This window comes from Lactuca serriola, chromosome 1, assembly GCF_051521515.1.
Source record: "Lactuca serriola cultivar US96UC23 chromosome 1, Lser_US96UC23_V15, whole genome shotgun sequence".
NCBI lineage: Eukaryota > Viridiplantae > Streptophyta > Magnoliopsida > Asterales > Asteraceae > Lactuca > Lactuca serriola.
In genome coordinates this window covers 52060948-52133036 of record NC_136408.1, presented here as the reverse complement: position 1 = coordinate 52133036, position 72089 = coordinate 52060948, and the positions used below count along the sequence as shown (strand labels likewise).

General features: G+C 37.2%; 1 pseudogene; it reads left to right on the top strand.

Moving 5' to 3' along the window:
• Window positions 1-37549: 37549 nt before the first annotated feature.
• On the top strand, window positions 37550-37667 carry LOC145080557 (5S ribosomal RNA; annotated as a pseudogene).
• The last annotated feature ends 34422 nt before the right edge of the window (window positions 37668-72089 follow it).

Here is a 72089-nt window from a genome sequence, read left to right as displayed (position 1 = left end):
TTGCATCTATCCGTGAAGGCCTTAGGATGGAAACTACAATTTGTGGTGAAAGAGGGGTATTGACCTCTACAATTGGAGTGGGACCGGAAGGACCCATAAGAAGTTCGTGGTGTATATAAGAGATAATTTGTAAGGATCAATTTCGAAGACGAAATATAATTTAAGTAGGGGAGAATTTTAACCCTTGTTTTTCAGAATAGATCGGTTGAGGGCTTAGAGGGATCAAAGGTAAGGTTTTGGAGAAACAATTTGTGCCACGACGTTGCATGCCAAAAGTATGAAACGTGTATCTGGACAGTCATCATGACGTGACAAGAGGAAGGCTACAAAGTGGCAATGGTTGTACTCAAGCCCATGATTTTTAGGGTTTCTTCTATATTTAAGCACCGAATCTCAAGGATTAGGGAATTCTTTACAAACTCCAACCCTTTCACCATGAAACCCTAGCCTCCATGGATGATTAAGAGCTTGGTTGCTTGATTGAAGACCTTATTCTTGGATTTTGGTGGAGCTTGAGGAAAGAAGGAGATCATTTTGGTCCAAGGAAGCAAAGAATCAGCTTAAATCCATCATATCCTTCAAATTTATGAGTTGTTGGATTCGGTTTGTAGATGTGATCGATGCAGGGAGTAAGCGTGTTGTTGTGTTTCCTTGGGTCTTTGATTCACGTGAATTTGCTCACTATACTATGTGTTATAGTGTATATCCTTTTGTGTCAGGATATAGGAGTAGTGGTATGCTAGTTAGAGTGCCATTAGATTGGTAATTATCGAGCGGAATGCCCTAGGGGTTGTATGTAGTCACGTAGGATAGCTTGAAAAGTCTTGATCTAGGCTTTCTTACATGTTCCTTGTTTTTTGTAGCTCTAGATTGGGATCACCTGTTCGAATGTTTATCTCATATCTAGTTACATATAGTTATGTATTCCTTTAAGATCAACTGGTAGGGTCATAATGTACTATATGAGGCCTGGTATGCAGTAGTGACCTGTTAGATAGATACACTATTGTAGATAGTTGTCTGTGTTTATGTGTTTACTTGATTGCTTGTTTTTACATATGTTGACATATTGGGTTGTGGGTTGAGGCGGTCATGTTTTGTGTTATAGGCCAAGATATCTGAATGCGCCAACAGTGTACTATAGGCCAGGTGTGGATCGGTTGTATGATGAGAGAGAGTGGTCCAGGTGTACTATAGTGTAACACCCCATTTTTGTCTTAAAGTATAAATGACCAGTTACGTAAATAGATGTTTTTGATAGAGGACTATTTAGGATAAATAGTCTTGTTGAAAGTCATAGTAATCATAAAGGTGAGGGTGTGCATACATAGAACATCCAAATCTGACTTCATATGAGAAAATTATGATTTTTAGAAGTTTCAGCGTAGTAGTGTGTTACTCAGAAATTGAAATAGAAATCGATTGATTGTAAGCCGAAACAATCTAAACAAGAGTTGAAGATCTCATAGATACAATTTTGTCGATATAAAGACAGTCGAGAACGAATGTTGTATGGAAGAGTTATGATTTTTATAAGGGTTTTAACAGTATAAACCCTTTAAAAATAAGTTGAGAATTAGCCAATGTAGTATAAAGGAAAGTTGTAGATATCGTCAATAGCTACGTGTGTATATAAATAACATCGAAAACAAAGCTCGTATGAAGAAGTTACGAAAATAACAAAATTTGTGATTTACGCGATGCGCGCTTTTAGAAGGTCGATGCAGACAAATGCCTGGCTGACACATGGCACTCAAGCAGCTACCCATCCTACCTACTAAGGGAGTGGCGCGCCTACCCTTATTTTTGCTTGTAAATATCACATCAACGCTCCTCATTCCTCACACACTCCATACTCGGGTTTCTCTCTCTATAGAACCCTTCTATCCACATATTTCTTAATTTTTGGAGTTTAAAGTATCCTCAATAGGACTCTGGAGTGCCAGAGAGCCTGGAGAAATTAGAGTTTTGGTATCGGAACCTCGCCAATGATCTTCCTGGTTTTTGCCAGAAACTCTCTATAAGTTAGGCTACACTTACTACGCTTAAGTGTAATTCACATTTATATTCATAGTTGTTGTTATGAATGTACAAATAAGATTTATCAATAAATCTATTTATAATACAGATTGATCTACTTACAGGAGAGGTGTCTAGAATGATCACGTTGACTTGGTTGTTGGATTTCAGAAAGGCTATATGCCGAAATGGTCCTATCTCCCAACTTTCCTATCTGGTTGATCCTTGTTTGATAGAACTTTCAGTAGTCATTGGGATTAATTATCTAGCTTTGATTACCAGATTGTCATAGAGATTAATAAGGTATATTATTATAGGTTAATACTTGTTAGGTGCATTACTTGCCAGTAGGATCGCCCAGATAGCTGTCAATTGTCTGAGTAACTATCCAAGTGAGTTTTCTTACTATATTATGTACTCCAGTATGTATCCTATGTATGTTAGGATATAGTTGTCATATAATATACAATTAGGCTAGTTGTGTTATTTGTCTGTAGTGTTGGATTGTTATATATATATATATATATATATATATATATATATATATATATATGTGTGTGTGTGTGTGTGTGTATGTGTGTTGATATATTACGTGGGGAGTTGAGGGAGGCCTAACCTCGGTATGAAGGCCAACAGACTCAGGAAGAATAGCGTTATGCTAAAGGCCAAGTAGCGGACCAACTTTATGTTGAAGGAAAAAGGGCGGACCAACTTTATGCTAAAGGCCATTATATGTTTTATCAGTGGATTAACAAAGAGGTTCTGAGCCATTATGTGTATGCACTGTATATGTCATGTGGTTATTTGTTTTAGGGAACCCACTAAGCTTAGTGCTTACCCAGTTGATTATAAATGTTATTTCAGGTACTTCAAATGATTCGTGAGAAGGGCACGGTTCAATTGTACACACGTGCATTTGCAACATGTTTCCAGATAATGTAATTATACTCTAATATATCTGAATAAATGAAAAGGAAAATTTTGGGTTGAAAATCGAGACGTTACATGTAGGCCTTATGAGACGATCCAGTTAGACTGTAGGCTCAGGAGGGGTTCTAGGCATGTTGTAGGCCTTGCGAAGCGGACTAGACAGACTAAAGGCTCATGTCTGCATGCATTGTATGTATATTGTGGTGTGTGGTATTTTGGGGGAACTCACTAAGCTTTGTCTTATAGATGTAGATTAAATGCTTTTCAAGTACCATTGGTGATCGTGGGAAGGCGAAGGCGTGCCTGTACACACTCATCAACAACATTGGAGATTCCACATTATTTGTATTACTCTGATTTTCAAACTACTGTATTTTGAAACAAATGGTTTTTCTGAACTTTGGTTTTATGTAAATGGTGTTTTTGCCTTATTTAAAAATGATTTTTTTTGTGAAAATGAGATGTTACGTTGAAATTGATCCATGGAGTGCAGTTAAGAGTACATGGAGTGCAGTTGACAATGACATGGGTTTGGTCTAGTATTATTAATGACATTTTAATTAGGGGATCGAAGAAGCACATTGTTTTAGAAATACATTTGGTTAGGGGGTAACATTTTGCAAACTGTCTTTCATAGATTGGCGCATTTGGAAACTAAACTTGATTGTACCAGTAATGATAGATGAGAAAACTAAGCTTGGAGTTGGAGTTGGAGAATGGAAGCTAGAGGGGGTGCTGAGTACAACCAATAAACCATTTTGATGGAGTTGCTGGATAGTGTTGAGATGTCTAATAGTCTGAATGGTTAGACATGGGATTTGGTTAATGGAGTTGATTTTATGGTGAAAGATACACGTCAGGTGATTGATGATGTTATTTTACCTAAAGGGGCATCGCAGACGAAGTGGGGTTCTTTGGTCCCAATTAAAGTCAATATATTTATGTGGAAAGTATGGTCGAACTGTTGGATTAGTGTCTAAGTCCATAACTATTTTGGTATGTACTTGACCCGATGGTGCATGGTCCTTTTGGGTTGCCTTCACCAAAGCAACTTGATTGGAGAAATAAATAAAGAGAAAGGTTATTATGATTTATAATATGTTATAAGAATAATATATTAAAGGAGAAATCATATTTGTTTAATTAATATTGGTCAATAATTAATTAAGAATTAATTTTGTGATCAAATGTAATTAATTAAACTATAAGGGCTAAATTGTAATTATGTGATAGTTGCAAAATAGGGCAAGGGTTATCCTTGTTAAAGGATGGACGAATTCAAGGATAAGTATATCCTTAAAATTGTCCAAAGGTCCAAGAGATAGGGATTTCCAAGGCTTATCTTATGGTTGCTTGATGGGCAAGTAACTAGATAAGGATAAGGACTAAAACCCTAATCCCAACCCTATATAAAGACCCCTAAGGCCTTAGGATTTCGTACACGTGATACCTAGAGGTCCTAAGGACGAAATCTTATACCTCTCCTCTCTCCTTATACCTTCTCCATTTGCTCTTGGTGTTTGTAAGCCATTAGAGGAGTGACACTTGTGACTCTAAGTCTTCCAAAGTCAATTCAAGGAGGAATTGGGATTGTTATTGCTATATAACAATCAAGGTATGTTCTTAAACCCATTTATATGTTAATATTGATTTCCATATGCTAGAATTAGGGTTTATAGTCTTGGATTCAAAGCATGTACAATAGAGGAACCTAGATCCAAGCATTAGGGTTTGTATGAGCACATAGGATGTCTTATGACCAAAACCCATCAGTGGTATCAGAGCCTTGATTGGTTTCTATTGTATTGATGCTTGATATATCTGAAAAATTCGTTTTTTGGTGTTTTGGAGGCTGGACTCGCCGAGTCCATAGCTGAACTCGCCGAGTCCAGGCTTGACTCGACGAGTCAACTCGTCAGATAGAGCTTATCTCGGGATTTCTTGCTGTTTTTGCATTGGGATAGTTACCTTATCATGTTAGATCAATATTAATCCGATTATATGATATATTTGACTATATTTTTGATCTAATTGAAGATATTTATCAATTAATAAGATAATTGTTTCCTTATAAGATAATTGATTAATTATTTTGAGTAAATTGATAAATTGTTTTGCAAGAAATCATTAAACAAATCAAATATGGATGATTATGTAATTAAATGTTAGTTTAGATTATTTGTTATTTGATCCTTGTTGTTATGAAAAGTTTCATATTTTGCCCTTTAGGTTTTATAGTTTAAATTTGAACCCAATAGTTTTGTAGTTTTGAAATTTAAATAGTTGAAACCCTAATGTTTTGAAAAAGGTTTCAAAACTTGCCCTCAAGTTTTGGAATTTAAATTTTGATTAAATAGTTTAATTTTGATGTATATTTAAATTCTAAACCCTAATGTGTTGAAATGTTTCAAAACTTGCCCTCAAGTTTTGGAATTTAAAAGTTGATTAAAAGTTTAATTAGGAATGTTAAATTCTAAAACTCTAGTATTGTTTTGAAAAAGTTCAAATCACACCCTTATGGTTTTATTAATTAATTAAGGTGTATAATTAAAAGAGGTTTAATAAATCCATAAAAGTTTAGGTTTACAATTTAATTGAATTAAAAGTATAATTGTTAAATTAGACCACCTAAGTATTTTGAAAGTATAAAATACACCCTATACTATATATAACATTAAAAGTCTAACATTATATATATGTATGAGTAAAAGTCAGTCTTACCGTTAGTAGGCCTCATTCACGAAGCTAGTCTATAAGGGGTGTTTAAGGAAATTGCCTATAAAATGACGATTGAATGGGTATCCACTCTTACCCACCGCACTCTTGACTAGTGGAGGGTCGTTAGCCGAACGGGTAGGATAGGACAAAACCTTCCATTATAAGTATGATGAAGTATAAAAGTAACTAAATGTTTTCATAAAATTCCCAATCTTAGTTACTTAGGCAAAAGTGAATTGATGCAATTCCATGAAATTACACTTTGTGCCCTTGCAAAGACGTTAGTGAAGCGTGTGTGGTTAACCGACACACTAAATGGTTCTAAGCAAAGGTAGAAAAGGGTGACTCAATGTTTGTCATAGTTCGGTGGAGCGTGTGTGGTTTACCAGCACATCGAATAGGTGACTGTAACATGTGAGGGCACCATGTAAGTTTGCATGGTTATTCACACCCGCTTTGTGATCCTCGGCATCCCAGTCACAAACAAGAGGGGCATATCGAGATTTAAACATGCCATTGAAAGTTCAATGAATCTCAAAGGATCTAGGAGTTTTTCATAGATTTAAAACTTAAATTTCTTTTTCGTTTTTCATGGTGGAAATTAGTGAATCGTCATTCACTTACCTTCAAATATTCTGCAATTAGGGTTATGGCATCCCTCTCCCGAGTTGTAGAATATTGTGTTGGGTCCTAGCCTTAGTATCTCATTTGTGTGATTTACTAAGGACTCAATCAATCAACTAACTTGAATTCGTTTTCTCCCATTTTGTAGATGTCAAAGTTTGACAACTATAGTCTTCTCAAATCCCGTGGAACAAGCATCCCACATGAAGATGATATTCCACGATTCGATCGAGGAACAAGAGATCATGCTTCACTTCCTCCTCCTCCTCCTCCTCCTCAAATTATTCTCCCTAACCCACAAGTTCAAAGGCTTGAAAAGTTCAAGATCACTCAAGCCCTTTTGGCAAGTAAACATAAAGAAGGAAAGTCGGTGTGTGCTCACGTCCTAGGGATGAAGTCACACATTGATAGGCTAAGAATGATGGGATCTGTTGTCGGTGAGGAGATGGCTATTGATTGGGTTCTTCAGTCACTTCCTAACTCATATAGTGAGTTCGTAAGAGAGTACTATATGATGAACTACGACGTGAGCCTTATAGATCTCACCTATATGCTTATTGCTGCTGAATTAGCAATGGTTTGGCGCAATAGAAAAGCAAAGTTGATTGGTGAATCTGCCTTCGAGACCTCTATGGATAACGAAAGACATGCTATGATCGAAAAGTTTGATCATAATAGAAAGGCGATGTCTGAAGTAGTTCCTTGTCCTGCTCCAAAAGAGTCGATTTGCTTTTATTGCCAAGAGAAGGGGCATTGGAGACGAAGCTGCCCTATTTACCTAAGAGATCTAAGAGATGGGAGAGTCGAAACGTATGGCTCTGCTTTAGGTAAAATCCATTGACTAACTCTTTTAAGCTTCTATTCTAGATTCTTAATACATAATGTGATAAGATTACAATTGATGTTTTGTAGGATCGAAGAAAAGATAGGAAGCTTAAGGGAAGAAGTGAGCAGAATCTAACCGTGAAGGAATGGATTTCGATCGCGTTTCTCGAAGATTAGATTCTTAAGCTACTACTTAGAGTTAGAATTAGATTGCTAAGAAAGATGTATTAGCATAAGTTTTTCAATGAGTTGCATTGTAAGGACAAATTTTTTCCGCAATAAAATAAATTTTGATTTTAAATTTTATTTATTTATCCTTACAATGGCGTGTATGAAAAATTAATGTTAAAATGTTTCTATTATTAGCAATAATGGATTTGGTTCTTATTATGTTATTTATGGAAAGTCGAGAATTTACCAAATAGGGAGAGTTTCTCATCGCCCAAGTTTCAATTGGACAGAAATTTGGAATCATGCAACTTGGTTGCACGATGAATGAGAAATTTCATATTTGGAAATTAGACAAATTCATTGACAAAGTGTCAAGTGAAGGACTAGGAGATCGATTACACAAAGTTGTGTGTTGATCAAGTTCACCATGAGAGTAACAAAGATATTCGTCATGATTTACTAAAAGCTTAGTAAATATGATTATACTTACAAGATTAAGTGTAATTCTGAATTGATTAAAGGGTTTAGATCAATAGCAGAACGAATAAGAAGAATCAAGTAGGCAGAAAGATAAAAGTTTCTCCATTCTAAGAAGAAGGGAGAGTACCTTTTATGTTTTATGATAAGTCTTAATGATTAAGAACCATATCTCAATTGATCCTCTAAGTGAGTCTTAGTACAATTGTATGTTTAAGAAGAGGAATCAAGAATTGAAGAAATGGTTAAATCAAAAGTCAATCATACTTCGTTCCAAAACAAGTCTTAGAGTTAAGATTGTGACATTGAGTGATAAATATTAAGAAGGTTTATAACTTCATCAAATGTGGAAAGCTGTGATGTCTTGGATAAGACAAAAACCAACTAGGACCAATTTATGAAGTGTTTTGATAAAGCTAAACTAACTCTTGAATATTTGGTTGTCAAGAAATGGTTATTGACAAAAGAATCTTATATGTCAAGGAGTCAGTGGGAGCCTTAATGGTCTTGAAAGGTTTCAAGAACAAATCAAATAAATCTTAACGATCATCACTAGCACACGAGTTGAGGTTTACAACCTATCGTGTTGACATTATTTTGTTTCTGTGCAAATCCAATCAAGTTGATTATGCATGTGAGTTCTATGAGTTCTCATTTTGAACGCATAAAAGACAAAGCACCTTAATCAATGAAAGGTACATTGATAATAAAAGGTGAGCTGCTTAACTACTTGGAAGACATGGTGGGCAGCTGTGCTACCATAAGGCAAGAAATTAAGATTAAGAAAGTTCGGTCCATATGAGTTTGAATTTGTCATAAACTTTAGTCTTAACAAATTCACATGGATAGGAACACATACACCGCTCAAATCTAAGTGTCATAAGATTTTCTCCTTCATGAAAATGATTGTGAAGAAATGCTTTCAATAAGAGAGATTTTAAGAAGATAGTGATTGTAAAATTTCATTCTCGAATTCAATTATGGTTACGGTATCCCTTTCCATAATTTGAATTGTGAGGTTTGGCAATTAGTCTTAATTGTTTAGACACACATATGAACTATCGAAGGCAAAGGTGTATAAGTTCAAGAAGCCTTGATAAAAGATTATCAAAGCACTAAGTATTAGAAACATGAACTTAAGAAATTCAATAAGCATTGTTTTTTTTTTTTCTGAAAGTTAAGATGTTTATGAATACATGTCGAAGCTAGTGGGAGCATAAGTGTTATGTTTTATAATAATCATCATGATAGTGGGAGCATAAAGTTATGATTGTATGATTATTAAGGCACGTATTGCAAGTTGGCAATATTAATTATAGAAAACAAGAGTTATATCTTGCAAAGTGGTAAGGGTTGTAAGGTTGTTTTGCTATAATTAAGGGAGAGAATATTATGCTTCATTTCAAATCTAAAGGCTTAGGTTGTGGAATGTTAATAAATTTAGTCAAAGGTACATAGTGCGTTCTTAAAATTTCGATTATGATTACGGCATTCCTCTTCACAATTCGAATTTTGAGAACATAGCAAATAAAACATTATGCGTCGTGTCCCATACGCTTCGGGTATAGGATCGATTGCAAATGCTATAATGTTTGACCATTCTAAAATTTTCCAAATGTCGAGCGCATTTAGAGGAAAAAGGGACTAGAATTGGTTTTGACTAAAATAATTAAACAACTATCAAAGGACAATCCAAAGTTTGATGAGGATTGGTTGCTTGTGAGTAGTTGGAAGTATAGTATTGGAAAATATGGAAATGTTTCCATATTGGATGGACCATATCGACATCATTACGAATAGATAAAATTCTATTAAGAATGAGTTGTCATAAGGAAAATATGGAAGCGTGTCCATATTGGGAATTGAATATCGAAAATCTATGACTAGATTAGGAACTTTTATGCAAAAGGATGTTCAAAGGAATGTACTTTGAGTGAGAGACATCATATCTAAGGAATTGTCTTGTAACAATCTCCGATAGAAGACTTTGTAATACCATTGGCAATAGTCTTTGTGACTTTGGTGCATTGATATTACGAAAGGATAAGTTGCATAGAATGTTAGAATCTAACATATTCTATAAGTAGCAAGAATTTGATATTCTTTCACTTATGAAAATGATTTGGAGTTGTGAAATGAGAACGATTGGAAATGTGTTCAATGTGATCTATTTCACAAAGTAAGAACCATATGTAAACATTGTGTGCATGCTAGGAGCATGGGACAAGTGTTGGAATTCAAGTAAGAAGTTGATCACCCAAAACGACAAATAATGAGTAATCAATATGGTGATAAATAAAAGGCGTTTTATTTATACTCAAAGGTTTGAGGCCATATGGGATTAGTATTATTCTTGTGTTTCACTTTGCATGTTTTGACTTCCAGGATAATTGAGTTTATTAAGAATAATCGAATTATTCGAACGGGCCACAGTCGCTCATATGTTGGAAGTAGATATGAAAGAAGACTGTCGTGAATTGGTGTGTGGATTGTCTAAAGAGCATTAGACATAAGCAAATGTTTGCTGCAACGTTCATGAGTGCTTATGAATATGATTTGAGCATTGGATTAAACCCACGCTCACTTAGATCACTCCATGAAATTGTATCACGAGTGATTAGTGAGACGATAACATCTTATATTCTTGAAACCGAGATGTGTGAGTTGTATCTTGCGAATCGGTTGCACATTGATATTATGTAAACGCACTAGTAACTTGGTGTTATAAAACATATTGTTGTGTGTGATTCGGTGCGTGAGTGCAAGCAAGCATTGTATCAAAGTTTATCCATTCCTTTTATTCAAAGTAGGATAAAGGCGATATCTTTGGGCCCCTCGATGGTTTAGTGATGACAAACGTAAATGCTTGGCCGGGCTAGGGCTAATTTGATTTGTTCAATTAGTCTGTCGTCATAAATCAGAAATTGAGAAGTAGTACAAAGAGAATGATTTGAAATCATATCTCATATGATATCTAGAATGGAGGAATATATGATCCCTTATCTAAGGACACGCGTATCTGATAGGATCAGAGTTGACAGCGGCTTTGGAAAGCTACGATTGCAAATCGGGATCCGAAGTCATACGCAGAATAGTTGTTAGACTTATCCAAGTGGGAGACTGTTGGATTAGTGTCTAAGTCCATAACTATTTTGGTATGTACTTGACCCGATGGTGCATGGTCCTTTTGGGTTGCCTTCACCAAAGCAACTTGATTGGAGAAATAAATAAAGAGAAAGGTTATTATGATTTATTAATATGTTATAAGAATAATATATTAAAGGAGAAATCATATTTGTTTAATTAATATTGGTCAATAATTAATTAAGAATTAATTTTGTGATCAAATGTAATTAATTAAACTAGAAGGGCTGAATTGTAATTATGTGATAGTTGCAAAATAGGGCAAGGGTTATCCTTGTTAAAGGATGGACGAATTCAAGGATAAGGATATCCTTAAAATCGTCCAAAGGTCCAAGAGATAGGGATTTCCAAGGCTTATCTTATGGTTGCTTGATGGGCAAGTAACTAGATAAGGATAAGGACTGAAACCCTAATCCCAACCCTATATAAAGACCCTTAAGGCCTTAGGATTTCGTACACTTGATCCCTAGAGGTCCTAAGGACGAAATCTTATACCTCTCATCTCTCCTTATACCTTCTCCATTTGCTCTTGGTGTTTGTAAGCCATTAGAGGAGTGACACTTGTGACTCTAAGCCTTCCAAAGTCAATTCAAGGAGGAATTGGGATTGTTATTGCTATATAACAATCAAGGTATGTTCTTAAACCCATTTATATGTTAATATTGATTTCCATATGCTAGAATTAGGGTTTATAGTCTTGGATTCAAAGCATGTACAATAGAGGAACCTAGATCCAAGCATTAGGGTTTGTATGAGCACATAGGATGTCTTATGACCAAAACCCATCACGAACCGTCTTCCTTCTGAAGTTAAATTACTGGGTAGATATGTAAATGTGACGAGTTTGATGTGTCCGATTTGTGGGATTATAGTTGAAAATTTTAATCACACTTTCCTGTGTTGCGAAGTTGCGAAGGCAATGTTGATTGTTAAATACGGTGGCACAATGGTGTGATGTAAATGCTTAAGGCTTGCTTAGGGTTCTTGATTTAGAGGAGGTGATGGGTGCGACCCGATGGTCTAAAACTTGTAAGGTGGTATGCTTGCGGTTTTTTCTACGCCATGGTGGTGTTTTTAACCGGAATCGTCAGAGAAAAGCTAGGCATTTGATGATATTGTTTCTTTTTCTTTTTGTTGAATAGCACATAGGAAGCACAAATTCAACACAGATTGAAATTTGTGGCTTCAAAACTTGTTTGTAAATTCTTTGATGTAATTGTTCTTGGTTTTTCGCTAGCTTCTTGCTGGTGTCTTATATATTATTCCATCGTTTGAAAGAAACATATTTATATAGTTGTATCATTAAGGGGTTGTTTGGCAAGACCTGAACCTGTAAGATTTGTATTTTTAAGATGTTTGAATTTCAAGATGTTTTGAATTTTTTAAGAGATCAGAGAAGACAGTGGCAGAAAAAAAGAGGTCGGCAGTGTGAAACAGAAGAAAAACCGAAACAAAAATGTTTGCTGAAAAAACAAAATGATTGTTGAATAGTTAAAGAGACAAAAATAAAAGACTATAAACATCCTAAATCCAAAAAATTAAAATTTTACTTTTTAATTAAAAAATCAATGTTATCAACCTCTAAATCTATAACCATTAAGTCGGTGAAAAAAGACCAAAATATACAACTCTAAGTGTCAAATCAAAGAGATCTATATAACTATACTAGGCGAATGCCCGCACGTTGCGCGAAAACCACCTATATAGTTGAAGTCTTTACAAATATATATATTTTTTAAAATATAACAATAATATTGTTGTTAAATTTAATATCATAATTCGTATACTAAATTGATATAATATATTGATTGTTTTGAATTATATGATAATATATATATATATATATATATATATATATATATATATATATATATATACATCTATTATAACTGCATTATCTCAATAGTTTGAATGACTTCTACCCGCGAATTACACGTGAATAAAATTAAATATAATATATGGTTTAATGTTATTTGTAGTTATTATTATTGTTAATTAATTTTTTAAAATTTATTTGCTTAATGTTTTAATTTCTATCATTATAATTATTTAAAACATCAAACATTGTTTTTTGATTTTAAATGTAACAATATAATCATTTATATATAGTTATTTTTAACTATTGTTATTGTATGTTATTTTAATTTACTTATTTTAAACTTTTAACAATTATAAAAATATCTTTAGAAAATATTTTAGTTAAATTGAGATTACAGTTTAGTTTTTGCATTTATCACTACGATTTATCACTTTTAACTATTTACAAAATATTCTTTGGTTTTTTTAAGTGGAAATGAAATTTATATTTAAGTTGACACTGTAATGTTATATTTAAATTAACAATTTAAGTATTCTTGTCCAAACTGTTCAAAAGTTGTAGCTGTAAACTGATGATGGGTTACATACAACAACATTTTAAATCTAATAAATTAAGTATAATATGTTAAAAGTTGAAGACATAACTTTATAAGTAGAAGTAAATATATTATTTTAAAATTAAAATTTAGTTTATTTATGATTAGACTTTAGATTTGATATTTATTTAACCTAATTAACCAATTTATAATCATTATTAGTAAGACACTACAATTTATCACTTTTAACTATTTATAAAATATTTTTTGGGTTGTCTAAGGTAACTAAAATTTATATTTAAGTTAACCCTTTAATGTTATATTTAAGTTAATAATTTAAGTATTTTATACAAATTGTTCCAAAATTGTATCTTTAAAATGATAATGGTTTACATCCAACAATATATTAACACTAATAAAATAACTATAATATGTTAAAAGTTAAAAAACATAACTTTATAAGTAGAAGTAAAGATATTATTTTAATATTGAAATTTAGTTTATATATGATTACACTTTAGGTTTGATATTTATTTAACCTTACTAACCAATTATAATTATTGTTAGAAAAAAAAACTGAAAAGTCATGGGAGTTTTAAATGAATGTGGTGAAAGAAAAAATTCATGAGAGTTTCAAATGCATGAGGTTTAAGAAAAAATGCTAGCTTTATAAGATATATAAATATAGATGTCGTTATATCTATTTTACCATTTTTTAAAAAAAACTAAGATATTTTTAAATTAATTATATTTGGTTATAGATTGGGTAAAATGCCAACGGTATTGTTCAATATATTTAAGAACATAAATCACAGGATCATATTTTGATTAAAATATTTGATGAATTATAAGGGACAAAAGACTTGATGAGCTCCTAAATGGCCTATATCATTTACTCATGGTGGTTATGAAGACCAAATGTATACTTAAATATCACACTTTATGTAGGTGAAAACTTTTATTGCAATTGCTTTCACAAATATACATAATTTAAAATTATATTTTAATATAATTCCACGACTTTTGGGAGTGAACACACAAAAGAAGGGACAACTATAAGTCTTTTATAACTGTGATTTCATTATTTATAAATTATGTTATATCTTATATAACAAATGTATAATCGAAAGAAAACGTATTGACAATTTAGCATAAACATCTATAAATAACATATATGGTTTATTGATGAGCAACGGTCCAAAACCAAACTGAACCGTCCAAAAACCGAAAATCCAATACCCGAAATTCTTGTTTTACCTTAACCGAAAACCGGACAGTTTAAGGGTGTGCCGGTTCCAGTTCCAGATTCCGGTTTTTAAACCGAATTAACAAAAAACTATATGTTTTATAAAAAACACTTTTTAACAAAAAAAAAAAAAAAACTTTTTATAAAAGAAAAAAAGAAATTATATGTTTTGCAAAAAAAAAAAAAAACTACACGTCTTATAAAAACTGCATATTTTATAAAAAAAATACACTTAATTAACAATCACTTAAAAAAATGAACTTTTTATTAAAAAAACAACATTTATATATATATATATATATATATATATATATATATATATATATATATATATATATATATATATATATAACTTTTATTTGTACAAAATAGCAACTTATAAAAAAAAAACATTTTTACCTTCGTTTCTGGACCGGTCCGGATAAAAATGCATATTCCGGGTAGGGCTGCAAACGAGCCGAGCTTGAGCCTGATCAGGCTCGGGCTTGGCTCGTTTAAATATTTATAGGCTCGAGATCGGCTCGTTAAAAATTGTAATGGCTCAGATTCGGTTCGGGCTTGACTCGTATACGGTATATTTTAATTTCCTAAAACGGTACTTATTAAATTATTATTTATTTTAATATATAAAAATAAAAATAAATTTTTTATTATATATATGTAGGCTCGTTTAGGCTCGCGAGCCTAATAAAGCCAAGTAACACAGAGGCTTGAGCTCGAGCTCATTTAATAAACAAGCCTAATATTAAGCTCGAGCTCGGCTCGGGCTCGTTTAAAATCGATCTTGAGTCGAGATTTTAACGATTCGATCTCGAGTAGTTCACGAGTAGCTTGACTCGTTTGCACCCCTAATTCCGAGTACAGGCCCAAACCAGAAACCGATTTTTGTTAAAAATTATTAAATGTATTTCTGGTTCGGTTCGAATCTGGTTCAACAAATGAAATGCTCATTCCCAATTTATTCAAATTGAAACAATACTAAGCCACTAGACTAGTGACTACAAATTAGCCGACATACCTAATTTGTAAATCTGATAAATTGTAAAAAAAAAATTAAATAGCTTTGTATCATAATAAAGTTGGTAAATATCTCTAAATTCTTAGGTGTTTTTTAGTCTGTTGCGTAACACATGGACTAATTAAAATATATCATGACTAGTCGGAAAATTTACAACATTGTATGAAAATCATATACATATAAATTGTATTTTGTATGAGAAATATTATATATATATATATATATATATATATATATATATATATATATTGTTAATCTAATAAAAAGCTTTTATGCTTTTTTTCGGATTAAATCTCAAACTTTATTTTTTGCCAGAAAAAAATATTTTATTGTCTTCATTTTTTTTCGAAAGAACTCTCAACTATATATTTTTTTCTTTTCCGAAAAGAACTCTTAGCCTTCTAACTACTTCCAAATAAATCATCAACTTTTTTAGTTTTTCTCAAAAAAAAACTCACATTTTGCAATTGTTTTTTTTTTTTTTGGAAAAAAATGACTAAAAATATCAGGTCAGAAAAAATGAAAAAGAGCAAAGTATTTTTAGGTAAAAAATAAATTTGAGGTTTCATCCGAAAAAACACAAAATATAAGGAATTTTATGAGATTAACCTATATATATATATATATATATATATATATATATATATATATATATATATATATATATATATATATATATTCAAACACATTTTGTATAAGTTATTTTATTTTATTAATTTCAAAATAATTTTTAATATTTTCAAACTTTATCATGGATAAAAATTCTAAAATGTAAAATTCTTAATATCAAATAGTATTAAAATCTCAAGTAATATGATGGTGTAACATAATAAACAATATACAAAAATTTAAGTAAATAATATTTCATACACAAATAAATTATCTTCTAAATGTCATAAGGCTTCTAAACCTTCAGCATTGCAAATAAATCGTCATTGACCTAAAACATATCAATAAAATTGGTAACGTTTGGGAAGCCAATTAAGTTGATCACCGGGTTATACATTATATGAAAAATATATAAATGAACACGAAATTTATATATACAAAGTACAAATGTTTACCTCATAAAAACTCGAAAAACATTGTGAACATCATAACAATACTCTTCAAAATCAAATCAAATCAAATACTATAAATAAACCAATATATGAAATAGAAACCCCCCCCCCCTCCCCCCAGCAACTAAAACTCTCAAAATCAAAGTCCATCTGACATAACGGATGTCCATGGTACGAGTACTGAAGGTAATTATAAAATTCTTGTATTCTCATATAGGATATACAAGTCTTGTATAAAAGTTTCTAGACCATGCAAGTCTAAACCCATCCAAAACACATATACACATGATCTTAATTTAAAATTCATATTTATCTTAAACATTGGAAACTATTTAATGGAAACCCCCACTTAAAAACTCATTCTAAAAATGTTCTAAAATCAATTTAAAGGGCATGCACATTTTGGAAACTATAACACCAAAGCATTTGAATGAAAAAATGCTACAAATTATACATATAGTATTCAAGTCATGATATGTCTTATATTGCACACAAACAAGAAATAAAAAAGGCATAATATATTATTATATTTGGGACAAGTGTTCATAAGGGAAAATACTTACTTTAAGAGTGAAACTTATCGTCAACACGTTCCACTAAGTGTTGAAGGATAAATGAACACATATAGATGCATAATTAAACCAAAAACCATCACTTCAATACCTAATTTGAATTATCAAACTAAATATTCGAAGTTAGGTTTGCAAGGGTTTGCAACTTATATCCAAGGGCTTAGAACTGTTATGTAAGGCCTTGTAACCTTACAGCTCATGACATATTTTTCTTCCAACTCTGACCTCATTACAAATCCTTCTATAAGGACTTACATAACTAAACAATTATAAAGCATTGTTTTGTGGTTTTATGCCAAATTCGATTTTAAAATTTCCAACACCCACTTATATGATTTCTAACACATATATAAGGTTCAAAACAATAAATATTGTTTCTCAGCTTCCATCATATCTAGACCCTCCCTTCTCCTTTCCCATCCATTTTGTGGGATTTTTGGTGAATTTTAGAAGAAAGATTCTTGCAAGATTGAGTTTTAGAGCTTTGCATCAGAAGATCTCAACTTTCATCAACCTTCTTGACCTTGGGTATGATGCAAATTTCCATCTACATGCTTATAAGTTGCTATATCTAGATGTTAAACATGTTTTTGGTCGATTAGATGAAGCTTTGGTGTTGATGTTTCTAATTTGAGGATGGGTTAATGTCATAAAAACTCTTAAATTTTCATAAAAATGTTTGGTTTTACCCTTTGAGAATTTTTGGGTCCAGTAAAACCGCAAATTTAAGTGAAATTGTGCATTTTTACCCTTTTAAGGGGTAACCCGGTTACCAACCGGTTGTATAAACACGTGGACAATTGATGGCGCGCCACGTCGTTGCTGAGGTGGACAATCAAAATTCCCCTTTATTAAAAATTCAACGAATTATATAAGAAAAGAGGACAACGCGGATCGAACCCGTGCCCTCTCGCTCCTAAACCAATAATTGCACCACCAAGCCAAGACTTAATTTTTTTTTTCAGTTGCTCCAACATTATATATAATGTATAATAGCGATTATTATTATTATTATTATTATTATTATTATTATTATTATTATTATTATTATTATTTTGATTTTGATTATTTTTATTATTAGCGTATTTATATATTTATACATATTAAAAAATGTATACTTTTTTTATAGAAGCGTATTTATAAATTTATAAGTATTTTTTTTCAAAGTAAATTTATACATGTTTATTTTAAAAATGTTGAAATTTATATGCATAATATTTTTATTTGAAAAAAAAATACATATTCAAATGATAAATTAAACATATAATATGTATTTATACATAACGTTTTTTATATACATTTATACATGTATATCATTTTTATTTGAAAAAAATACATATACTAAAATGATAAATTAAACATATAATATCTATTTATACATAACGTTTTCTATATACATTTAAATATAACATTATCATAGATTTCTATGCGTAAGAACATTTATATATAACATTATCATAGATTTCTATGCGTAAGAACATATTTATATATAATGTTATCATAACATTTTTATTTGAAAAAGAAATACATAGCTTTTCAAATACATATAAATACTAAATTAAAATACATTTTTAAAAATGTATTTATATCTTTTAAAATATTTTTTTACACGTAAGAATATATATATATATATATATATATATATATATATATATATATATATATATATATATATATATATATATACTGTGCCGGCCCAATACCCGGGCAAGTGGGGCAAAGGCCCAGGGCAGCAGACATATTAGGGGCATAAGTTTAACCCAATTGTAGTATGTATATAATTCAGGCCTAAAACAGTTTACAACCTTGATTTATGGCTTAGCGTGGACGTGGAAAAATTGAAGAGGTGGCTGCTACTTTTCGTGAATCTCGTGAATCAACACCTAGGGCAACGAAACGTCAAGTTGTAGCCTGTAGAAGACGAGGATGAAGAGCCGACTGTCTACGCTTCTGTCGATAACTTTCCATAGATTGGGGAAACCAAGAAGCAAAGAACCGATTACCCCTAGATAAGTAGGTAAAGCTCTTTAATCTTATTTCCAATTTCTCACTCTCTCTTATCAGTCCATGCGATTTTTTTAAATCAAGAAGACAAAACGTTTTTCTAATTTCTCAGTTATCTAATCTCTCTTATTCCTGATTTTTGGATTTAGAATCAGTGATCTATTTCTCTAATTCCTAAGTTAGAGTTCGAAGTTTTCTTCACTAGGTGTTTTTTGTAGTTCCGATTGCCGAAAGTATGAAGTTCTTATATTCAATCTAAGTACTTTTTTTTAGGTATAATGTTTAATATGATTTCATATTTTCAGCCATTCAGGAAGTACAATTCTCAACCAATCTAACACTTCAAGAGGTATGATTTATAGCTATACATTCATTTGTGAGGTTAATATTTGGGAGGTTATAATATTTAATGGTTGAGCTTGAGCATCAATGTATGAATTCATTTAATGGTTTTCGTGAGAAGTTTTGGTGTTGAAAATACAACAGTGGTTCAAAATGAGTAAACACTAAAAATTGCCCATGTAGTCTATGATGGGTTTGAGCCATAAGAACTTTCCTATGTGCACATGCAAACCCTAATTGCTTGGATCTAGGTTTCTCTAATTGAACATGCATTGCATCCAAGACTTACAATTCTAGATCTAATGAAAACAATTGAACCTAATCATATGAAATCGGATCTAGAACAATACCTTGAATTACTTGCTTGATACTTCTTCTTCTTGGAGCTTAGAGTCACAATTGTCACTCCTCTAATGGCTTACAAACACCAACTAGCAAGAGGATGGTCTTGAGAGAGAGAGAGAGGGGGGAGGGTGAGAAATCGGCTCTAGGGTTCCTTGCCTTGCATGAGTGCTGATTTCCCTCACCCAAGGGATCTATTTATACTATGAGCTACTAGGGTTTCACCTTTAACCCTAATTGAATAACTTAGGCCCTAAGCAATCCAAGATCCTCCTAGATATTAGGCTTGGATGATGTTATGGTCTCCCAACCCTAAAATCCGTCCACCCTTATATCCATAAGGATACATAGCCCAAAATACAACTATCAAACATTTGACAGTTTATGCCCCTTTATTCAATTAATCTCTTTAAGTCAACAAATTAATTCTCAATTAATATATGACTTATATTAATCAAATAACATTATTATATATTATTCTCATAATATATTAATAATATCTCTTCTCTCTTAACAAATCATCCTGTCAAGTTGCTATGGTGAAGGCAACCCAAAAGGACCATGCATAACCGAGTCAAGTACTTACCAAATATAGTTATAGCCTTAGACACTAATCCAACAGTCTCCCACTTGGATAAGTCTAGTAACTATATATGCAAACACAATCCGATTAGCAATCATAGCTCTCAAAGACGCTGTTAAACTCTGATCTTATCAATATCCTGTCCTTTAGATAAGGGATCATACAGTCCTCTGTTTAGATATGGTGTGGACAATATCATGGAACTTATTGTCCAGCAGTTGGTTTCTCGATCTCAGATTCATTTGACATAAAACTTAATTGAACACATCAATTCAGTCCTGACCGGGCCCGACACATTAGTCAAATCAAATCATCGAGGGGCCCTGATATTGCTTTTACCCTCTTAGGATAAAAGTAACAGATAAACTTCGACTTATATGCATTTATTATTTACTAATCAATCATACACAACAATGCATTTTATGACATCAATTTACTGATGCGGTTTCGCATTGTCAATGCACAACCAATTAATAAACAATAAACCATATATATTGGTTTTAAGACCATATGATATTATCGTCTTGCGATCACTTGCGTCACATTCCATAAAGTGATTCCAGCAAGTGCGAGTTTATTCCAATGCTCAAAACTTGTTCATAAGCACTCATGAACGTTGCAGCAAACCTTTGCTATATATAATATATTTTAGACAATCTACACACCAATTCATGACAATCTTCTTCATTCACACCTACTTCCAACATATGAACGATTGTGGACCATTCGAATAATTCGATTATTCTTAATAACTCAATTATTCAGGAAGTCAAAACATGCAAAGTGAAACAATAGTTAAACAATTAACATAAGACAGTTGCTTTAATTATAAATAATACTCCTTTATTTAACCATCAAATGTCAATTACATTTATCTATTACATGTTTCCAAAACTATCTAATCTAAAATAGTATCGTCTTTCAGCCCAATGCTCCTAGCGTGCTGCAAATGCTTAACCCTGCTCAGTCCCTTTGAAAGCGGATCTGCTGGGTTATCCTCTGACGATACCCTCCTTACTATGAGGTGTCCTTCTTCTACCCGATCTCTAATAAAGTGATATTTTCTGTCGATATGCCGAGATCTACCATGATCCCTTGGTTCCTTGGTCAAGGCAACCGCTCCTTCATTATCACAGAAAATTTCCATAGGCTCCTTTATGGTAGGCACAACTCCAAAATCACCAATGAAGTTCTTCAACCACATTGCCTCCTTTGATGATTCGCTTGCTGCAATGTACTCTGATTCGCACGTTGAATCAGCTACGGTTTCTTGTTTGGAACTTTTCAAAGTCACTGCTCCTCCATTAAGGGTAAAGACCCAGCCCGACTACGAACGGTAGTTGTCCTTGTCAGTCTGGAAGCTTGCGTCACTATACCCTCTCACCTTTAAGTCATCACTCCCTCCGAGGACTAAAAACCATCCCTTGGTCCTCCGAAGGTACTTAAGTATATTCTTGACTGCAATCCAATGAGCTATGCCAGGGTTCCCTTGATATCTACTGACCATTCTCAAAGCAAAGGTCACATTAGGGCAAGTAGAAGTCATAACATACATGATTGAGCCAACTGCGGAAGCGTATGGTACTCAGCTCATCTCAACTATCTCGACTTCTGTACTCGGACTTTGAGTCTTACTCAATTTGACATTACTCTGTATCGGTAGTTCTCCCTTCTTCGAGTTTTCCATACTAAAACATTTTAGTACTTTATCCAAGTAAGTATTCTGACTAAGTCCCATTAGTCTCTTACTTCGTTCTCTCACTATCCTTATTCCCAAAATATAGGAAGCCTCTCCGAGGTCCTTCATAGCGAAGCACTTCCCGAGCCAGGACTTAACCTCCTGCAAAGTCGGGACGTCGTTTCCTATGAGCAGTATGTCATCAGCATACAAAACGAGGAAGCTAAATATACTCCCACTGGCCTTGACATATACACATGATTCATCTTCACTTCGTACAAATCCAAACTCTTTGACTTTCTCATCGAAGCAAAGATTCCATCTGCGAGATGCTTGCTTAAGTCCATAAATGGACTTCTCAAGCTTGCACACTCTATTGGGATGCTTCGGATCGACAAAACCCTCTAGCTGAGCCATGTAAACATCCTCAGTCAACTTCCCATTAAGGAAAGCGATCTTGACATCCATCTGGCATATCTCATAATCATGAAATGCAGCAATTGCTAGCATCACCCTAATAGATTTTATCTTAGCAACTGGTGAGAAGGTCTCATCATAGTCAACTCCGGGAGTTTGAGTAAAGCCCTTCACCACCAATCGTGCCTTATACGTGTGCACATTCCCATCCATGTCGGTCTTCTTCTTGAAGATCCATTTGCACCCAACCGTCTTACGTCCGGGCACATTATCAACCAAATTCCAAACTTAGTTGTCATACATGGACTGAATCTTGCTGTCCATCGCCTCTTTCCATTTTGCAGACACTGGGCCTGCCATGGCTTCCTTATAGCTATTAGGTTCATCTATATTTATTAGTGTACCATCACTAATATACGTGTCCCCTTCGGTAGTAATATGAAAGCCATAAAACTGGGGTTGAACTCTAACTCTTTCGGAACGTCTAAGAGGTAAGGATTTGTCAATTGGTTCAACCGGAGTTTCCTCCTCGGGTTGAGCGCCAACGTTAGAGGTTCCTTCAGCGCTCGACTCTTTAATCTCTTCAAGATCGATTTGCCTCCCACTGTATCCTTGGCTTATGAGTTCTCGCTCTCGGAAAATCCCTCTCCTCGCAACAAAGACAACATTGTCACTCGGTCTATAGAAGAGAGATCCAAAGGATTTCAATGGGTAGCCGATGAAAATACATCGCTCACTACGAGGTTCAAGCTTGTCGTGATTTTCTCGTCTTACGAAAACTTCACGGCCCCAAACCTTGATATGTGCCAACGAGGGAGCTTTCCCTGTCCACATATCGTGAGGTGTTTTGGCAACCTTCTTTGTAGGGACTCGGTTAAGGATATGAGCAGCAGTCTCTAAGGCATACCCCCAGAATGAGATAGGTAGTGAAGCACGACTCATCATAGAACGGACCATGTCTAACAGGGTTTGATTACGCCTTTCTGCCACACCATTCAACTGCGGTGTCCTAGGTGACGTCAATTGCGAAACTATTCCGCATTCCTTGAGATAGTCGTGGAATTCAAGACTTAGGTACTCTCCTCCTCGATTGGATTGAAGCATCTTGATTTTCCTGCCCAATTGATTCTCCACTTCATGCTTGAACTCTTTGAACTTTTCAAACATTTCTGACTTGTGCTTGATTAAGTAAATATACCCATATCTACTATAATCATCGGTGAAAGTCACGTAGAAGCGGTTCCCATCCTTTGTGGTGGATCTAAAGGTCCCACACACATCGGTATGTATGAGATCCAATAAACCCTCACCCCTCTCACAAGTGCCAATGAAGGGTGACTTGGTCATCTTTCCAAGTATACAAGATTCGCACGTGTCATCTTCCTTAAGGTCGAATGACTCCAACACTCCATCCTTTTGGAGTTGGGTTATGCGCTTCTTGTTGACATGTCCACGACGACAATGCCACAAGGATGCTTTCTCCATACTATTGGAAGAATCCACACACAACACATCATTTCCTAGGTTATCTACAACCACAACAGTTTCATAAATTCCATTACAAGGCATTGCTTCAAAATATAAAGCACCATTTAGATAAGCATAAATCGAACCATTCTCATTATTAAACGAATATCTAAATCCTTTTCTAAATAAACCATGAAAAGAAATGATGTTTCTTGCCATATCTGGCGAGTAGCAACAATTATTTATATCTAAATTCAATCCATTACTAAGCACTAAAGAATACACCCCAATCTTGGTAACAGACGATGATCTTCTGTTCCCCATGGTTAGATTTATTCTTCCAAGCTCCACATCCCTATTTCTTCCTAGTCCCTGCAAATTAGAACAAATATGGTAACCACACCCTGTATCAAGAACCCAAGAAATAACATGATTTGAATCATTAGATTTAATTGTGTAAATACCTGTGAAAGATGGCTTGATCTTCCCATCCTTGATGGCTTGCAGATATTTCGGGCAGCTTCTCTTCCAATGCCCTATTTTGTGGCAATGATGGCACTCTGCCTCCTTTGGGTTTGGGTTGGGCTTAGCAGGATCAACCTTGGTCCCACTAGAAGAGGAACCATCTTGGGACTTTCCCTTGCGGTGGTTCTTCGAGGAAGCCTTCCTCTTCTTGCCCCTTCCCTGCCCAATAGCCAAAACAGGAGCAAGGCGTGGATTGGGAGTTGGTGCAACGGACTTGTCCTTGAGGTTGCTCTCAGCAGTCCTTAGGATCCCTTGGAGTTTGCTTAGGGTGACCTCTTCCTTGTTCATGTGGTAGGTCATCCTAAATTGGTTGTAGTATGAGGGCAAGGAGTGAAGAACAATGTCGATAGCCAAATCTTTCCCAAAGTTGACATTCAACTTGCGAAGACGATCAACATACCTTTGCATCTTTTGCAAGTGCACGGTTAGAGACTCTCCACTTCCCATTTTAGCAGTGATCATATTCGTTATGATCTCATAGCGCTCTTGCCTCGCGCTTTGGTGATATCTCTCCATCAAGTCTAGATACATCTCATAAGGATACATGTCCTCATAGGACTTTTGGAATTCGGAGTTCATTGTGGCTATCATGATGCAATGGACTTTCGTTGCATCACGCTCATGGGTCTCAAAGACAGCCATTTCTTCGGGAGTGGCAGTTTCTGGATTGATCTTCTCGAGCTTCTCATCGAGAACATACTCCTTGTCCTCATAATGCGCGATCGTGCGAATGTATCTTATCCATTCGCCAAAGTTCGATCCATCGAAAGTCACTTTTTGACAAAGGCTCATTAGCGTGAATGAGCTAGCAGCAGCGTTGTTTGCGTTAGACATCTACAAATAGAAAGGAACAAAGTTGATTAGAATTAAGTCCCTAGTTAACACCCAAAATGAAAATTTAGGGCTAGGACCCAACAACATTATTTACACATTAGAAAAGGGATGCCGTGATCCAACATGCAAATAATTTCGAGGTAAGTGAATGACGATTCACTAATTCTTCACCATGAAAAAAAAACATAAGCTTAAGTTTTAAATGTATTGAGAATTCCTAAATTTCTTTGAGATTCATTGAACCTTTCAATGGCATGTTTAAATCTCGATATGCCCCTCTAGTTTGTGACTGGGAAGCCGAGGATCACAAAGCGGGTGTGAATAACCATGCAAATCTACATGGTGCCTTCATTGTTACAATCACCTATTCGATGTGCCGGTAAACCACACACACTCCACCGAACAATGAATCACCCTTTGCCACTTCTGCTTAGAACCAATTAGTGTGCCGGTTAACCACACACGCTCCGCTAACATCTTAACAATGGTGCAAAGTGTAATTTCATGGGATTGCATCAATTCACTTTTCCTAAAGTAACTAAGATTGGGAATTTTATGAAACACGTTTAGTTACTTTATATAGATTCATTATACTTATTAATGAAACGAGGTTTGCCCTATCCTACCCGTTCGGCTAACGACCCTCCACAAGTCAAGCAAGCAGTAGGTGTGAGTGTACACCCATTAAGTGCCATTTTATAGGCAGCAACCTTATACCCACCTTATAAACCAGCTTCGTGAATGAGACCTACTAACGATAAGACTAGCATTTTTAATCATATATATATATATATATATATATATATATATATATATATATATATTAAGCTTGTAATAATATATTAGTGTAGTGTTGAATTTTAAACTTGTAAAATTCTAGGGTTTGAAATTTAAATTATTCAAATTAAACTTTTAATCACAAAACTTAAATTTCAAAGCTTGAGAACAAGTTTTAAACTTTTCAAAACATGAGGATCAAATAGCAAATAATATAAACCAACTAATTAGATTATCTCAATTTGATCTTATTCAATATAACTTGCAAGACAATTCACCAATACAATTCAAATAATCAATTATTATCATATAAGGAAATTATTATTCAACTAATTGGTAATTATCTTTTGTTTGGTCAAGAATATACTCATATATATGATTAAAATCGGATTTTAATGACCCAAAACAGTTAAGGCAAGTATCCTCAAGTAAAACAACAAGAAATACCAAAACTACCTCCTTCTGACGCTCGAACTCGCCGAGTTCCTCTATGGACTCGCCGAGTTGGAGCTACTTGCCGAGTCCACAGTGGAACTCGCCGAGTTCATCAGGTAGAATCACAAAAATCGAATTTTCAAGCAACAAGCAACCAACCAATGCATCAATTCAATAGAAATCAATCAAAGCTCTGATACCACTGATGGGTTTGAGCCATAAGAACTTTCCTATGTGCACATGCAAACCCTAATTGCTTGGATCTAGGTTTCTATAATTGAACATGCATTGCATCCAAGACTTACAATTCTAGATCTAATGAAAACAAATGAATCTAATCATATGAAATCGGATCTAGAACAATACCTTGAATTACTTGCTCGATACTTCTTCTTCTTGAAGCTTAGAGTCACAATTGTCACTCCTCTAATGGCTTACAAACACCAACTAGCAAGAGGATGATCTTGAGAGAGAGAGAGAGAGGAGGGTGAGAAATCGGCTCTAGGGTTCCTTGCGTTGCATGAGTGCCGATTTCCCTCACCTAAGGGATCTATTTATACTATGAGCTACTAGGGTTTCACCTTTAACCCTAATTGAATAACTTAGGCCCTAAGCAATCCAAGATCCTCCTAGATATTAGGCATGGATGATATTATGGTCTCCCAACCCTAAAATCCGTCCACCCTTATATCCATAAGGATACATAGCCCGAAATACAACTATCACACATTTGACAATTTATGCCCCTTTATTAAATTAATCTCTTTAAGTCAACAAGTTAATTCGCAATTAATATATGATTTATATTAATCAAATAACATTATTATATACTATTCTCATAATATATTAATAATATCTCTTCTCTCTTAACAAATCATCCTGTCAAGTTGCTATGGTGAAGGCAACCCAAAAGGACCATGCATAACCGAGTCAAGTACTTACCAAATATAGTTACAGCCTTAGACACTAATCCAATAGTCTATACATAGAAACGACTCTTGCTCCTGCAAGTTGGCTATTTATTTTATTTGAGAAAAATGTTCCTTTTTAACATTAGGGTGTGTTTCAGTTGAGTTAGGGATAATTTGATTTTATTTTCTATTCAACAAAGAGGATATCAAATTTGACTTGGACTTGAAGTTAAGAGGTTTTTATTTCAACTCAATTAAATATGTTTTTAGGCTTTACAATTGCATTCGAATCTTTAGTGTCATTAGTTTGAGGAATTTTAATCTTCGCTATTTAACTTCATCATTATGTTGCAATAGGAAATTCATTAAGAGAGAGAATTCAAGCAAGAGTGGAGATGACTTGAAAAGAAAATGCATGTATTTATCATGAGTTCTGTTGAATATGATATGTTTGTATATATATTATGTAATGTAATTGTATTTGTAACTTGTGGTGTTAGATGTGGTTTGTAGAATTTTAGTAAATGCTACATTTTATTGTTATTTGTATTAACATAAGTATTTTAAATAAAATTCTAGATGTTTTACTTTAGCAGCTATTAATTAATATCGTTACATGGTATGTATTTGAATTTTTCGTGGTACACAATGTAAATATATTGACTTCACGAAGGTTTTACGATAAAATCATAGGACATCGTTAATACTTTCTCCCAAGGCATCAAATACTTTCGGACCGGCCCTATATATATATATATATATATATATATATATAATTTTTATACATTTAATAACATATTAATAATAATAATAATAATAATAATAATAATAATAATAATAATAATAATAATCATACTATTATTATTGGTTATAGTTAAATAAATCAGGAGAATATACACAAATAATGTTCTAGCCTAGTGGTAAGGTGTTTGCTATTTTTGAGCTGGAGGTCAGGTGTTCGAATCTCGCTAGCGTCCTTTTCTCTCTTTGCGCCGGTTTTTTAAGCCAAGCAAGAACAGATCAGTGCCAACTTGGCGCTTCGTCACGCCACTTGTGCTGAAACCAGTTATCCAACTGGTTAACCTGCTAAGTGGGCAAAATTGCCAAAATTTATGTAATTTTCTGGCTTTAGTGAACCTAAAAGTCATTAAAGAGTAAAACTGAATATTTATTGAAAACTTAGGGATTTTCATGACATTAACCCTTTCAGGATAGCAGACTATAATTCGGTCAAGTAAAGGTCTTGGGCTTAATGGGAATAAATATTTACCTTACTGGATGTGATAATATATTCGGTCAAGTAAAGGTCTTGGGCTTAATGGGAATAAAGATTGACCTTACTGGATGTGATAATATTAGTTAATTGATTTAATCCCTGAAATTGTGCTTTAGAGCCAAAAAAAGGTGAAATGGGAGAAAGTGATATTGTTGGACTCTTTGTGTGAATTGAATGTTGATAATATTGGTTAATTGATTTTCTGTCCCTATAATCACAAAAAAAAAATGATACCCTTCTCAAGCTTAAAATAAATTTGAATTTGATTAAATGTTAAACTTAAGATACTACATAAATAATCATTGCTTAATGACATCAGTCTGGTTTGTTACCTCAAATAAAGAATCCAACTTAAGATCAACAAATTCATATAACATTTTTCTTAATGTGTTGGTTCTTTCATAAGAACAAAAATGAAAGATGATCCACTTGTAAACAAAAGACATATTTGATACATTGAAAATTGGAGTAGATATTATTAATTGTATTTATCTTTTTATGATTTTTATAGATATGGATCCTCAACTACTAGATCTATCTTTTGTATCTGATGTATGTAAATATATGATAATATTCCTAAGGGGGTTTAAAGGCAAACTGTATATTTTTCAACTTGGTATCAGATCCAAGATTCTTAGGGTTATGATTTCTTCTTCTCTTTTAGTTCTACTCCTGGATCAATTCAATCATGGCTCTTCTTTCCTCAATTACTCAAAAATTGCCACTACTATTACCTGTAAATTGACTCGCATCAACTTCTTTCTTTGGAAAGAACAAGTCGTTCCCATTCTGTGGGGTGTTCAATTTTTTGGGTTTCTTGATGGATCCATTGTCGCCCCAAAAACTAATATCACCGTAGGAATAGGTGATGCAACAAAACAAGACACCAATCCTGATTATGAGGCATGGGTTACTCAAGATCAAACCATTCTTCGTGGTTTGCTATCCTCCATGACTAAAGATGTCTGATCTCAACCCACTAGTTGCATAGATATGTCAAATCAACTATGGACGTCACTTCATATAATGTTTTCAACTCAGCACAGAGGGAATACTATTCAAATTCGTACGTAGATCTCAAACACAAGGAAAGGTGATATGAGTGCATCTAAATACTATCATAAGATGATAGGTCTTGTCAATACCATGGCCAATATCGGTCATCATATGACTAACGAGGAAGTTATTAGCTATATTCGTCCTGACTTAGGTCCAGGCCACGAAGATCTTTTTAACATCATCACTGTGATTAGAAATCAACAATCAGTAATGTTATCGAAGTTCTATTCATATTTTATTGCTCATGAAACTCAACCCATGGCAATGAACGGACCAACATATTTCACATCTTCTACCACAACTATAATTCTTCCAACAACAACAATCATCAAACTAACTATCGTAATAGTGGTAGTAACCGTGGTCAAGGGCGTGGTCATGGAAGACATAATGGTGGAGGTCCATGTTTCCAAGTATGTGGTATTCCATATCATAATGTGTTGAATTATCGAAATCAATTCAACCATGCAAATCAAGTGGAGGAGCATCGTAGTGGAAATAGCGCCATTTTTGGAAGCTACAACAATGACCCAAATTGGTACATTAATATTGGATCCACCGATCATTTCACCAATGACCTTGATCACTTTTCAATACCATAAGGATATCATGGCAAAGATCAGTTTCAGGTAGCTAATGGAACAAGTTTTCACATTTCTCACGTTAGTCATTCTGAAATTCACAGTCTTAGTCGACCTCTTTTCCTTAAAAATATCTTACATGTCCCTCAAATTAACAAACATCTTATTTATGATGCTAGACTTGCTTCTGTTAACAATGTAATCATTGAAATTTACGCTAATGTTTTCTTTGTCAAGGACATTCTCACGAAGAAAACTCTTCTATTTTGTAAAAGTAAAAGAGGTCTCTTTCCAGTACCAATCAACCACACTTCTCGTTATGTTGCGTCTAGAACTAAAGTATCATCAAATAAGTTACATCAACGTCTTGGTCATTTAACTTCAACAGTTTTCAAGTCTATTTTGAAGTCAAATAAATTAGATTCTTCCTTTAATAGTGTGTCGTCTATTTGTAATGCATGTCAATATACCAAGAGTCATCGACTTCCTTATAATTCCTATGTTCATGTCACTTCATCACCACTTGAGCTTATTCACACCGATGTTTAGGGACTGGCAGAAGTGTCTAGTGGAGGTTTTAGATAATATGTTAGCTTTCTAGATGATTATAGTTGTTATACATGGATTTCATGGATTTATCTTCTTAGACATAAAGTTGATGTTGAACAAGTTTTTTTTATAATTTTCAAAATCAAGTTGAACTTCTTTTAAATACCGAAATTCTCACTATACAATCTAATTGGGTGGTAAGTACCACAAACTTCATAAATATTTTCAGCAATCTGACATTTCTCATCATGTGTCATGACCACATACGTCACAATTAAATGGAATGGCAGAACAAAAACATTATCATATTGTTGAAACTGGTCTGGATCTTTTAGTTCACTCATTCCTTCCACTTTGTTTCTAGGATGAAGTTTATTTAACAACCTGTTATCTAATAAATCGTATGTTAAGCTACACCATAAATAATTCTACTCCCATTACTCGTCTCCTCAATATAACACTAGACTACACTTTTCATCGAAATTTTGGATGCACACGTTGGCCGTGTCTTCGCAAATACAACGCTCACATACTTGATTTCCAGTCTGCTCTATGTGTTTTCTTAGGGTACAACTCAATGAACAAAGGGTGCATCTACAACGTCCCAAAAATTACCTCTTCCCTCTCTACCATACCATCATCCATATCAAAGTGTGCATCTGCAACGTCCAAAAACTTACAGAGAGAATTTTGATTTGAAAACAGATTAACCGATCAAAACCTTCAACTTAAAAACCATAAGTTACATTAATTTGTTGAAACCATAGTGTTGTTAAAGTTGAATTATAAGAAAGTGGAAATCATTATCTTTGATGCGTGTAAAAATTCCTATTGAGCTCTCATAACATCCTGATTCCCAGGTATGAGATTTATTTCCTTAAGCATATTTTCCATTTGAACTCGGCGTGTTGGTAAACTCAACAAGACGTGTTGAAGGATTCTTGGGTCGCGTATTTTTATGGACCAACACGGCGAGTTAGTGAGGGGAAAATCAACGTGTTGGTGGCTGGATGAGAAACCCTAAATTTTAGGGTTTTTCACCCTATATAACCTCCTTAAGTCCTTAAGGCTGATCTTTTATCAGCCTCCAAACCCCTACATCGGCCCTTGTGAACCCTAATCATCCTCCCCTCTCATTTTGTGAGATAGTGTGGTGTTTTTGGAGAAAAAGAAGAAGTTGGAAGAAGGAAGAAAGGATTTAGCAAGCAAAGCTATCATATTCAGTTTGGCACTCTTCTGGACCTTTGTAACTATCCAAGATCCGATTTTTATTCCTCTATGTAGCTAGATCTTGAATTTTGTACTTTTTCTCCATATTCTTGGATGTTGCTATGGATGGATCTTATAAACTTTGTAACTTTATGAATCTTCAGGTCAAGATGACCTTGTAGTGACTTGGATTTGGTCTTTAGCCAAGTTTTGATGCCATGCATGGAGTTTAGGTCATATTTTCCCTTTTTGACCCATTTTGGTTTCAAGACATGAATTGGACATGCATGTCTATGTAGCACCAACCTTTGGCCTGATTTTGAGGCTAGAATCTCTTCTGGAAAGGTTGGGTTCCAGATCTCAAGGATTTTGTGCTTATTGGTTAAGCCCTTGAATCTTCAAGCCTTGTGGATGGGTTTTTGAGCACATGGAGTAGCCCTAGTGGATAAAGTTGGAAACTTTATCCTTTTTGATAGCATTAGATGTAAGATATGAGCCTTGGAGTCCCTAAAATCATAGGATCAGCTGAATGTATTCATCTCGGGAAAACTCGGCGAGTTTGCAAGACAACTCAGAGTGTTGGCTGGGATTTTCCTAACCTTCTAATCAATGTAGGAACTCGACGAGTTTATTGGTACACTCGACGAGTTGGGTCAACATGGACTGATGGCCTTGACCATTGACCACTGACCCTGGCTTTGACCATGGTTGACCAAGTTTGGCTTTTGATTTCGGGATTTTGATGGAATTTGTCACATGGTGGTTGTAGGCATTTGAGTCAGGAGCTGAGATTTGGAGTAAGACCTTATCAGTTCTGCACTACTTGTGAGGTGAGTTTTTCTCACTGTACTTACAGGTCGAAGGCACCAAGGTAGACCCTTTAAATTTAATATCATGCTATGTATACTATATTGTTGTAGTAATTTGTTAGATCAATATCCTGGTATTTAGGATGTTGTTATGCTTAGTGATCTGTAAGATCCGTCTGTCTATTTGCTGACTGGTTAGTAGTATGTTTATCTGTATTATGTGCACATGATTGGTTGGTGGCTGAGGCTTCACTTCTTTGTGCGTAAGCCAACATGCCAGGACATTCCAACCCGATGGTTGAGGGCCTATGGTATTCCATCCCGAGGATGATTGGACCCATAGTATGTTGGCATTCCAACCTAATGGTTGAAGGCCTGGGGTATTCCAACCCGATGGTTGATTGGGCCCATAGTATGTTGTTATTATATTTATGTTGTAGACTATGCATTGGTATTTGGGGGAACTCACTAAGCTTTGGGCTTACAGTTTCGGATTATGTTCCAGGTACTTTAGAGGATCACAGGAAGGTGAAGGTGTGATCATGCACATCCTCATATTTTGTTTTAGGATTTTGGGATTATGCTGATGCTTAAACTCGTTTTGAAAACTACAATGTAAACAGGTATGATTTTTGGTTGGTCGAAAAAGTTTAAATTTTCATGAATTTTTATGATTGTTACAAGTTGGTATCATAGCCTAGTTTTGAGTGAATTGGAGGAACACTCGTGTGAATCCATTCTCAAACTAAGGAAAAAGATTTTTTAAAATGATTTTCAAACAATATTCAAAATAATCAAGGAGGATGCGATGTGTATGATCAATCGGATCTAATAAGTAGACCCCAAAATACATTGCTATTATTTGATATTATGATATGTTAGAACATCATGGTAGTGATAGGCTAGGGACCTTCATGATGTATGCATGAAAGAATTGCCTAATTATATGATGCATAATAGCCTAGGGTCATTCTCTAATGGAATTGACATCATTACTATAGTTGCATAGTATATGTATCATGGTCATACATAACTAAGATCTTGTAGCCTGAGAATGTTTGGTTTGGCCTTATTTCCTATTCTTGTTTGATGAAGGGCTTAGGGTAGGATCAGATATTCGAATATCTATAGGGTCCAGCATTATGTATGGCTAGCATACACGAGCGTTGCAGGGTTGGTGGAGGTTTCATGGATGAGTGGTGTAGGGTCAGCCGGTCAATTTTGATATGTGTAGTTATCCTTTAGGGTGTGATGATTGAGAGTATGAGTACGTTAAGAATTATTTTTAGGGTTGTTGTGGTGATCCTATGGGACAACTACGGGTAGGTGTGGAAGGTAGTATGGGTCTGTACTACTGAAAGCACATGACCCGTACACGTAACAGAGAAGTCACAACCCCTAGGGCTTGTTGGGAGTTAGTTCCCCTGTTATATTATGTATGTTATCTGATATCTCCCTGGCATATTTTCAGTATGGTGATAATGGTGCGAGTTGAGATCGGATCCGGATCGGGATCAAGAGCCGGTAGGCAGATTGGGGCAGATAAGTTGGATGCCCGGATTAGGGAGATTCTTCATGACAAGGTTTTGACTATTATCTGGGGTCAGATAATGGATTTGTTTTGGTCTATTAAGACCGCGATGATGGAGTTCTTTGATGACAGATACTCAATCATTGTTGGGACTGTTACTGCTGTATCCTCCATAACCATAGCAGCTGCTGGTGCTGGACCAGGTCGGGTTTTTCAGTATTGCGACTTCGAAAATACGAAGCCCTGGATTTTGATAGGGTACAAGACCCGATCATTGCCCTGAGGTGGATATCTAGATTGGAGGGATGTTTCTTCAGTTGTTCATGCCCTGTTGACCAGAAGTTTAGGTGCCCTCTGAACCTTCTGAGGTCCGGAGCGAAGGATTGGTGGAGGCTCGCTACCAGTTCCTATTTTGCTGAGCAGACGCCTGTCGTGACTTGGGAGCATTTTTCTGAGATTTTACGCTCCCGGTATGTTCCACTAGTAGAGCGTGAAAGGTTGGTCCAGGAGTATCTGAATTTGAGATAGCATTCTGAGACGGTGACGGAGATCACCAAGTTTCTCACAGAGAGAGCTATGTTCTGGCCTAAGTTTGTTACATCTGAGTAGGCTTAGATGACTCGTTACTTAAGTATGCTCAAGACAGAGATCAAGCAGTTTGTTTCTACTCAGCGTTATGGTTCATTTTTGGAGATGCAGGAGGCCGCCAAGCCGCGTGAGATTGCGATTGATTTTCAGACAAGGGAGGCGAGACCGGCCCTGACGCAGTCGCAGCCTACATCGAAGCGGTTTAGGGCCGCTAACCCCAGGTCAAGGAGTCAGAGGGGTTGCACTTGTGGGAAGTGCGAAAAGGTGCATGATATAGCTTGTCAGACTTCTTCGGGTTGCCACAAATGTGGAAAGCAGTGCCACATTGCGAGTGATTGTCGGTAGCGGACACCAACTTCGGGCGTCAGACTTTGTTACCATTGTGATCAGGTGGACCATATGAAGGCCCAGTGTCCCTTGCTAGCTGCCAGGCCGGTGTAGGCTCCAGCGCCGACTACTTTGAGGATCACTAACGAAAGTCAGGGTAGGGCGGAGCCCACGAGGGCTCGAGGGCGCGCTTTCCAGCTTACCGCTGAGGAGGCCAGAGCAACACCGGATTTTGTGACTGATATGTTTCTATCCCTCATCTTATTGATTATGTATGTATTATGCTTATATATTTGCACCTTTGGTAGGTACGTTTCTAGTGAACTCCTTGCCTGCTTCAGTTGTGTTTGACTCGGGCACGAGTTGGTCCTTTGTTTCTTGGTCTTTTAGTAGGGAGTTTGCTTTTCCCTTAGGGGAGTTGGAGTTTCCTTTGCGAGTTTCTATCTCCAACGAACACATGGTTTCTGCTTCTTCGGTTTATCGGAGTTGCGTTCTGGAGATCTTCGGGGTATCCTTTCCGATCGATTTGATTCTTATCCCCATGGGGGATGTCTGTGTGATTGTGGGTATAGATTGGTTGATCCGTTTCGGTGCCATGATCGACTGCATGGGTCAGCACGTGGTAGTTCGAACCCCAAGTGGGGGAGAACTGGTTATTTATTTTGGTTTATTAGACTTAGTAGTTTTATTTTATTTTGGTGAGTATTTAGTTTGCTTAAATTAGGATGTTAATTTATTTTTTGTTCATGTAATTTTGTATTCCATATTGATGCTCTTTAATCTTTTAGATTTTTGTAGAATTTTCCCCCTTAGAAAGATGGCAGTAAGTTCAGCCGCTAGGTCGACTGTTGTTTTGTAATGAGAGAAAAAAAGAGAAAAAGTCGTGAGAGTTTGAAGTTGATAATTGAGAGCCAAAAATTTTAGTAATTATGGGGTGTGCATTGATATTTTGAGAGATTATCATTCTAGGAGTAGTAATTTTGACTTCCTCGATTTGCTATGGTATGGAAGAGTTGTTCCCATGCCATGGAGTTATGTTTCAACGCGAATCAGAAGTATCATCCCAGCTGCTATGATATGGTTGACACTTTTCTATGTCGTGGGGGAGTTTTTCATCACAAGTGGAGATTGCCATCGTAAATACCACGACATGGTCGGCACTTTACCACGTTGTGGTCATGCTATTGTTCGCGATACAAATTTTTCCTCATTTGACGCCACGACGTGGTTGACACCTTCCTACGTCGTGGTCACTGTACATTGCATTATTTTGCAATCTTTTGCACCACATTTTAGAAGTCAATGATTCTTGGTTTTATTTTCCGGTACATTCAAAGCAACATTCCAGTTTCTAGTCTTCCAACAAATTTTTGGAGCAACTTTTAGCAGCCCCATTCAGTCTCGCCACTACTACCTCAAGGGAGTCTCTCCTTTTTCTCCCTCTTTATTTTTGTGTTCTTTAATTGTTTATGCATGCAATGGGGACATCGCATGAATTAAGTGTGGGGTAGGGGGTCGAAAGCTAAAAAGAAATTTTAAGATTAATTACCATTGCTAGATTGGAAAAAACAATTAAAATAATAATAATAAAGACTTGTAAAAAGAGTCTAAAACTGAATCTAGTTAAAAAATTGTTGTATTGTTATGTTAAGACCTAGGTTGATAGTGTTGTGTGGGACAATCTAATGCGAACCTCGATGTTTATTTGAGCCAACATATGTTCTAGTGTATTTGTGGCTTCCTTGTCCTAGTGAAATCATGGGACAAAAACATCTTACTTAGTTTGAGGGATATAATACGTTTAACATATCCAGGACAACTTATGTAATCATTGCACTTTAGACTAAGGTCTTTAACCAATAATGTAACATCCCCCTTCTGGCACGTATCACAATATTGTCTATTTTGGGCCACTCGGCACGAGGACTTCCCAGGGGGTCACCCATTCTGGTACTACTCCCGCCCGAGCACGCTTAACTGCAGAGTTCTTATGGGATCTGCTGCCCTCACAGATTTAAAACGCGTTGTGACAAGGAAGGTATCCACACCCCTTTATAAGGAAATGTGGGTTAGATCTGATCCCACATCAGCTTGGAAGGAGAACGAAACATTTCCTTATAAAGGGGTGTGGATACCTTCCTTGTCACAACGCGTTTTAAATCCGTGAGGGCAGCAGATCCCATAAGAACTCTGCAGTTAAGCGTGCTCGGGCGGGAGTAGTACCAGGATGGGTGACCCCCTGGGAAGTCCTCGTGCCGAGTGGCCCAAAGCGGACAATATTGTGATACGTGCCAGAGGGGGTGTTACAAATGGTATCAGAGCTAGGGCACGGGTCGATGTGTTCGACGGGGACATAGAACCCTATAATGGGGGGGGGGGGTGAAAGTGGGTTAGATCTGATCCCACATCGGCTGGGAAGGAGAACTAAGCATTCCTTAAAAGGGGTGTGGATACCTTCCCTATCACAACGCGTTTTAAAGCCGTGAGGGCAGCAGATCCCATAAGAACTCTGCAGTTAAGCGTGCTCGGGCGTGAGTAGTACCAAGATGGGTGACCCCCTGGAAAGTCCTCATGCCAAGTGGCCCAAAGCGGACAATATTGTGATACGTGCCAGAGAGGGTGTTACAAATAAGGGTTGAGGATTAAGTTCTCTTGCTTAAGCATATATTTTTATTAGGTTTTTAGTAATGTGTGAAAAAAAGTGATTGCAAAAAATAAAATAAAAAATAGTAATAAAAAAGAAGAAAAAAAGAAAACCGTTGAGTAACAAAGCATCTAAAGTTGGAAGAAGAAAGCAAAAATCGCTATTGAGTATTATTTTATTGTAATTTTTCTTTCTAGGTTATTTTTCTATATGTATGTTTGAGAGCTTAATCAAAAATTACGTTGAGGTTAAGAAAGATTTATGATGATATATTCGGAGGGATGCATACAATGAATGTTGTTCAAAATAAGTGGGGGAATGTTTATGAGGATCATAAATATTTGGGATTGGGGAAGGTCTTAGAAAATTTAAACACAAATATATGCATTGTGGTCTTGATGTAATGGATGGACTCAAAATGGATTGTCTTGTGCGATGTTGGTGACTAGGGCTTTGATGTGATAATATGATAATTAAATCAGTTTTGCTTGGGGGCAAGCAAAAGACTAGTGTGGGGTAGTTTGATAACGTCTATTTTATACATATATTTATGAATTTTTTATTATTATTATATACTATGTTTTTAGGATATTTAGAACTAAATGGTACTTATAATGCTTTAATTTATCTTTTACACGTATAATTTGTTGCTAGGAGGAAAGATCTGAAGGATTAGAAAGTAGATTCATGCCTAAAATCATTTGGCTTGTTGTTTTGATTATGATTATCATTCCTGTAGGAACCCATTTTTATAACGAACGGTGGATGCGGAAAAAAGATATCTCGAGATTAATCGTGTTTTTGGAAGTATGAACACGAAGAACATATTATGAGTTCATAAGAAAAGACTAAGAACAAGAGAGAATAATATTGATGAAGCATGAAGAACATGGTGGGAGAGAAACTCTCCTTGGGTGGGAGAACCCACCAACTTTCTCTCTCTAGATTACATTGTGAGAAAAGTAATCTTCTAAGAAAAGTAAAAGTGGCTAGCTTTTTGAGATATGACCAACTCTCCCTTTATATACGAGGGAGAGTATTTACACCACAAAATACAATAAATGGAAAATACAACCTAATAAACACTCATTATTTGTGGAGCATTTGCATGTACCAACATTCTCTCCCTAAATGCTTACAAATGATGAGAGATTCAATAAGTGATACAAGACTATAATACAGTAATCCGACTAACAAGTGTGGTAATAAAATGAGATCAAGTGCTGAAATGTCTCTGAAACTCTGAAGTGTCTGTGAAGTCTGAAACTGGCCATGAATATCTAACAATGAAGGTATTCGGCTTCAAAGCACAACCAATGAAGCAGAAAAGATAAGATCCAAATCTTCAAACCAATCATAATCACCCGAATAAGGAGGTCACCATGAGCAAGTAGAAGATCCAATAAAAGAAACACTTCGGCCTCAAAAAGTCTGAAAAACATCTCGAGTTCTCGAATCATATTACACCAAAATTCTTCAAAGAATAACCTGCTAAAAATGTGAAGCATCCATAAAATGAAGTCCAGATAAAGATAATGTGAGTCAAAAAAAAACATGGTCCAGCAATGCCAAAAATTTGATCCAAGGATCAAAAATAAGTGCCACGTCACATCGCCAAAATAATCCTCATCTTCAACATATCACAAATCCAAACTCGTGAAACCATAAAAACTGAACCAGATGCGAACACAAAATCATCCTGTGGTAGAGTCCGAATAATAAATAATCTAATCGGAAAACATCGAGTAATGCCAAAAATTTGATCCGTGAAGACCAAAAATAAGTGTCACATCGCATCACTAAATAAATAATCGTCTTCAGAAGTCTTCAAAAATCAAAATTCAAACAATAATAACCAAATTCGGATGATATTCTCTCCTATTTTTGATAACCAATGATCGGATATCAACAATCAACAAATCATCGGATGGAGAGTGTCAGATACCAATAGCTAAGAGAAAATCTCCCTAGATGTATGAAGGGTCTCGATAAGAATAAAGAAAGATTATAAGAGACACTCTTGCGGTCATGAGAAGGAGGGTGACATAGTTGTTGAAGCTGTGCTGAGAAAATCATCTGTTGTGCCAAAAATATATATCCAAATATCCAAACTGCGGTGTCGGAACACTTGAAGTGGCTTCAAAGAAAATAAAGTCCACTTGCTTAAAATAAGCAACCAAGTCATAATAATCTCATAATGTGAAGAATGCGAAACAACTTTGTTGATCAATCGCCGTTGCGGTGCATGCATCACAAAAAGATAATATGAAGTCCGACTGCGGTAGGAGTATTCTTCCAATAATAATAACCGGCATGAAGTAACCGATGTGACAATCCAAGGTTCGGTTGTGGCAAAAATTATTGTTAAAAAAAATAATTGGTTTAAATAAAAAATTTGTTATAATAAAAAAAATGGCTAAAATAAAAAAAAATTGGTGTTAAAAAAAATAATTGGCTAAAAAAAATAATTGTCGTTAAAAATAATAATAATAATAATAAAAATGGCTGAATAAAAAAAATAATGAAGTTTTTTTAAAAAAAAAGTTTAAAAAAAAGGAAAGGAAAAAGGAGGAGAGGGGAGGAAAAGGTGGAGGAGGAGGAAGAATGAAGGAGAAGGAAGGAGGGAGAGGAGGAGGAGGAAGGGGGGCTGAAGGAAGAAGGAGAAGAAGGAGGGAGGCTGAAAGAGGAGAGGGGGCGGAGTTGAGGAGATCCGAAGTCAGGAGGGTTGCGGGTGGGAGGTGATTGCGGGTGGAAAAGGGTTGGGTTCGGATGGGGAGCTGGTCGCGGGTCTAGGTTGGTTGCGGATGGTGGGTGCGGATGACAGGGGGTGAGGCGGGTGAGGTGTGGCTTCGGATCTAAGAAGGTGCAGGGGATGCGGATGAGGTGAAGACTGCGATAAACGCGAGCAGGCAAACGATTGCGGTCTGAAGGAAGAAGGCGGGTGCCTGCGGATCCGAGCTGTTGATGGTCGCTGCGGTCCGAGACTGCGCTCCGAGCCAAGAGGGATCCGAAGCTGCAGTCTTGAGTGACTTTGGTCAGCAGGATAAGGTAAGAGTGGGTTGTGGTCTCTTGGCTGCTGACCTCGGCTGCAGATAGGGACATTGAGGACCTCAGATCAAAGGCTGAGAAGGGCTGCTGAGAGGCTTCTCAGGGGACTCCGGTAGGCAGTTTTTGGCTGTGGTTCGGGGGACCGGAAAGGGCTGAACAGGTGACGAAAAATGCTATTTTTTCATGAAAAATGGTAGCGCAAAGGCCATTTATTCATATTTTAATAAGGGAACTTTTTTATAAAGCATTTTAAGTCAACATGTGGTCTTGGGAAGGAAAAAGGAAGAGTGTACAGGGGGTTTTTAAGGGATAAAAGGTGATGGGAAAGGACAATGTCACATGGTTTTTGCTTGGGAAGGCAAATAAGAGTGAATTACTCTTTACCCAAAAGATCAAAAAGGACAAAGTGCTTTTTGCAAACACAATATACGTCCAATATTTCTTCAATTAAAGATCTACAGCAAGAATAAATGAGGAATAAAAGTCTTCATACCTCAAGAAGATTTTCAAGCTGCTGGGTAAAAAAAGAGCACCACTTCAAAGAAAATAAGCCCAATATTGTGTCTTTTCTTCCAAGATTAAAGAGACTCCTGGAGCATAAATTCTTCAACTTTTGAGAGACCACAAAATTAATTCTCTTCCCATTTTTCTTCATTTCTTCAACAGCAACAAAATAATAACTTTTAAGAACATCTTTTTCCAGCAACAAAAAGAACGAGCAGCAGTAGCAACAATTTATTTATTACTAAGATAGAATCACCCATAAGATAGAACTAAGAAAGAACTCATAAAAAAAATCCGGTTTGAAACGCAAAAAAATTTCTTGCAGAAACACAGAAAAATCACAAGATAATCACCGAACGGGAGTCGTTCCCTTGAACTAATCATGAGATCTTCAAGGTACGACTCTGATACCAATTGTAGGAACTTATTTTTATAACAAACGGTGGATGCAGAAGAAAGATATCTCGAGATTAATCGTGTTTTTGGAAGTATGAACACGAAGAACATATTATGAGTTCATAAGAAAAGACTAAGAACAAGAGAGAATAATATTGATGAAGCATGAAGAACATGGTGGGAGAGAAACTTTCCCTGGGTGGGAGAACCCACCAACTCTCTCTCTCTCTCTCTAGATTACATTGTGAGAAAATTAATCTTCTAAGAAAAGTAAAAGTGGCTAGCTTTTTGAGATATGACCAACTCTCCCTTTATATAGGAGGGAGAGTATTTACACCACAAAATACAATAAAGAGAAAATACAACCTAATAAACACTCATTATTTGTGGAGCATTTACATGTACCAACAATTCCAATGTGATTCCATATGTTTTTACTTTCTGATTTGGGTGTTAAAACCCTTTGCTTTGTGTTTATGATTTGATGAATTTTGAGATTATGATTTAATTGCTATTTGGATTGTTTATTCTGATTTAATTTATTTTGTCAAGTTTGATTGCAAGATACATATGTGTTAAAGAGTGTTACTTTATTCCCTATTGCTGAATTAATAGGGTTTAGATGATCATTATGACTGTGTTAATTTAAATCATAGTTGTCCATGATCATTGGTAATTATGACTACAATTATATGAAAACATAGGGTTAGGAAATAAAGTGAGGAACTTTAATGTCTGTGCATGAGTAGATGACCATTTTTTTTGCATGATTTGATTCCTTTGATCATTAGGATTAATAAAGATCAAATCTTGCTTAATACAAACTGAACACTGATGTGCATAATTTTTTGTTCACTTGATCACTGAATTAATATTGTGTTAAAATCAAAGGATTAGTAGTCTGATCATGATGTTAATTATATTAGAAATCGGTGAATAATGAATAAATATCCTTTGCACTTAGTAGTTAGCCAGTTTTTTGAGATGAAATCCAGTCTAAACCAAAGTACCTACACACTTACTAGTTAGCTAGTTTTTTGAGAAGAAATCCAGTCTAAACCAAAGTACCTACAGAGATTATTCTTCAGTTAGTTTATCGCGATTTGTTGTTTAGTTGTTTGTTTGAGATTTAATTCTAGTAAGCCCCTCTTTACGGCTTTTGTGTGTTTAGTGTAACCTATAATCAAAAACTTTAAATTCATTCACCACCGTTCCCCTTGTGTTCGACACTTAGTCTTACCACGACTATACTATTGCACGATTATGTACATTGCCTAGTGTGTTTATGAGTCTGGTTGCAATAAAATCCGTTTTATAAATTTAAACCATCAACAATCCTCGACTCTAGAGAAACCAAAACTCCTATATATATATATACATATATATATATATATATATATATATATATATATATAACATACATAACAGGCTCAACCCAAGAGTTCACGGGTCCATCCCAAATCACATAACGGTCCCCACCCAAACATACATAACGGGCCCCACCCAACCATACATAACGTGTCCAGCCCAACCATACATAATGGGTCCCCGCCCAAGGAGTACACGAGCCCAGCCCAAACTCCATTACCATGAGCTACATACTGGTCTTCCATACAATTTCCAGGGGCCAAATCCTGGTCTGCAATACAATACAAAAATCGTACATAGTCTGGAATCAGATAGACAGCCGAACAAATGATCCACCCAAAAGCAATAATTCATACAAGGACCATGCATTCAGTCATTAGACCAAGAGTTCTTAGGCTATCCAACATTGACTGCATACAACCCATAGGGTAATCATTCAATAAATAGAAAATATTATCATTACCTTAACCAATCATGACACCTAGCAGTATCACATAATCCTCAGGTAAGACTTTATCTGTCTAGCATACCATGACACCCAGTATCCTACACCGTACATACATAACAAGGAGTTATCATAGTCAACTAGCATACCGTACTCTAACTTTACCTTTATCGTACCATGCAAAGGATACATAATGGGATACGTGACATAGTGAGAAACTCACTTGAACCGAAGAATCAGACAGCAACACTCCCTCACACCTTGCACTCCTCAAACCGACTAATACAAAAAGAGATGAATCCTCAATCAAAAACCCAAATCCTCCAAGTTTGACCACAATTCAAACTGGTCAAAAGTCAACAGTCAACGATCAACAAAAGTCAACGGTCAACCAAGTCAATATCCAGCATGCCGTGGAGACCTCTTCGCCACTTTGTGGGCATGTCGGAACAGAACCATCGACATACAGGACATCACCATGTTATGGGCCCTCCTTGGCCACGTTGTGAGCATGTCAGGATAAAAAAATCATGAATCATAACTCCACCATGCCATAGGCCCTCCTTGGACATGTCGTGGTTGCTATTAGATCTCTTATTTCATCATTAAGAGCTTAATCCTTACAGATCTAGTCCCTTTTAATGACTTAATGGATAAATTTTCCAAATTTATCAATTAGGGTGATAAGTTAAAAATTAACTTGAAGATCGATTAGATCTTTAAAACAGGTAAAGTAGTGAAACAGAAAATAATACGAACACAAGAATGGATCAAAGATGTCGAATGATTAATCAACAATCCTCAGCAGAGCTCGATAAAGAACTTCTACTGTAGAGGATTAAAGGGTTTACAAGAACGATAAAGAAAATAATCTATGAACTATCGTAATCGCTATCACCTTCTAGATCGTTAACCTAATATGCATGCAAGCACATTATTATATACTAAACCCTATCAGCTCACGGTTGGACAGGCCCAAACCGGAGTACAAAACTTGGACTATTAACTGAGCCCAATGGACGCAATACAAATAAATCTGCTGCCCAACAATCTCCCCCTTTGCGTCAAATTGGCGCGAGATCATTACTTCTTGCTTGGGCCAGCAGCAGCAGGAACCTTCTTCTTTACAGTCTAAAACAGACGAGAAATAAGGGCGAGGATCGTCTGTCTAAATCGGATGTACCACTGAATCATGTCGTCAAAGTATTTGATATCATCCGCTGTATTTTCTTTACACCTGTTGATGATCCCCGACACATGCTCAAGACAAGCAGTGGTATAAAGATGTGTATCCGCTAAGGCAAAGAGACATTTCTGTCCTTCACTCCTAGTGAACATGACTGAGTTTCGCCTTGGGTCAATCTTTCCCATCTTCATCTGGTTCAGATCACTGGCCGATCCAACAGGAGAGATCTGCAGTTTCTTCTTGAAGACAGTTGCAATCTCCTGATCCATCAGGGCGACCTCCATGATATAGCACACCAACATCCTTTTAAGATGGTCGATGATCGGACCATATTCAGCTTCATTAGTTAGAAGGATGTTGTGCAGAACGATCCAGTCATGGGGGTTGAGGTTCGGTAGATCTGCTAAAGAGATGAGATGTTCGGTTTTTGCAGATCCTCTGATCACCCTGAACCAAACGTTGATAAATCTCCCTTCAGTATATGGCTTCAGAACCCGAACGTTGATGATCTTCTGAGCGCTCCAGGTTTGGTACTGTGGTTGAGCGGCCTTCAGATAGAACTCAATTAATTCCCGATCAACCTCCGGATGAGGATGAGGGACCTCGGCAACGTTGGCGAAGGCGTGAAAAATGAACGCCTTTCGGGTTAAGGGCATGTCGAACTGCGAGTCGACAGAGTTGTAGCAGTCAAAGGAGATCACCGGTTCGAGCCGTAAGATGCTCGGAGTATCGATTGCCTCCTTTATCATCCTCTCTCGAGTCCAAGTAGGGAAAAGAGTCTTCCTGCTCTCGAGGAGGTCGTAGGCTTCTTTTTGTTTGCGTTCAGCTTCTTCAGCTTCTCTCGCCACACGAACATTATCGTCTTCAGCATTGCGACGACTTTTGCATTTAAGCAAGTCGGCAATGGTTTCGTTGTCTTCTTCTTCTTCATCCTCAGCAAGTTTATTGCCTTTGTCCTTCACACCCGAACCAGAGGCTTGACCTGTAGGAGGAGGTTCGGTTGTGTGAGTTGCCTTTGAGGAAGGAGGTGGTTGCGATCCGGACTCCTTTTCTCCCCCTTGTTTCGGAGTGGACACGAAACTAGGTAGCCCTTCAATTTTACTGAGCAGATCCAGGGCAGGAGCGAGTTTTTCAGCAAGGGTTCGCCTCACCGAATGGTTCAGGATCGGATCGTGTGCTTCCAGGATGTTGGATATAGCTGAGTGTACATCCGAAACACACGTCTTGATGACCTCCCGTTCAGATCGAAGAGCGTCAATTTGTTGCTGAGAGTTGGAAAGCTGAGCACTCTTGACCTTTAGGGCAGTGGTCTTCTTTGCTAGAACGTCCATCAACGAGTTTTTTCAGCGGCCAGATCCTCTTGGAGTTTAGATAGGCGCTCGTCGATAGAGGCACGAAGGGCCGAGTTGTCGTCACTGATCGATTGGCGAAGGGTGGCAAATGACTTCAACTCCGTGGAGACAAACGTGGCCAACTGTTGAACAATTGGTTCCAACGTTGTCTTGGTAGCATCGGCACTCTCCTGTAAAGATTGTAACAGGGTAGAGGCGTCAGAGAATAGTTTATCGACTTTTTCGGTCGCAACCTCACAAGCTTTCGTCGAGGTATCTATGGCGGCAGTGGCAGAAGCGACCGAATCTTGCTGAGCCCTGGAGAAGGCATCAACAATCTTCTGAAGAGCAGCTTCAGATAGAGATGATTGAGAATTGGAGGAGGAAGCAATGAGCAAGTCGACCTTCTCATGCAACTCCTTAAGTTGCTTCTTTGTTACCGGAGCATCCTCATCATCGTCGCTTTGCACCTGAAACGGACTGTAATAGACTGAATCAAATGTCATGTTCTCCCCGCCAAGGAATGGGTTATCTCCGTCAGAGGCATGACCAGGAGATGGTGGTGGTGGTGAAGCTGGTGGTGGTTCGGTTGTATGGGTGGGTTCTGGTTGGGTTGTTTCGGGTGTAGGGGTAGGTGTAGGTGTAGGTTCGGTTTGTTTTTGAGTAGGGGTGGGTTCGGGTGGTTGTTGGGTTTCGGTTGTGTGTAGGGGTTCGGTTACTGGCGGTGGTTCGGGTGCATCGGTATGAACCCCCGTATTAGATACGTTGGTTGTAACCTTTGCAGTAGCTGTTGTTGTTGCATCGGTGAAAATGGGTGGTGGTATAGGGAATGAGGTTTTGGGAATATGGGAAGTGGGGTTTATGGTGGGAATAGAAGTAGGAATTTGTTGAGTAGGAGAGGGAAATGGAGAAGTATGGATTTGCATGTCAGGGCTAGGTGATCTGGGTGGTGTGTTGTCCCTTGGAGGTGTGTTGCCTCTTGGAGAGTCGTCCGAATCCAAACTCTCACCCTCCGACTCACTGGAAGAGGAAGCGATAATGAGCTTTCGCTTTGGTTGAGTCTTTCGCCTCTTCTGTTGTGGGGACTGAGCAACTTTAGCAGCTTTCCTCTTTTTAGGATAAGGGCCTTTAGCCCCTTTCGCCACTTGCTTCCCTTTATCTGCCTTTTTGCCTCTCGAAACAGGCTTATCGGCATCATGAATGGACTTGAGCATCTCCGGCGTGAGATCCCTCGGACCAGACCTCTTGAACTCCTTGTAGGTCCGGATGATCCTGCTGTCAGCTGGAACATCAGCGTACATGGTCTCCGGGATGGAACCATTGAAAGGGAACTTCGATGCATCTGAGACGATAATCTTCGTGGTATGGAATGTACCAATCGAAGACATCGATGCGCCGCCAACAGTGGGGACATCGTTCTTATCCATTGCCCACTTAGTAATGAGGGTCCAAAACCTGGCATACGACACCTCAGAATGTCGTGAAGAAGAAGATAAACTCTGGATGAGTTGTTGCCAGAGAACCAACCCATATTCGACGTTGACGCCGTTGTAAACTCCATACAGAATGGACAGGAAGAGTCGACTGGAGCCATCTGAACCTGAGCTCCGTTCCGAAAGACCCTTGAAAAGTACAGTGAACATGCCGTTCCACTGTGGCGGCAAACATGACTTTTTAAACTTCGCGACGGAGGTGAGCACCTCCGTGTACCCCATATTGTAGAACATATTGAAGAGGTGCCCCAACGGAATTGTCTCCGGATTAACCCTTGAAGGGTCAGCTGCAAACCCCAACAATGAGCCAAATCGTTGCTTGGAAATAGAGGCTTTGTGATCAGAAACCTCGAAGAAGATCCTATCGACCGCTTTATCATAATGTGCAGTCGCATAAATCTGCGATAAAAGCTCCATGGGCACTGATTCCACCCTTGAAAGTGCAGGTGCTATTGGTGAATACTTTAGGCACTCGATGATTGGAGACATGTAGGAGTCATATGCCTGAGGGGTTAAATCGATCACCAAACACTGTTGAGGGCGAATGGGAAGGATGTGGGAAGTAGCATGAACAGAGGATGATTTTGCCATTTGTTGAAGTTGGGAAGAAGATGATGAACAGTAAGGGTTTCAGGGAATTTTTGCTCTCTTGGGAATTTTCATGCAGTAAAGAGGTAAAAGGGAGATGATGTCGCCTTTTATACTGGGGTTTAAGGAGAGAGAGAGATATCTTCCCAAATCTTCTATCGAAATACGAAAGGGTTTCCCGGAATTTGACTGATGCGTGACAGTTAAGGTAAGCGATGATCACGCATGAGAGAGAGTGTCGGATTCCTTCGAACACGCCTCCCATCAAGCGCCGTTTCTGGTAAACCGTTTCAAATTCACACATGCGTCTTTCTGTGCTTTTTAGAGAAGAACCGTTTCAAATTCATACACGCGTCCGCGAAGTCAGTTAGAGATTGGACGCTTCAAATTCGCATGCGTTCCCTTTTTACCGTCGTTTGAAATTAAATCAATTAGACTCCCGCCTAAGTCAGCAACCCTTCATCTTATCCTTGTAACGGCATCTTTTGAATAATACGCCCACGTGGATTAATGTTGACCACGTCTTTATAATTAATCACCGATCCAATGAAAAAGCCTGTAATTATTAGAACCAGAATTTTGGAAAATCAAAGATTTTCATGCTAAGGGTGTAAAAAGAAAAGAAATAAAGCAAATCTTTTTAGGAATAAATGTGATGTCATTAATGACACGAAACAAATGATCCCGGGCACGAATCTCTTCCTTCAAAGTCAAGAGAGACCTTAAAGTGTTAGTGTGGTTTCCCGTTGAATAACGATCAAACACTTATTAAGAAGTGTTGAAAGGCTTCTTTTAATTAGGCTCCTTAAGGTGGCTTTAGCTTTGATTCAACAGTCCTAATCTTGAAATAAGATAGAAAGTGAACAAAGTACTTGTGAGACCGGTGTAGTCTATTGAACAAGTAGGCATGAAATAATTTTAAAGTGGCTTGGAAAATATAAAATCTAAAAAAAAAATAAAACTGGATCCCAAGGGAAGAAATGTTATGGTGTTTAACAATTTCATAGGAATCACACAAAAGAGAAACTTGAGATTTCATAAGGATATGTCCGTCAATTCATTAGTGAAAGCTTGAGCAAATTAATTGTTCACCGTCAATTTAGATTTGGTATTGAATTTTGGGTTTCACTCAGCTCGTAGTGGCACGAATCCAAGATCATAAACACAGTTTTTGAGTAACCATAAACCTCAGTGGTAATTTCTAAGAGTCTCAAGGGTTACATTGATGAAACGAATTTAATTGAGAAATGTAATGGAGATGGTGTAAGAAAGAAAAGTACCTCTGCTATAAAAGTAGGACCAAGCAGAAAACTCTTATCTCATGTGAGAAGAGAGTTAGGTAGCTCTTGATTAGAATAAATGTGATAGCCTAATTGGGAAGACAAGGTTTGTGTATACCAAGTCATTAAGGCTGTTATTCAGAATCTGATGAGGCTTTGGGCGCATACAGCAGCATGCTTCTAGGGACACTTTGGATTGATGGGCGGGTACAGATGATTCAACTGAACCCGAACGTTCGGTTTATTTCGCTTCTTCCGTTTGAGATCGAGAGATAGTTTGTGGTACTGATTCTGATTCCATCATACCTAGCCCTTGTAGAATTTTGTTGAATGACGCTTCAGGAAGAGCTTTGGTAAAGACATCAGCCAATTGATCAGTGGTTCTAACAAAGTGTACTTCAACGTTTCCATCTTCCACATGATCTTTGATGAAGTGATACCTCAGTGCTATGTGCTTGGTCTTGGAGTGTTGCACTGGGTTATGACATATCCTAATTGCACTTTCAGATTCGCAATATAGTGGGATCTTTTTCATATTGAGTCCATAGTCTCTGAGTTGACTCTGGATCCAAATCACTTGAGAGGTACAGGATGCAGCTGCAATGTATTCTGCTTCGGCTGTAGACAAAGACACACATGTTTGTTTCTTTGATTGCCAGCTAACCAACTTCCCGTCAAGGAATTGGCAGCCTCTAGTGGTGCTTTTTCTGTCTAATCCACAACCTCCAAGGTCTACATCTGAGTAGGCTTGAACAAAGAAGCCCGAGTTGGATGGATACCATAGACCTAAGGAGGTAGTTCGCTTGAGATATTGTAGAATGTTCTTTACTGCAAGCATGTGAGGTTCGCGTGGGTTTGCCTGAAATCTAGCACAATAACAAACTGAAAACATAATGTCAGGCCTGCTAGCAGTAAGATACATTAGTGAACCAATCATCTGGCGATACAGCGTGATATCAACTGCCGGTTTATCCAAGGATGGAGTGAGCTTGGTGCCGAACGCCATTGGAACTTTGATCTTTGAATCTCCCATCATGCCAAATTTTGCAAGGAGAGTCTTCGTGTAAGCTTCCTGATTAATAAAGATGCCTTCGGGTCCCTGTCTAATATTTAAACCAAGGAAAAAAGTTAATAGGACCCATTGAGCTCATTTCAAATTTAGTCTCCATCAGCTTTCTGAAATCAGCCGTTAAGCTGGGATTCGTAGAGCCAAAGATGATATCATCGACGTAAATTTGAACGATCATAAGGTGGTTACCTTCCTTCTTGCGAAAGAAGGTTGGGTCAACCGAACCTTGTTTGAATTTGGACATCTTTAAGAATTTAGTCAGCGTTTCATACCAGGCTCTCGGAGCTTGTTTCAGTCCATACACAGCTTTATCCAAAATATAACAATGATTAGGATACCTTTCATTTACGAATCCAGGAGGTTGCTCCACGTACACTGTTTCTTCGAGTTCACCATTGAGAAATGCACACTTGACGTCCATTTGGTAAACCTCAAAGTTTTTGTGGGCAGCATAGGCTAGAAATATTCTTACAGATTCCAGCCTAGCTATAGGAGCGAAAGTCTCTTCATAGTCAATGCTTTCCTCCTGACAGTATCCTTTCACTACCAGACGTGCTTTGTTCCTTATAACGTTCCCTTCCTTGTCCATTTTGTTCCTGAAGACCCATTTGAGACCAACAACCGAGGCATCTGGAGGAGTTGGAATGAGTCGCCAGACTTTGTTCCTTTCGAATTCATTCAGTTCGTCTTGCATAGCTTGAACCCAATCGGAGTGATCAAGAGCAGTGTTAACTGTCTTTGGTTCAACTTTTGAGATGAATGAGTTAAACATGCAGAATTCGACTTTTGAAAACAAGGAAATCTGTTTTGCGTTGAGTTGTGATCGAGTCAGAACTTTTTCAGATATATCACCAACAACTTGAGAGACAGGATGATCTCTGGTCCATTTGGTGAGAGGTGGGTAGTTTGGATCAAAGGTTGGATCTAATTTAGTGTTTATCATTTCTTCTGGTTCAGATTGGCTTTCATAGTCGTAAGACATATCAGCATGCTCCCCCTCGATAGATGATCCTACAGGAATGTCTTGAGAATCTTGAGCTTTAGTGGTTTCTTGTGGTGCTGAGCTTTCAGGCGTTGATGCACCTTCGGATGGTGAGGCACTTTCGGTTGGTGTGGTACTTTCGGTTGGCAAAGTGCTTTCGGGAGTAGTTTGAGACCTTAGCTCCCCCTCAACTTGTGAGCTCGGCTGGGATGATGATGGTGGATTCTCCCCCTCGACTGAAGCATTGGGTGATGGAGGCTCATCAGAAGTTGATCCTCCTTCATTCATTCTCCTTGCAGCGTCTTCAACAATTTGCTTCATGTGATCTACCTTGTTGTCTGCTACACTGGCTTCAGAGAGAGTGGCCTTCTCTGGTTCATCAAATAGCTCCATGAACTTCTCGAATAGATTAGCGATCGAGGCTGTGACTTAGCCAGTTTGAGGAAAGATTTCTCCAGCTGTGTCTTCGTTGGCTTTTAGCTTTTTGACATAGCTATCATAAAAAGTCACGTAGTAAGTTTCTTCTATTTTCCTTGAACGCTTGTTTAGTACCCTGTACGCTTTAGAGGTTAGAGAATAGCCTAGAAATATCCCTTCGTCGGCTTTGACATCAAACTTGTTTCGGTGTTCTTTGGAATTGAAAATGAAACACCTTGAACCGAACACATGGAAAAACCTCACATTTGGCTTCCTGTTGTTGATGATCTCATAAGGAGTGAGAGTGAAGCGCTTGTTGAGATATGACATGTTCTGTGTAAAACAAGCAGTAGAAATAGCATCAGCCCAAAAATAAAGAGGTAAGGAAGCGAAACTTAGCATGGTTCGGGCTGCTTCACACAAAGACCGGTTTCGTCTTTCGACAATCCCGTTTTGTTGAGGTGTGTAGGGAGCTGAGAAGTTGTGACTGATTCCCTTTTCTGCCAGGAATTCTTCGAATTCTCTATTTTTGAACTCCAATCCATTGTCGCTCCTGATGTTGCGAACGACCTTCTTCAGCTGTACTTCAATCTGCTTGATGAACACTTTTAGCTTGTGAGTCGCTTCAGATTTAAGCTTCAGAAAGAACACCCATGTAAAACGCGAAAAGTCATCAACAATAACAAGAATATACTTGCTACCACCGATGCTTTCGATAGATGATGGACCACATAAATCAATATGAAGTAATTCAAGTGGTTCAACAACTTTAGTGTTTATTGTAGATGGATGACTTTGAGGACTCTGCTTCCCCATTTCACATGCAGCACACAAATGGTCTCTATCGTACTTGAGCAATGGAAGACCTCGAACATGGCCTCCAGTGACAAGTTTGTTGATGTCTTTAAAGTTGAGGTGAGAGAGCCTTCGGTGCCACAGCCAGCTTTCATCAGATTGTGCTTTTGATAATAGGCAAATAGCTAGGTTTCCTTTGATGGGTTTGAGGTTTAGAGGAAACATTTCACCTTTTCGCTCCGATTTGAGAATAACTCTTTTCGTCTTCTTCGCAATTATTTCAGAACCCTCATCATCGAATGAGACTTTGAGACCAGTACCTCCAACAAGCTGAGATACACTGATGAGGTTGTGTTGTAGCCCTTCCACATATGCAACCTTCCGTATCGTGAAATCGCCATTTGTAATCATTCCATAGCCTTTTATGGTGCCGAAGGAGTTGTTCCCGAACTTGACATTTCCACCATTTGAAAGAGACCTGTATTCCCTTAGCTCTTCCTTCCTTCCTGTCATGTGACGCGAGCAGCCACTATCAATGTACCATTCTTCGTCAAACTGCTCGTCACTGATAACCTGCAAAAATTAAGCAGACTTAGGAACCCAAAGTTTCTTGGGTCCTCGTGAGCCTTTCACAGGAACAGGAATAGTAAGAGAGATGTCAACTAAATATGTTCTTTTTATTAGTGTTGTTTCATCTTTCCTTTTGATGGTGAAAACTTTAATTTTATTGGGATTTGTTACTGTTGGTTTGGACTCTGGTTTAACTGATGAAACCTTTGATTTTCCTATCGGTTCAGTTGATGATTGAGGTTTTTGAGAGTGAACAGAATGGGATTTAGAACGAGGTGGAGAAGAGTTAGAAGAGTTTAAAGAATTAGAAGTGTTAGAATGAGAGAGCTTAGATTGAGATGACTTCTTGGTTGAGGATTCTAGGTGAGCCTTTTGCTTTTGATCATCAGTGGGACCGACCCTAGAGTTGTGATTTCTTTTGATTTCCGAACCGAACCTTTGCTTTCGGTTGATGTAGTTCTCTGAACCGAACTTCTGCTTTCGGTTGGAATCATTTTCTGAACCGAACCTTTGCTTTCGGTTGATGTTTTTCTCCGAACCGAACCTCTGCTTTCGGTTGTTGTTGCTCTCTTGTAATTCAACAGGATTTCTTTCTGACTTTAAGTTCCTATCTTGATGTGAGAAATAGGCATTCTGAGATTGCCAAAACTGTTTTCTTTCAGAGAGATTCTTCCTATATCTCTGATTCCTTTGACGTTTTTGATCTCTCATCTGCTTTGGCTGATGATGGATGTTAGCTTTCGGTTTTTGTTTTTCTTTAGCTGGTTCACTCTGAACTGATGAAGTTTCACTTGGGGATGTGACTTCTTTTGCAGGAATTTCTTTTTCCTGAGGAATATCTTTCGTACCACTATTACTTGGCACATCAAAGCTATCAGGTTTATTCAAGGGTTCTGGCACATCGAAGTTCTTTCAAACAAACCTACCGTTTCATCAGCATTGTCAATGGGAGCTGACCAGAAGAATTCGTCACAACCATCAGCATTGTCTTCGTTTACAATAGTTGTGAGTTCAGCAGTCTGATGTTCGGTTACGCCTGTGACCTTGTACACTTGATTTGGAGTGGTTCTAACCTTTTGGTATACGACTGCCTTCTCTGCAAGGATCGGGGACTTTTGTTGGGACATACGAGCGAACTCCACTGAATTTTTGAAATAAGATTCTTGTGGTTTTCGGGTTCGCTCTTGACAAATTCTGAACAGTCAACTGTATCCTCTACAGAAATTTCACTCATATTGTCGTCCTCATTAAGCTCAGATGCATTTTCAACATCGATTTTATTCTCTGAGCTCAAGTTGGCGTTTAAAGAGTCAAATTTTTGTATGGTTTCGGTTCTCAGTTTCAGTTTATCATTTTCATCCAATAGGTTTTTAAGCATGTCCTTATGGTCCTTGGACTTAATAAAAGATTCGATTTTGTCCAGTCCATACATGTACGTCGGATTAACATCCTCAGATGAAATAACACTCTCACAATTATACGCTTCAGCATCAATTTCATCCTCCTTAAACTCAAGGAAGGGTAAAATCATGCGATGAATCTTTTGTCCAATTTCACAATCCAAATGAAGCTGAGTAATATTAGTGTAAAGACGTTTTGCAATCAAACAATAAACATTTCGCTATTTCAAAAGCTTTAAATTGTCTCTTTGCAAATAAATGTTTTCGTCTTTTATTTTGATTAATTCCGACTCCTTCAGTTCGATCCACATCCGCCGTTCCTTACTCTTCGAAGACACCCTGCTTAATTGGTCAGTTAGGTTAGAATTGGTGACTCGAGTTTGAGTTAAACTACTATCTAGATGAGAGATTCTTGAATTAACACTTTTTAATTCTTTTTCATATGAACCTTGTGGGACTTTAAATGAGACAAAAACTGATTGTACCTTCTTGATCAGTTCATCGAGCTCGTTGAACTGCACGCTGAGCGGTTTGGCTGTAAAGCACAAGTTCTGTTGCTCCTTCGTGTCATCATTCCCACCATCAGTGTTGTATCCCCTCATCTGAGATACGTCGGACACCATCAAGCATCTTCCTCCACTGCTTTCTTCTTTCGCCACATAAGCCTTTCCATGAGAAGGCTTCCTCACTTCATCATCTTCAGAGTCGGTTGACCAGACCTCCACGCCACCGAACTCATCATCAGCTACCGAACCCTGCACAATTAACGCATTCATAGGAGGGTTAGCAGTAGATTTCCTCTTCCTGATTTCATCTAGCTTTTTCTGCAACAAAGCTTCTTCATCCTTTTCCTCATCCTTTTCTGCCATCTTTTTGAGGACGCAATCTTTTGCATAGTGGTTCTTTCCTCCACAATAATAGCAGCTCACCCCCGAATCTCCTTCAGCCTTCGGTTCCTTCTTTGACTCTTCAGCCTTCGGTTCATTTTTGACCTTTTCAGAACTGTAACTCCCCTGCCAATTTCGGTTCTTGTTAGTGGGGAATCTCTTCTTGATGAACCTCTTGGGATTTGACACCATCATTGCATAGTCCTCAGAAGTGAGGTCATAGTCGTCCAAGTTGAGGTCTTCGTCCTCCATTACTGCTTTGCTTTTGGACAGGAGGGCCAACGAACCTAGGCTTGAAACCACATTTTTCTCCTGTAACACGATCTTTTCTTGAGATTTTAGGATGCCCACCAGTTTCGCCAAAGAATAGGATTTGAATTTCTCGTGTGCTTTAACACGATCTTTCCTTTCGATGTCGTGTTTGATCATCTTGCTAAGAAGATGATTGAAGCGATCGAACGTTTGAGTCACGGTTTCTTCGGCTCCTTGCTTGAATTCACCAAACTCGGACAAGAGTAAGGTTTGAATGGAGTGTTCAAGATCTTCGTCTGTAGAGTACAATTCACGTAGCCTATCCCAAATCTCTTTTGCAGTCGTGCATGAACTCACCAGCCTAAAAGTATCGGATTGAAGAGCAAATCTGATCAATCTTAATGCTTAGATATTGCACTGAAATTTATCTTTTTCGTCTTGCGCAATATCTTTAACGTCTTTCAGAAGATCATTATACTCCTTTTGAGTTTTAATAATCCTTGAAGTTGCTGAATGAGAAAAAGGTCCAGTAAAGATTGCTTCCCAGATGAGGTATCCATTATCCTCAGATCCTATAACATAATCTTCAAAGTGATGCGCCCAGACTTCATAATCATGGGTGTACAAGATGGGAATCTTCGTTGTTGATCCAATGTTGTTCGAAATATTAATGGGATTGGATTGCGACTCGTCCATAATTGATCGAATAACCTGTTCAAAGATCAGACTTGTAATATATCGAATTAGGGCAAAATAATAAATATCGAGATACGTCAATTATGAGATGACGGCTCAATAAATATCAATAAATGCGGAATAACCCTAATCGAAACCTTTTTCACAGAAAAGAAGTGTATCAATTACACAGCCTCCTGCTCTGATACCAATTGATAAGTTAAAAATTAACTTGAAGATCGATTAGATCTTTAAAACAGGTAAAGTAGTGAAACAGAAAATAATACGAACACAAGAATGGATCAAAGATGTCGAATGATTAATCAACAATCCTCAGCAGAGCTCGATAAAGAACTTCTACTGTAGAGGATTAAAGGGTTTACAAGAACGATAAAGAAAATAATCTATGAACTATCGTAATCGCTATCACCTTCTAGATCGTTAACCTAATATGCATGCAAGCACATTATTATATACTAAACCCTATCAGCTCACGATTGGACAGGCCCAAACCGGAGTACAAAACTTGGACTATTAACCGAGCCCAATGGACGCAATACAAATAAATCTGCTGCCCAACATAGGGCCTCAAACCTAAGTAATATATACAACCTTAAGTCCATTAAGTCCTTAATATGACCAAAACTTGTGCATGGGATCAAGAACACTCAAACTGAGACCTTTTTCTCACTTAATCAGAAGTCCAAGACCACAAGAGTGTCATAATGAGCTCTGGAGTTCCTCAAATTCCAATATCATCATGAAGGGACCAAAATCAACTAATAAAGACCATAAACATGAATCTCACATAAACAAGGTCAAGTTGCAAGCTTTATACCTCTAATGGTCTAGAAACTTGAAGAAGATGATGGATCTAGACTTTATTTTTTCTTTCTTGAACCAAGAAGAGGTACCTTCCTTTACAAGCTTCACCAAATCATGAAAACAACCTCAAGTTCAAGTCACCAAGCTCATAATCATGGAAAAGAGGCTAGGGTTTCGAAATGAAGAGATTGAGGCTAATGGAGATGAACTAATCCAAGAATTACATGACTAATATGGGAGAAACCCTAAAAAAATTATGGGCTTAGGTTGCAATAGCCACCACATCATGACATCCTTCTTATTACGTTGTGGTGTCCATCATGACACGTTCCAAAAACATGCCATGCCATGTCGTGGTCATCCATTTACCACATCGTGGTATATGGTTTTCCTCAAAAACCATATATCTGACCTCATTAAATCTTTAGTTGATCTAATCCGGAAAACGAATGTTATATCATCTTTTCCTTAAACTGAAACTATCTTAGTGAATAACCATTTTGCAGAATTAAGATTTATCTTTACTGTAGGCTAACCCTTCTAAAGCAGCTGCAACACTATTACCTTCTATTAGCAATCCAAGGCCATATAATACAATCGAAACATCACTAATGTCATCTACTATGACACATCAGTAGGATCACTCACACCCACATTCTAATGTTGCAGCTGCTGACCATACAACTCATGCTATAACAGAAGAAAAAATTGGCGATACTACTATCAGCAGTGATAGTCCAGTTATTGCCCCTACTACTGACAACAGTGTCATTCCGGTCAACCACTCTTCACCTCTTATGGGGGTTACCACACATGCCCACGCCATAAAAACATTTCCCCATCAATTTACTGATGGAGTTGTTCTATAAAACCCCAATTGGTGTGCTCTCTTTGTTGAACCTACATATCATAAGTTGGCCTTGTCCGAACCGAAATGGCATCATGCAATGTAGGCATAATTCGATGCTCTTCAGAAAAATAAAAAATGGGTTTTGGTTCCCCGACCATTTGGTGTAAATGTCGTGGGTTGTAAATAGGTTTTTTTTAACTTAAAAAATATCCATATGGTTTTATTGATAAACATAAGGCATGCTTGGTTCCTTGTGGCTTCACCCAACAATATGATGTTGATTATCATGATACTTTCAGTCCAGTTGTGAAACTAGACATAGTCTGGATCATTCTTTGTCTTATAGTATCAAGAGACTAGCATCTTCGAAAAACAGATGTTAGCAATGCATTCCTATATGGTTTCCTAAATGAATATGTTTACATGACGCAACCTCCAGGTTTTGAAGACTCGCATCAACCTTATTATGTGTGTAAACTTCATAAAGATATTTATGGTCTAAAGCAGTATCGTCACATATTGTTCTCTCGACTCACTGACAAACTACATTAGCTTGCTTTTTGTTTATCCAAGGTTGATATCTACCTATTCTTATTTCATCATGGGAAAAATATTATTTACATCTTGGTGTATGTCTATGACATTGTTATTGTTGGCTCTTCTCAAGGGATTGTTGATCAACTTGTATGCCACTTGTCATCTTCTTTCCTGATCAAGGATCTCGGTCGCCTCAATTATTTTTTGGGGATTGAAGTCACTCACAATTAAGGGGGAATCACTTTTTTACAACATAAGTATGCCTCTGAACCCCTTCGACGAGATCACACGAAGAGTTGTAATAGTGTTTCAACCCCCATGTCTATATCAGACAGACTTGCTCGAGACTATGGAAAATTTCTTAATGATGATGATGCGTTCAACTATAGAAGTATGGTTGGAGGTCTATAGTACCTCATTTTGACATGGCCTGACATCTCTTTTGTAGTCAATAAGGTTAGTAAGTATCTCTCAAAATCCACTGATATTTATTGGGAAGCTGCAGAACGCATATCAATATACATAAAGGGGACAGTAAATATTGTGCTTCACATTTTGAAGTCCAACTCTACACTAATAAGTTGTAGATGCATCAAACTTTTGTCACATAAAATAACAAATATAAAGTTTTCATAGAAAATAAGTATGAACTTATTTTTTATAAAAAAACAAGTTATCAATATTCTCCAAAAACTAAGATTTCCTAAAATTAGAAAATCTAACCAAACTTGCAAGGTGGCTCTGATACCAATTGATGGATTTTAGTTCAAAAATAGTTTCATAAACTAGAAAAATATGGCACCGGAAGAATTTAATTTTTGAAATAACATAAACATTTTATACCCACCAAGGATCTTCTTGCAAGTTATAGAAAGATTAAAACACCAACCATGGAAAGGATGAAGAAATAACAACCTTTGTAGTTCTTTGGTTCCTCTTAGGAGGCTTGGAAGTTGATAAAGAATGTGGAACCTTTGAGACCCCACCAATGACTGAACTTGATGTAGATGCTATTCCAAAACTATTAAACCCTTAAGCTTTAAGTTCATAACCAATATGAACTTAAAGAAGGATTTAAGATGCAAGTAACTTCAAGTGTTCTTAACTAATTAAGAGAGAATGAGAGGGGGAAAAGAAGTTTCGGCCACTTCTTCATGGAGGGAATGAGCAAAGAAGCCAAGTGCAAGCCCTTTTATTTATATTCATAAAGTGAAGTTAATAACCATTAGTTCCTTCAACTTTAGACAAACTTGTCCCCATGTCATAAGCATGTCCAAGCATGCCTTCTCCCATGCTTGCACCTTTTTAATAAACAATTTGGAAAGCCATACTTCTCTTCCTTTCATGCAAATCTCAAAATTATATATAAAAAGAAGAAAGTTACTTTAAATTTTATAAACTCAAGGTTTATAAAATATAAACTTTGTCTTTTGAGTAAAAGACAAAAGGTTTCTAACTAGTCCAAAAAGTCGGGCATGACTTATTAATTCATACCATATGAAAAAATGTAATGTTACTTGCTAATGAAAATTATTATATCCATGAAATAAATAATTTTCAATTTAATTATAAGAGTTTTATTGAATATTTATTAAAATCAAATTCTAATAAATAATCAATTGTATCAAGTTGTTGTTAGTGTGACCCATTAGTATCATATGTTATTTAGCAATATCACTTTAATATGCCTCTTGAGCAAACTAGATCTTTCATATGCTTAGATTATCACATATCTACTGGTGGATTTGCAGTATTTTTGGGTCCAAATCTGATTTTGTGGAGCTCAAGCAAACAACTTACTGTTTCTCGTTCAAGTACAGAAGCATAATATAAAGCTTTAGCAAATGGTACCACTAAAGCAATGCGGGTGCAATCACTACTTAAGGAATTGGGATTATGTCAATCGAGACCACCTATTTCATGCTGTGATAATTTAGGAGCTACCTATTTTACAAATAATAAAGTGTTCCATGCACAAACGAAACACATAGAAGTGGATTTTCATTTGTCAGAGAGAATATGGCTATGGGTGCTCTTGATATAAGATTTATATCTTCTAATGATCAGGTTGCCGATGGATTTACCAAGCTAGTCACACATAATATGTTGGAGCGTTTTAAAAAAAAATCTAAATGTTATTACAGTTAAGGTTGAGGGGGGATGTAAACAGAATACATATCGGATACATTGAAAATAGGAGTATATATTATTATTTGTATTTATCTTTTTATGAGTTGTATAGATAGGGATCCTAAACTATTGGATCTATCTTTTGTAACTGATGTATATAAATATATAATAATATTCCTATGGGATTTCAAGGCAAATTGTTTCTTTTTCAACTCCACTTACTCAAATCATCCCATAAATTCAATTTCTAAATACACCATTTACCCCAAACTATATCCATTTTCAGTCAGCATGATACACCCAAAATTTTCTCTAATTATTGCTTTCGTTTCACCACATACAAAATCAACCAAATTCTATCTTCCTTAAGAAATTTGAGCTTTCCAATGTCAAACTTTTTGGCTAACAAATCTCATTCTATTCATGTACTTAACCATTGCTAAACATTATTATAAGGTACTTTGGTCTTATAATGGGATCATGGTTCCTAACATTTGAATATATATTATATGCATAAGTATCACAATTCAAGAAACTAAAGTAGGTTCTAATTTTGTTTATTACAAGATATACTAATTCTCTTGTCCAGATTTTAGTATTTTGTATTTACTTAATAACGTACTTACTTTCAATAGAGCTCAATTATATTTGTTATCCCAAACATATACACTAAATTCTTCTAAATCTATATTAACGAAACATTAAGAAATCCAACTATGTTATCCAAACATATACACTAAATTCATTTGAAAGTGTATATACAACTTTGATCCTATAATATAAAGCATAAAATAATAAACTCTAGGATCAAGATTTTAATTTAATAAAATTAAAATTAATTCCATCATACGCCATATAATAATGAAGTACTACTAATAGTAATGATGAGAACTTTAACCAGAAAGCCATACCATAACCAAAACTGAACTGGTTGGAACCGATTAGTGGTATTCGGTACATTTCCTGGTTCTCCTAATTCATCATTTTTGGTTTTCAGTTCTTTTGGTTCCAGTCCATTTTAGGCAGGTTTCGATACCAAACACCTTCTTAGATATCACACTTTCTAATAGAATCAAGCCGGAATCGGTTAGTGGTATTCAATTCGGTTCTCAATTCCTCGTTTACCTTTTCATCGATTTTTGGTTCTTCTGGTTTCGGTCCACTTCGGACCGATTCCGGACCAATTTACATCCTTAAGTAATAGATCCTAAAGGCATGTTAACCAACTACTTCAATTCATCACTTATTCTTAAGGTTTAAGTCTGAACACCATTTTAAGTATGTGGTTCACTTAAATCAAAGATCTAATATCAAATGAAACACCCCTCATGTTGACTATTTTAATTAATAAATTCCAAAATAATTTTTACTGTTTCAAACTTCGTTTACAGATAAAGATCCCAAAAGGAAAATTCTAAACATTTGAAAGTATAAAATGTCAAGTCATACAACGGTGTAATATGATAAACAATAGACAATAGTTTAAGTAAAAATTATCTCATACACAAATAGATTGTCTTGTCATCAAAATATTCAATAAAGTCAAAAAGAAAACAATATATATATATATATATATATATATATATATATATATAGTTTTCTTTTGGGGAAAGTGTTGTTCACATGGGTTATTTTAGTCATTGGGATTGTCAAAAGAAATCGAATGGTATCTTTTGGCGAACTTTGAGTACATCGATCCTTCAGAAAGTGAGTTATTGAATTGATGATCCATCCATTTCGATTAAGGGTTATAGTTATATGCCACGAGTCGAGGTGGCTTAAGGATTAGGAGTTGTATCATGGGAAGGACTTGGGATTATTGAGCTCATTGGGAATTCGGGAAGTGGTGATCGAGTTTTGGAATGTGTTTGGTCTCTAAGGTTGGCTAGTATTGGCATGCTAGTTCTTGTAAGCCCTGGTTGTTAGAAGTTGAAATTATAAGGTTGTGGGATGGATTGGGAATCCATCAAATTCTTTGTGGATTTGGAGAGCGCAGTCAAATCCAAGTGTGGGAGAATCATTGGTATAAGGGACATAAGAATGGATATTCAGGTTTCTTTCCGCATCAGTCACCATGGTAGGTATGGGAATGGACCTAGGTGAAGGATTGTATTAGAGCCTCTATCCATGTTCATGTCAGACTAAGGCTTCGGGATTTGAAGCATAACCCGAACACCTGATTAGGTTATAATTGAATACGGGTTTGACTTACGGTGGTCATGGTCGGTATGGTTAATGAACTATAAATAACTATGGGTTGGGTCCATGGCAGTAGGGAAGTGTTGTAAGACTACGGTGCAGTCGTAGCATTCACAAGTTTAGTAGGCTGGTGTGAAAATATTATAAGACTACGGGGTAGTTGTAGCATACATAAGGAGGATAGGTTGTCATGAGAGTTTTGTAAGTCTGCGAATGGGATCGTAGTATTCACCAGAATGAGGTAGGCTATTATGGGAGTGGGAGTGGAACTGAGGAATGATCAGTGCATGCCTTGGTCGGGGCGGATGGTATTGTCGGAAGATTTCTCTTATTTGATATGAGGATCGTTGGAACTAAGGTGAGGTTACACCTGTACAACACTCGATTGGGTGAGACCTATGGGAGAGGCCCGTATGGTTATGAAAGTACGTGTGAGATCCAGTGGAGATTGGTTAGGGTAAGGTATTAGATTACGTTTAGCGTGCGACAACTCCATGGTCAATGATTGGTATTCCTATGATGTATAGGCTAGGGTAGCATATAGCAGTTAGACTCTCAATGGGGGCCTGGTGGTGTAACCAGGAGTGAGGTTGTTAGTCTCAGCAGGGGAATAGGGATGTTATATCTCAATTTAGTGGAAAGTTGTCATCGAATCAGGATCAAAAGGATTATTCTCATTTCAGATTACAGTATGAGGTCCTCGTTATTGTGTTTCGAAATGGTTCTACCTACATGGTGCTCAGGCAAGTGATCGCGCTTTGGAATTATAGCAGTAAGGTGTTGGTTCATCGGATATAGGATCAGTGATTTGTTCTTCATTAGGAGGTTTTAGTTGGGGTGTTTGGTTTCCAGGAGGGTTGTAAAGAGTGATTTCGAGGACAAAATCTAATTTAAGTGAGGGAGAGTTGTAACACCCTGTTCTGAATCGTTTCCTAATTCAGGATCGTGAACCGAAGATCGGTTATCATAAGGCTTAGGTCCTTTGGGAAAGAGAGAATTAGACCCCTTTGAGTGTAAGAAATGTAGATCGGATGACCCGAGAGTTTGGTTTATGTTTTGGGAGCCCAATGGTATATTCGTAAAATGACATTTCGGACCTTTTATGAATTTGGATTTAAGTTCGAAAAGTTTTAAGTCAAGGGAGAGTTGATAAAAGTGTAGATCTTCTCGTTACCTTTCCGAGGATATAAGGATCGTCGAAAACGGATTTAGATTGAAGAAGTTATGGCCTTTGGAAGTTTGGTGGTATTAGGGTTAAGCCTAGTATGTTGGGCGTACATAGGAGTACGATGGGCGTACTAAGAAGAAGGATCGCAGGTGCCTTAAGGAGTGTGTTGGGCATACCAGGAGTATGCAGGGCGTACTCCAGTCAGGTGCAAACCCTAATTAAGGGTCTTAGACCCTATTTAATGGCCTTAACCCAATTCCAAACCCTTCTATATTCAGCCTCCATCCCATTAAACCCTAGAAACGAAACCTTAGTCTCCATTGATGTGATTCTTGAGCTTTCAGTGTGATTTCATGCATTTTGGTGCTCATTGAAGAAGAAGGAGCTTCTTGGAGAAGTGTGGGATTGCTTGAAGCTTGTGGATCCAGACCTTGTGCTTCTTGATCTACCTTTTAGAGGTATAAAGCTTCAAACTTTATGGTTCTCTAGTATAGATCTAGTCTTGGGTGGTATTTTATCATGTTTTGGTCCCAAGGTTGTTGATCTTGTGAGTAGAAGCTACTCCGGGACCTTTGAGCCTCATATTTGGTCATTGTTGAGTGGTTGAATCATAAAAATGCCATCTTGAGGGTTTTTGTTGATGCATGCATGTGTTGGTGTTCTTAATATGGATAAAAAACAATGATTGTGTACCATTAAGTCATGCAAGGAGTAAAGTTGCCAACTTTACGTGTTAACTATTGGATTAGGTGTCTAAGCCCATAACTATAATTGGGATGTACTTGACCTGATAGTAGCATGGTCCTTTTGAGTTGCCTTCACCATAGCAACTTGAAAGGATGAATTATGAGAAAGAGGTTGATAGATGATTTATTAATATATTATAAGAATAATATATTAACTGAGAAATTATATTATTTAATTAGTATTAATCAAAAATTAATTTGGTGATCAGAAGAGACTGATTAAATGTATGGGCACTAATATTGCAATTTACTTTTAGTAGCAAGTTGGGTTGTGGACTCCTAATAGAAGGGGTGGACGAATTATATGGGAAGCCCATAAGAGAATTCATCCAAGGGGACTTCTAGAAGGGTTCCATAGATTGCTTAAGGCCTAAGCAGAGAATTAGGATTTCGGTCTAAAATCCTAACAGCTCGACTATATAAGGACCCCTTGACTAGTTGAAATCGGCCCCTATGCTTTCATAGAAAACCCTAGCCGATTTTAGTAGCCTTCATCTCTCTCTTGTTCATCCATTTCTAATTGGTGTTTGTGACTCCATTAGAGGTTCAACAATTGAGGCACTAAGCTCTTGAAGGTCAAGATCAACCAATCAACAAGAAAGGTATTCTTCTAACTCTTGTTTTATTCATTGAATCCGAAAATATGTATGCTAGATTAGGGTTTTGATTTGGAAAATTATTATGCATGTATAACTTGAGAAAAACCTAGATCCAAAGCAATTAAGGTTGCATGTGCACCATAGGAATGATGTAATGCTCAAAATCCATCATTAACACACCCCTTAAGGGTCAGATATGTGTTTGGATGCTTTTTTCTTAACCATTAAGAGCTTATTATGGATTTTGGGCCTCTGATGAGTAGTAAGTTTGGCATACGTAGGAGTACGCTTAGCGTAATGCTTGTCTCGTGCGTCAACAGCTTATACCCTATGCTTCGAGGGTGAATACATAGGGTGTACACTTCTGGTACGCGGGGGGGGGGGGGGGGGGTACTTCTAGAAAGTCCAATTTGAGCCTTTTAGGCCTTGGGCCTTTTTAGGGTTGTGTCATGAGATGTTTGACCAGTTTTGGGAAGGGTAAAATGGTCTTTTATCATTTAGTAAGATGGATCATAGATTGGGCCTTGGATTTTGGACTTTGGGTTAATTAATAATTAAGGTTGTATTATTTGTTACTTGATTCAAGATTATCCGGTTCAACATCCCGTGCAATATTCGATTATGAGCGGATTGAGGTGAGTTTCCTCACTGTCTTTGGCGAGTCGAAGGCACCAATATTGGCCTATGGTTTATTAAGATTAGGATGCTAGTTGTCTACGTGACTCTGCATGTATGATATTTGATATGTATATCAGATGGGGCCTGATGATTATCTTGTATGATATTTATCTTTGTGATTCTTTCATGTGTTTATGTGTTTGTATGAATACATGACAGGGCCATTTATTTACTAACAGGTATGTTCTGAGCAAGGCTCGATGATGGGTGGGGCCCATTATATGTTTAATATGTATGGTATGTGATATTTTAGGGAACTCACTAAGTTTCATGCTTATAGTTTTCATTGTATGTTTCAAGTACTTCCGGATTGAAAGGGAAGAGCTCGGGATGATCGCATCGCACACACCATGATTGTTCCGCATTTTATTTGACTCTAATGTTACTGGATGATTTTGACAAACTCTGATTTATTTATGGTTTTTATGAAAATGTTTTGGATGATGGCTTAATTATTATAAAAACAAAATTTTTGCTCTTAAATTTTGGGATGTTACATATAAATGATCATGATTTAAAATGTAAATGTACCTTAAAACATTTTAGACTATTTAAAAGAAACCCCTACTTAAAAACTCATTCTAAAAATGTCCTTAAATCAATTTAAAGGACAATCCTATTTTAGAAACTAAAATATCAAAGCATCTGAATGTAAAGAATGTCACACATTATATATATAGTATCCAAACAAGGCATACATATAGTATTTCCCATAAGAAATAAAGAAAAATTCAAAATACATTAATATATTGAGGATAAGTGTTCATAAGATATAATATTTACCTGAAGCACAACAGCTATCTTTAATAAGCTCTACTAAGTGTTGAAGGGTCAAAGAACACATATACAAGCATGATCAACAAATAACCATCAATACAAGACCTAATTCGAACTAACAAACTATATAGTCTAAGTCATGTATACAAGGGCTAGCAACTAACATGTAAGGCCTTGTAACACTACACCTAATGATATATTTTTGGTCCAACTTTGAACTCATGCCAATAATGTCTTGTTAAATCTTCTACAAGACTTACATAGCTAGAAGAAAATAGGGCACTATGTTGAGGTTTTATGTCAAATCCAATTATGACACGTCCAATACCCATTTTTTTATGATTTCTAATACTTATACTAAGTTCGAAACACTATGAAATTAAGTGATTACATTATGAATCATTAATATAATTGATTCATCACAAAGATTGTTGGATTAGTGTCTAAGTCCATAACTATTTTGGTATGTACTTGACCCGATTGTGAGCATGGTCCTTTTGGGTTGCTTTCACACTAGTGACTAGACATGATGATTGTTGAGGAGAGAGGCTGGTTTATTATTAAGAATAATAAATTGGGATATAAATATGATTTGTTAATATATTATATGAATAATATATTAATTTGGAATCATATTATTAATTAGTATTTAATCAGAAATTAATTAGGAATTAATTTCAGGAATAAAGGAATTAATTAAAAGTACATGGGTTGTTTTGTAATTATTTGATAGTTGAGACTTTGGGCTATTTGATCACCTTTATTAAGGCTTGAACGAAAATCCTAGAAAGGATCTAGGAGTTTTCGTCCAAGGGCTTAAGGAAAGGAGTTCATCGACTTGCTTAGGCCCTAAGCTAAGGGATTAGGGTTTCCACCTTGAAACCCTAGTTAGCATTAAGTATAAATAGCACCCTAAGGCACTAAATTCGGCCAACCCATGGAGAAACCATATTAGGGTCGAATTTTAGAGGCTCTTGCCTCCCTTCCTCTCTCTCATATTCATCCTCTCAGCTAAAGTGTGTATGTGAGCCATTAGAGGTACTACACTTGTGGTACTTGCTTTCAAGAGCTAAGGAAATTCAAGGAACTAGTTGTTATTGCTATATAACAACAAAAGGTATGTATTCTATTCTCCTTTGTGGATTTCGAAAATCATAGGAGTATCCCAGGTTTCTTTTTGTGTTCATAAAGTTGTATGTCTAATAGTGAGAACAAAGATCCAATTAGGGTTGCATGCACACATAGGATTGTTTGTATTAACCCCATCAGTGGTATCAGAGCCATTGGTTTTTGTTTTCAGTTAGATTTGATACAAATGTATGAATATGACAATTAGGGTTTATGGCTAATAAACCCTGGAGGCTTGATTTTCGAAATTAGGGTTTCTAAACCCTAGATGTCGAAATTTTTAGTAGGGTTTCCTAAAAAAATTATTTGGCCCCAAGATTTCGATTTTAGGGTTGTCTAACCCTATAATTTCAAAAATTTTTCTTTTCCCCTAGATAGGATTCCCAAATTTTAGGGATTTGGATAATGTCATATCTTGTTATTATCCTTGATTCCTGTAACAACGTAATTTTTCAAAACATTTTTTCATTTCTTAAAAACATAAATTGTTCCCAACTTAACCATAAAAATCCAATGTATCATAATCATAGTACAAAACATATCAAATCCCAATATCAATTATATCCAAATCCGCTTGCGTGTGTGTGTACAAGTCATGTCGGCGCCTTCCCACGGTCCTCGCTAGTACCTGAAACACATAACACAACAATTGTAAGCATAAATGCTTAGTGAGTTCCCCAAATATACCACTTACACACATACGCCCTTCCAGGCCATGACCTTCCGGTCCATGTGTCTCAGGGGATTTCCGTCCCAACCCGGTAAACCTTCCAGTCCTACCCGTGTCGACCTTCCGGTGCATAACTCCCTGACCTTCCAGTCTACATCACAATGCCTTCCGGCCCATAACATAATGCCTTCTAGACCATATCAAGCATAGCATACATAACGCATACAACACAGGCAACTTAACATACATTGCATATATCTTATAGCATACCAGACCTTCCGGTCACACATAGGTACCCTTCCAGGTACAGTGTAGTGAGAAGACTCACCTCGTATGATGTCTAAGCCTCACGTGCTCGATATTTCGGAATCTCATAACCTCGACCTAGCCTCGCCTAATCACATCAAATAATCATTCTAAATCATTAACGGCTCGCAGGGCTATACTATATTCCTTCTAAAATTCCACAGAAGGGTAAAAGACCATTTTACCCCTCCCTGACCCAATAGTCCACATGTTGACTAAAACCCTAAAAGTCAACAGCAAGCAGTACGCGGGGCGTACCAGCTCCTGTATGCGGGGCGTACTCTTGCATTCCAGAAACGGGGTACGCAACCCCTTACGCGGCACGGACTGGGATTACGCCCGGCGTAATGCCCAGTTTCCTTGTTCAGCCCATTCAGGTCTTAAACGGTTAAGACTTGCGTCCAAACTTCAGATCTGACTCCTCTAATATGTCTTAAACCATAAAGTTGGAAACTTTAAGCCTTTGCATGGCTGAAAAGGTCACTTTGTACTCAAAACACCTTTCCTCTTTCCATAATGAGACTATAACTCATGCGTGCCACAAGATCCACGTCTAAGACTCGATTTTTATGACTCCTCAACACATATTACACTAGAAAAGGTAATATCTAAGCTTATGGAGACTCTTTGCACAAAAAGTCTCCAACTTTGAACCAAAAACCCTAAAAATGGTCCAACAAGCAAAACTTATGAAGAACTAGGAAGCTTTGAGCTTTTTACCTTAGGAAGGATCTCCAACCACTATAGAACTCAGATCTACAATTGTTCTTCAACTTCTAGCTCCAACAATGGCTCCTTCTTCACCTTGAAAAGACAACTTCAATCTCAAAAACTCACACTCCAGCTAAAACACGAACCTCAGCTCTTCAAGGGCTCTCTCAAGGGTGTATGGTGGCTAGGGCAAAGGACTACATGTTCCTTTTATAGAGCAAGGCCACAAATTAGGGTTTTGCATCTGGGCCGGTTACGCCCGACGTAACCTTGGGTACGCCCAGCGTACCCGGATGACCCGCGTACAAATTAAGCACGCGAGTACGCACGGCGTACCCCCAGTACGCCCAGCGTACTCACCCACTACATCTTTCTCTTTAAGGGACTAACTAGCCAATTCTCCAAAATAGAAGGGTTATAAAGCTAACCTGGATTTCGGGCTGTTACAATTCTCCCCCACTAGAACCAGACTTCGCCCTCGAAGTCTCATGCTATGAACAACTCCGGATGCTACTCCCGCATCTCCGACTCTGGCTCCAAGGTCAGCTCGGACCCTTTCCGATGTTGCCACTGGACCTGAACTAGGGGCACTTCCTTGTTCCTCAGAACCTTGATCCTCCGATCCAAGATTGTGATCGGCTTCTCAGCATAATTCAGACTCGCGTCCACCTGGATATCCTCTAACGGCGCTATTGCCGACTCGTCGGCAATACACTTCCTCAGCTGCGACACATGGAAGGTATCATGAATCTGGTCCAACTCCGCAGGTAGCTCCAAGCGATATGCTACCTTGCCCACCCTCGCGATCACTCTAAACGGCCCAATATACCGGGGTCCCAGCTTTCCCCTCTTCCTGAATCGGATCACTCCTTTCCAAGGAGATACCTTCAGGAGCACGAAATCGCCGACCTGAAATTCGAGTTCGGACCGTCGCCTATCCGCGTAACTCTTCTGGCGACTATAAGCGGTCAATTACCTCTGCCGGACCTGATGTATCTACTCTGACGTCTAAAGCACTATCTATATACTACCCATCACACGCTGCCCTACCTCTCCCCAACAAATGGGGGTACGACACCTCCTTCCATACAACAGCTCAAAAGGTGGCATACCAATGCTCGAGTGATGGCTGTTGTTATAGGAAAACTCAGCCAAGGGAAAATACGTGTCCCAACTTCCGCCAAAATCCAATACACACGCCCGAAGCATGTCCTCGAGCGTCTGGATCGTCCGCTCGCTCTGCCCGTCGGTCTGTGGGTGGTATGCGGTACTGAAATGCAGCCTCGTACCCAACTCCTCGTGAAACTTCTTCCAAAATCTGGAAGTAAGACGCACATCTCGGTCTGAAACAATCGAGATCGGAACTCCATGTCGCAATACCACCTCCCTCACGTATAACTCTGCTAACTTTTCAGCAGAAGAGCTCTCACTAATAGCAAGGAAGTGAGCGCTTTTCGTCAACCGGTCCACAATCACCCAAATCGCATCGACACCCCTGGCAGTCCTCGGCAAATTGGTGATAAAATCCATGGTGATCTGTTCCCACTTCCACTTGGGAATCTCTAACGGTTATAACTTACCATGCGGGCGTTGGTGCTCGGCCTTAACCTTGCGACAGGTCAAGCACCTATCCACGAACCATGCAACATCCCTCTTCATACAGGCCCACCAATACTCCTTCTTCAGGTCTAAAAATATCTTTGTGGCCCCGGGGTGGATCGAGAACTTCGATTTATGCGCCTCCTCCATCAAGACGGTACGCGTTCCGCCCACAAACGGTACCGAAACCCGACCCTGGAAGGTCATAAGTCCTCGACTATCAGTAACAAACTCCGATACCTTCCCGATCACTCGCTCTCTCTTGCGGTTCTCCGGTCTCACAGCCTCCGCCTGGGCCCCTTGGATGGCGTCCCATACCGGAGTCATCACTGTCAATCTCATGCAAATATCTCGAATCGGGGCGCCCTCCGCCCTACGGATCAGGGCATCGGCTACCACATTAGCCTTGCCCGGGTGGTACAGGATCTCACAA